Source organism: Macaca nemestrina, chromosome 3, assembly GCF_043159975.1.
Source record: "Macaca nemestrina isolate mMacNem1 chromosome 3, mMacNem.hap1, whole genome shotgun sequence".
NCBI lineage: Eukaryota > Metazoa > Chordata > Mammalia > Primates > Cercopithecidae > Macaca > Macaca nemestrina.
The window spans coordinates 132,580,339-132,652,064 of NC_092127.1; the positions used below are offsets into that span (position 1 = coordinate 132,580,339).

At 33.9% G+C, this 71,726-nt stretch overlaps 1 protein-coding gene, 1 long non-coding RNA gene and 1 other non-coding gene across 3 annotated transcripts; 2 read left to right on the forward strand and 1 right to left on the reverse strand.

Annotated features, from left to right (window-relative positions):
• The first annotated feature begins 23,641 nt into the window (after positions 1-23,641).
• Positions 23,642-26,034, forward strand: LOC105477354 (uncharacterized). Its single transcript, XR_011620589.1, has 6 exons — positions 23,642-23,672; positions 24,119-24,139; positions 24,563-24,601; positions 25,370-25,393; positions 25,899-25,922; positions 26,009-26,034. It is a non-coding gene; the product is annotated as an uncharacterized protein (transcript).
• A 4,423-nt stretch (positions 26,035-30,457) lies between these two features.
• Positions 30,458-36,078, forward strand: LOC139362202 (uncharacterized). Its single transcript, XR_011620590.1, has 5 exons — positions 30,458-30,500; positions 31,471-31,488; positions 31,963-32,004; positions 34,545-34,699; positions 35,911-36,078. It is a non-coding gene; the product is annotated as an uncharacterized lncRNA (long non-coding RNA).
• Positions 36,079-45,461: 9,383 nt separating this feature from the next.
• On the reverse strand, positions 45,462-53,012 carry LOC105477346 (casein beta). The gene is made up of 9 exons (XM_011733820.3): positions 52,941-53,012; positions 50,673-50,735; positions 49,933-49,959; positions 49,800-49,826; positions 48,783-48,803; positions 48,647-48,691; positions 47,009-47,539; positions 46,406-46,447; positions 45,462-45,703 (listed from the first exon to the last, which is right to left on the reverse strand). The coding sequence occupies exons 2-8, from the start codon at positions 50,721-50,723 to the stop codon at positions 46,442-46,444; spliced, it is 708 nt and encodes a 235-aa protein (XP_011732122.1). The 5' UTR covers positions 50,724-50,735; positions 52,941-53,012; the 3' UTR covers positions 45,462-45,703; positions 46,406-46,441.
• Between the last annotated feature and the right edge of the window lie 18,714 nt (positions 53,013-71,726).

Below are 71,726 nucleotides of genomic sequence, written 5' to 3' on the forward strand. Positions count from 1 at the left end.
CTCCTGGGCTAGGAGACAAGATAGAGATAAAATATATTGTAAAATAGAATTACATCTAAAAGTAAAAACTTGGTGAAACTGATTTCTGATTGGGATTGCCAGGGACTTCAACAGCTTTTGTGGTCCTGAGTCAGTCATGTACTGGTTATGCATGATCTATGGTTGCTACTCAGAAATTTCAATCATATTTAACAACCATGTTAGTTTTCTGAATATTACATATAAATATTACTTTTAGAATTACATTTTTGAAATGGAAGTGCATTTTTTAATCTAAAACAGCTGATCTATGTCCATATTCATAAAATGAGACATAATAGCATTATTGATATCACTTCATTACTTTTGTATCTCTACTTCTTTCCAAATACTAAAAAATATTAATATTTTTTTCTGAGGTTACTTTATGCTTAAATCTCGAAAAGGGTAAGTATTAATAACTTTGTCAAATTATAATTTTAACTGTGAGAACCGGATATATCAATATTAGATCAGCAGTAGAATAACATTGATTAGATCATATAATTTGAATAATTGTCTACTTTTTCACTCCTCAATACTTTTGAGACTTCCAATTTAAAGAACATATGTGAAATAAGTATAATATGTGTATAGTTTAAAGTATAGTTAATCTATGTCAAGAATTAAAAGAGCAATTTGTTCTTTTTTCCCATTTACTTGTTTAATTTTGGCTGAAGGAAGATAACAATGCTGGAGATCTCAGGTCAGGGAAATATTCCTTGCAAAAAATTTCCTGGTTCTGTCTACTTTAAAGTGTTGCCAGTGAGTTCAGAACATTCCTAGGAAATACATTGTATTTATTTTCTGAACATGTTATCTGTAACATCTTAATTTCCTAATGCATCATTTTAACACTTTTCATTATTTCAAACTCATGAATTATTGTACACTAAACACATAAACTATTTTCATCATCCTTATTTATGTTTAACTCATTCTATAAAGCTTACATAATTATGCAAAGCAATATCCATAAACTGAATATATTTAGAAATTACAAAGCAATGGGCTGAGCATGGTGGCTCACACATGTAATCCCAGCACTTTGGGAGACTGAGGCAGCAGATCAGCCTGGTCAACATGGTGAAACCCCATCTCTACCAAAAAATAAAAAAAAAAAAAATACAAAAATTAGTTGGGTATGGTGGCGGGTGCCTGTAATCCCAGCTATTCAGGAGGCTGAGGCAGGAGAATCGCTTGAACCCCAGAGGCGGAAGTTGAAGTGAGCCGAGATTGCTCCATTGCACTTCAGCCTGGGAGACAAAAGTTAGACTCCATCCTCGCCCCCCCCCCAAAAAAAATTACAAAGCAATGAATGTACTCCTGCAATTTGTTTTAACAATTACCACATCCCAAACACTAACTTTAGATCAGTGAAGGTAGAGGAAGTGACAAAGAGAAAAAATAAATTTGGCTTCTTAAAATAAGAATAGTTTAAGGAAGTGTGATATATCAATGCAATGTGTAAAAATCTTTTTATTATTTAATCTCTAAGTTTTGATTTGGATATTATTTGTCTTTTCACTTCTGAAAATCTATTTATTTGCCCAATACTATGTTTTAGATTATTAGGTTTCATTAGTAGACAACACTGCAAAAAAGACTCATCTTGTGGTAGTTATGCTGTAAAGGAGTATAGGTAGAAAAAACCTATTAATACATATATTAGAAAGTATACATTAGACTACAAGATGGTACAGGATATTGAAGAGAAAAAGAGAGAAAGAAAAGGAAAGAAAGTAAGTAAAGGAATGGAAAAGCAGGCTACAGGGCATTGGTATGGTGAGCAGCGATAGAGCTGTGAAGGCACATTGAGGTGCCACAGTGATACAGCTGTGAGATGTCAATGAGACTAAGGTACATGTCACCCAGTATTTGTTAAATGGAAAATGAGATTAATTGTCTTTGCTACAAATTTATGTATAATTTCATTTAACAAAGTATTATAATTAGATTTTTTATACTAGTGTAAATAGTTTTCTAAAAGAATCTATTTAATAACATGGTCTCATACTACAAACATTTTTATTTTTATTTTTTAAAATCTGAATGAAGTACAGGAATTTGGAATAATTTTTGTTTGGTTTTGGATAAGCAAAAAGGACTATTCTTGTTTAAAATCATCAGTTTTATATATCCCCAGGAAATGGAAGTCTCCAGAATATTAGAGGATTTTGAAACTTCTTTCTGATTCATCTTGGACTGTTAACTCTTGGCATTTCCCCTGGGGATTGCATCAAAATGTCTTAATATTGAAATTCTTTTCTTGCTTTATTTTTTCCAAGCATGAACACAGACCTCCCTCCACTCTTCAAGATATCATTACACAAAGCTGTTGAATATATCATCATTTCCCCACACTTGATGTCAGAAGGGAATATTTCAGAAAAAAAACACACACACTAAAACCAAATTATGACATGAAGGTTAATAAAATCTATGAGGTAAACTCCAATAGTCTCTCAGGAGACATCATTTTTCTTATACATATCTTAGGGCCATATGTTGGAATTTACCTCTTTTTAAATGAGTTATTCATAGCCTGTCACTTCTAGCTAAATTCAAGACTCTCATATCCTTATTTCAAGGTGACTGATGAAAGCCGAAAATCAACTAGCATATAAACATTGTCTTCACCCATAATAAATACTCTTTTACTTCATCTTGCAGAACGGTTCAACAGATCTTATACCTAAACTTTACCAATCAAGACACTGCTACATCTTTGCCAAATTAAACAAGTTTTTAAGAGTCACACACACACAAAAAAGAGAAATGTCTGCCTTTATTTTATTTTAAAGAACATTTTTATCTTACCCAATTATACTAAGATATGTGGCTTGATTTTGAACAGAGATCTATTTTATACCTCAGCTCCTTTTTTATCATTATTTGTTACTTCTTTCATTACCTCAGCTCCTTTTTTTTTTCATTATTTGCTACTTCTTTCATTTAAAGATCTGTATATTTCAACAGTTTGAGAAAAAAATCGTGCAAAGGTAGAAAGATGAAAAAGCAAAAGTAAGTTTGAGAAGTAGCAATTGTGCAGTTGACTGAAGCAGAGGATGGTAAGGAACGAATTGTGAGAATTCATTACAAAGATAATTTTGTGACAAAGAAAACGTATGTGAATAATGCCAAGTTTAGACACAATTGGCCAGATGCTGTGTATGGAATAAAATAGAAACTTGAAAAGACAAATGGTGCAAGTTGTAGAAAGTTCCACTCTAATACAGAAGATTGAGTTATATCAATTGTGTCCAAATTACCAACCTGGAACAATGATTTGTTCATTCACAGGATCCTATAAATAACTGTGTAACAATGCCGTTGCCTTAGTTCTGCCTTTTGAAATATAGTGCCATTTTATATAGTGTCTAGAAACAAATGCAACATTATCTTTTTAAATTTAGTATGTGTTCTATTATTTTTTGAATTCTTCAGACTATCCTTTGCTTTCCAAGACTGACCCTGACTAGCTACCTCAATTGCCTGAAACCGAAAATTGGAAAATTAATAAAACAATACACCATAATCTTAGAAAAGTTACATTAAATGATTGTGTTTAAATGTGTAGATTTTCTTGTTTTGTTTGGTTTTGTTTTGTTTGCTTGTTTTTTGTTTGGTTTGTTTCTGGCACATGCTCTTTTTCCATAGGTTTTCAAAGAGGCATCAAAGATGAAAACATTTTTGGTTATTCTATTATTGCTTCCAGCAAAGCTTTTAGTTTTCCTCTGAATGTTTCTATATGTTCTATTTATTCATTATATTTCTATTCCAGTTGCTTTAACTATTAATCATAGCATGAACTGGAGTCAGACAAAAGGTTTCCATGTTTTCCATTTCAACCCTCAACTTACTTATACCACAAAAATTTGAAGATGAAATTGTTTCTTCTTCAAATTCAGCATAATCTGAATCATAACATAAAATGTAAGAATTAACATTTTATATTATTTCCTTCACAGGATGTGTACCAGCAACATGGTATTAATTTTATCACCATCCAAAACTTTAATGAACCTCTGCCATTGTCACTTTGGTAAAAAGCAACATACTAGATAAAAACAGCTGAATTAAATTAGAAAAACATAGTCAGGTATTACTAAATTGCCCTATGGGTAGCTAAATAGATATTCTTTCTACATATATAAGTATATATATTATATACTTAAGTATATATATTATATACTTATATACTTAAGTATTTAAGTATGCATGTATATCAGAATATACATATATATTTATGTATATATTCTGTCTTTTATTTTCTATGTGAAGAGGGTAGTGGCAAAGGCCTGCTAGTCACCCTTGGCATGCATGCTCTTGGTTTTCAGAGAATTTCTCAATTTAAACAGGTTGTAAAAATTATTTATTAAACTACACATATTTTAACAAACTAAATCACAACTTTACTTGTGGACAGTCTGAATTTCCTAATGGAATAAAACTTGGCATCTCTAATCTAATACCCAATACACAATGTTTGGTATCGTGTCATTTTATGGACATGAACACTTCTTCTGCAAGGAAGACCAGCTCTATGTCTGCCAGGAACCTTTGTTTCAATAGTTAAAGGAGAATATTATGTGAAGTGCATTAATAACCTTTAATTTACTCTTTTTGCTTGTGCAACATGATTTTATTGCTATATGACTATACTATAGTATAATTCTACTGCTATTATAATATTGTATAGAATTCCGTTGTTATTATAATATTACAGTCAGAATATTTTTCTGATTACTCAATTTAAGTGACCCAATATGATTACTGGGACATTAGATCTCTATAAGCAATCAAGTTTATCATAAGTAATTTTTTTTTCTTGACTTTCTGTCCTCAGAGACTGTAATGTCTAATTTAATTGGTCTATTTATGTGTTTGCTCATTCAACAATAATGTGTTAGTTGAATCTGCTGGGTAGTCCACATTTCTAGATCAAAGATAAAGGACTTATCTTTATTACCATGAAAATTATAATTTCTCTCAGTTATGAGATAATATAACCTATAGACTATACCAGATGCTGGAAATGTAAAAGTCTATTTCTTTCCTAACAACTTCTAGAAGCTCTTGCTCCATGGTCTGTCCCCCATTTGTGTTATGGCCAATGAAGGCCTCATGTCTTAATAACTTTCAACTTGAACTAAAACTTCTTTTCCATTGGGGATTGATCATTTTTTTCAGGATGATAAATGAGAAATTATGCCTAGACTTGCAAATAGAAAACGTAAACCACTGAAAGGTTGCCAGGATATCATTACAGGAAAAGAAATCTGTGTGGAACTTCTAGCATCAGAAAGTGAGAGCATATGACAACCAAGGCATATTTAAAATTTTGAGATGCACCAGTAAGATTCCATCCTAGTTATTTGTACCAGAATTTCCCAGTATTTTCAGAAGATGTAATGATAGGTCAAAAAGAAAGAGTTTTCAAGGCCAGGTACAGTGGTTCATGCCTGTAATCCCAACACTTTGGGAGGCCGAGGAGGATGGGTCACCTGAGGTCAAGAGTTCGAGACAAGCTTGGCCAACAGGGCAAAATCCCGTTTCTACTAAAAATACAAAAATTATGTGGGCATGGTGGCACATACCAGTAATCCGAGATACTCAGGAGGCCGAGGCAAGAGAATTGCTTGAACTTGGGAGGTGGAGGTTGCAGTTAGTTTAGATCATACCACTGCACTCCAGCCTGGGCAACAGAGCAGGAAGAAAGAAAAGAAAGGAAGGAAAAGAAAGGAAAGAAAGAAGAAAGAAAGAAAAGAAAGAAAAGAAAGAAAAGAAATGAAGGAAGGAAGGAAGGAAGGAAGGAAGGAAGGAAGGAAGGAAGGAAGGAAGGAAGGAAGGAAGGAAGGAAGGAGGGAGGGAAGGAAGGAAGGAGGGAGGGAGGGAAGGAAGGAAGGAAGGAGGGAGGGAAGGAAGGAAGGAAGGAAGGAAGGAAGGAAGGAAGGAAGGAAGGAAGGAAGGAAGGAAGGAAGGAAGGGAGGGAGGGAAGGGAAAAAAAGATTTTTCATATTATTGGGAGATAATATAGTCTATACCTTTCTCTTAGAAATTTGTACAACAGATTAGTAAATCAAAGGCTCTAAAAGCCCCGGTACTGAAGAAAAGAAAAAGCTCTCAGCATTTAACCCAACACTTGTTAAATGTATTTGATTACAGTGATGTTTTCCTTTTTACCTAGTAACATTTAGATACTTAGTTTACAAAATGCAGATTAGAGTTAGAAGTTTAGCACCACAGAGAGGAATAAACATAACTACCTCAAGACTCCTATAAAACCACTGATTATTAACTACACAGTTGTGTGTGTGTGTGTGTGTGTTGTTTTTGTTTTGTTTTGTTTTGCCCTGCAGAATTCTTAACATGGGATAACTCTGACTGCTAAGAAAGAAAGCCACATCATTTCAAAGCATGTCTCTCAAGGATTGTGGTTTCTCATCCAACTTTTTGGAAATATGGAAAATATCCCATCTTACCGTAACTACTCTCACATTTGTAAGGATGAAAATACCTTTCATGGTGCATGAAAAATAAAAATACGATTTCAGTAATCCTTTATCACAGATTTGAGAAAAAAATCATATTTCTTCAAAAGAAGGCACTTTTCCAACAATGTTTCTTCGGATCTCAAAAGCAGTAAGCCAGAAAAACATGTGATTGCAGAGTACTCCAAATTTCAAGTTAATTAAGTAAATTAGAATAAGCAATATTAATCTATAATATATTAAAGAACTTAGAAAATGAAATGCAGAGATGTTATTATTTATTTCATCTCAGTCTATGGGGACACATTTATCTCTGTATTCTATACATATGTGTCCAAACATGGTAGTAGGTATAAATGTCAAGACAAAAAATTCTCACATTTTAATAGAAAAGTCCAAAAATAAAGAAGTAAATAAGTGTATACTATGATTACAATATAATAAATAACATGTAGTTGTTGTCTACAATATCTACTCTCTTATAAATGTGATCTAATTACAACATTTACTATTCTGTACAGTAAAACTCTCTTATGTGTTACTTACCCCCTTTAACAATAAATGTAATTTTAAGCATAGCCTATGCATACTGATAATGCTAAATTTGTGTTACTTTATGTATCACAAGAATTTGCTATAATTCATCAAACATAAATGATTTGCTGATTATTTAAGTCATTTACTTATTTTACTTATTTTTTACTTATTAGCAGAAGTAATTGGAAGATTTCCATGTTTGACTAGGATTTGTAACATGCAAATCCTCAAACTTCCAGTTTTAAATAGCTCTCAGAATGTCTTTTGGAGATGTTGGTTTCCTCTATTATGTGTGATATTAGTGTGTTGGTATGTGTACTACCTTATTTCCTGCTATGCAAGCTAAAAGAACCAAATCCTAATTCTCCATGCTTTGTTATAGCCATGTATGTTTAATATCAGTTGTCAACATGGTTGGATTGAAGGATGCCTAAATGGTTGGTAAAGTATTGTTTCTGGGTGTGTCTGTGAGGGTGTTGCCCGAGGAGATTGACATTTGACTCAGTGGACTGGAAGAGGAAGACCCACTCTCAATGTGGGTGGGCACCACCAAAAAGCTGCCAGCACAACTAGAGTAAAGCAGCCTGAAGAAGGTAGCATAGCTTTTCTTGCTGAGTCTTCTGGCTTCCTTCTGTCTCCTGTGCTGAATGCTTCCTTCCACTCCTCCTGCCTTGGGACATTAAACTCTAGGTTCTTTATCCTTTGGACACTGGGATTTGCACCAGGGGTTTGTGGGGACTCTCAGGCTTTTGGCCACAGGCTGCACTGAAGGCTGCACTGTTGGCTTCCCTGGTTTTGAGACTTTTGGACTTGGACTCAGTCACTTCCAGTTTCTGTCTTTCCCGGTTTTCAGATGGCCTATTATGGGACTTTGCCTTGCACTTGTGTGAGCCAATTCTCCTCAATAAACTCGTGTGTGTGTGTGTGTGTGTGTGTGTATACACACATATATATGTGTGTATATATGTGTGTGTGTGTGTGTGTGTGTGTGTGTATATATATAACTGGTTCAGTTCCTCTGCAGAACCCTGATTAATCCAAGCCAACAAGGTCCATGGCCCAGAGAATCAGATCCTCTCTCTTGGTAAGGCAAATCTTTATTGAATAACCCAAAAGGGAAGACAAGTTTTTATATTTTGGCCCAACTGCTGGGTAATGGTCAAACTATTTCAATGAGATACCCTTGCTGTTCTACCTTATACCTTTCAGAGATACCTAGATTACTTAATATAAGATCTCCAGTAATTCTGAATTCTCCTCTCCAATACCCTTTTCTCAAGATAGCCAGAGCCGGTTTCAGTTACTTACAACCAACAACAAACCCTTGGGGTTAGAGAAGTCTCCTGCATTCTATAATAAATATTAGGGGAAATTTATATGCTAAGAGGGAAGTGATGAGTATGATCCAGGATATATTCAAATGGTGACACTTCGAGGTAGACATGTATCTAACATTTTCCTAACCACCTAGGAAGTGATACTTCAACAGTACCACTGCTATAGTTTAGGTATTTGTGTCCCCACAAAGTTTCATGCATCAAATCTAATCCCTAGTGTAATAGTTTAAGAAGTGGAGACCATTGGGAGATGATTAGGCCATGATGGCCTTGTACGCATAAATTACATTAGTACCTTTATGAAAGAGACAAAAGAGAGCTAGCTGGTTTCTTCCACCATGTGAGGATACAGGAAGAAGGTGCCATGTATCAGCAATGTGCCCTCATCAGACATCAGACCTGCTGGTATCTCAATCTTGCACTTCTCAGCCTCCAGAACTGTGAGAAATATCTTTATTTTGTGTATAAACCACTCAGTCTATGGTATTTTGTTAAAGCAGCCTGAAAGGATGAAGACAACCACCAAGCTGAATGGCTTTAGTTTCCCAGGATCTCCAACTTAGTATACACCCTGCAAGTCTACTCTGTCCAGACTGTGTTCTGTTTACTGTCGAAATCCTCTCTGGCTCCCAAATTCTAGATGTCCTTTTTCTCTCACCAGCATAGTCCTAATCGCTTCTAAGTTACCTATTCTAAAAACCAAAGCAATATTTTTAGAATTACTGAGTATAGAAAGTTAATTTATATCTTGATTGGGGCAACTGATTGGCTATCGAATTCTCGATATGAAGCAAGCAAATAAACAAAACCTAAAACCAGATTAATATATGTGATATAACGCTATTGGTCATATAGACTAAATAAATTTTGATTTAACAGTAAGATGAAACGTTGTAGAGCCATTCAATGGGATTGTATAGAACTGTGATTTTCCAGGTTTGATCCAAAGGGCCTTAAGAGAGCCCCAGAAAATGAAAAGATCAATATTTCATCAGTAAAGAAAAATAGTCCAATCAAAAAAGTTTACAACTATTTGTTTTATGTTTTGAACTTTGAAGAATGAGATCAACTGCTTAAAATTTGCTGAAAATTAATAATCTGTAAAAATGTGGGAAAATGATGATATAAGAAAAGGTGAAAATAAGCGATTTATGCAATTTAGGTAAAGTCCTATACGTGAGCTTCATATACATAAACCACAGAGCTAATGGGTAGCAAAAGAAGGTAGTTATCAATACCAGCTATGACCACATGACTAGTTGCAGAAATGAGGACTGTAATTGTCATGAGTATTTCCTTACCGATGATTAGTTATTTGGTCAATTATTTTTGTCACTTATTTCTCTTATTTATTTTTAAACATACTATATATATTTAACTAATAACTCAATCTACAACTGCTCTTCAATAAGACCTTGTAACTCAAACCTTATACCTCACTTTACAAATTAAACTTCTAAAACTGACTTTATTTTATTAATCTATTTGATTATAAAAATATAAATAATAAAACACAAAGGTATTATAAAGTCATTTGTAGGAATCCACTCACAGCTCAAATATTTATCCAGGGCACAGCAAGTCTTTTGGGGTATAATTTACAAAATAAAGCACAGTGCTTAAGTGTGGAGGCTCTGGATAAATCCAATTGGCACAGCTTCCAACTTATGCACGATACCTGAGTGCCTGACTCATTGTAAGTGTTCAATAAATGCCAGCTCTTGCTATTATTGGAGGAATATAATTGCATCAGAGGGTAGGCATGACAATAAACAGTTCATTGTAGTCAATGCCCTTCCTTGTCTCCTTGAGTGAATGCTTGGAAACAGTAAAAAGGCAGCCAGAAACATGGCTTGTAAATTGCTGAATCAGGGAGGAATACAACTCCTATATCCTTCTTATGGAGCTTCCAGGCAGAGAAAGAGGAAGTTCCTGAAGGTACTTGGATTGAAACAGTTCATGATCATAATGATTTGAAGCAACAGGAGGTAGCTATGACATCCAGGAAAGAGCTAGAGTGAGGTGAGGTGGGGTGAGAGCATGACAGAGCTTCATCTCAAGGCCCATGGAAAGAGAGTGTCAACCTTTCATTCTTCGGCCTTGCTTATAAGGAAGGAGAATTGCCAATTGTCAAAATCATGTCCAAATTTCTTTTTGTACTGTATGGCCTTCCATGCTCACTTTTGGCCTTTCTTTCCAAGTATATCACCTATCACTTCCCTTATTAACACCATGGTACATCCACTTCAAATCACTGCCATCAGCACACCTTTCTGCCTCCGTATGTAATCCTCTTCTTCCATCCTGACTTCCTCAGCTCACCATCCTATTCATCTCTTAAGACTTCTCTCTCAATCTTTTCATGTTTAGAATGACAATTCCTCTTTTGCACTCCTCCCAAGTTCTGATATTCCTCGACCACTATAATGTATTTCAAAATATAAAATGCATTAATTTATGTTTGTTTCTTTGACCAAATTATTTTAAAATTTTAATGTCACGTCTCTACATACTGGTTATTAACACTTATCTGTAAACCTCTCCTCTCACTCTCAATGTTTCTAATATTACACAAATACTGATAGTCCCTTCAAATTCCTGGCCACTGCATCCTATCACATGCTGTCTGTTTTGTGAAGTATGGACTTCTTCCATACTTTATTTCTTTTGTGAGCCACTTAGAAATTAAATCCTGAGATAAATTTTACTTGTTAATTTTTTTAAGAGACAGGGTCTTTCTCTGTTGCCCAGGCTGGAGTACTGTGATGCCGTCATAGATCACTGCAGCCTTGAACTCCTGGGTTCAAGTGATCCTCCCACCTCAGCTTCCCATGTAGCTAGAAGTATAGGCACATACCATTATACCTAGCTAATTTCTTAATTTCTCTCTTTCTCTCTTTCTTTCTTTCTTTCTTTCTTTCTTTCTTTCTTTCTTTCTTTCTTTCTTTCTTTCTTTCTTTCTTTCTTTCTTTTTTCTTTCTCTTTCTTTTTCTTTCTTTTTCCTTCCTTCCTTCCTTCCTTCTTTCTTTTCTTTTTTTCTTTTTCTTCTTCTTCTTTTTTTTTTTTTTTAAAGGGATGGGGTCTTGTTACATTACCTAGGTTGATCTTGAACTCCTAGGCTCAAGTGATCCTCCTGTCTTGGCCTCCTGAAGTGCTAGTACTACAGGTTTGAGTCACACTCCACACAGCCTACTTGCTAAAACATTTTATGAATTTTCACGAGCCTCTGTGAAATATTTTCTGCCATACTACACTCTTCATTGCTACAATGCATAATAACTACCAATGTTCAAAATCTTCTAAACTGCTGTCTCCTCTTCCCAATTCACCTCCATGCAATCCCTTTCCCAAAACATGCTAGCCCCACAGTCTTCTTATAGCCACTTTTGCTGTGTCCATCAAAATTCACTTATATTGCTAGTAACCTTTTCCATCTCCTTTACTTCCAAGAAAGGACAAAATAAAAACCCAAATTAAAATCACCCAATTTTATAACCACTTCTACTTTCTGATTACATTCTGCACCAGTTTGTTCAAGTGGCGTCCCTGTCTTGACATAATTTGGAATGACATCTGTCATTCCGTAATTTGGTCCTCTTTTCAGTCTTACTGTGGCTATCTACAGTCCTTCAGGGTCTCTAGTGAACCTTTCACATTCATAGGTTTCTTCTTCATTCCATGTTCATCCCAACCTTTTTACTTAAATGACCTTTACCTCACTTTCCTTAGCCTTTTTCCATTAACAAGATTCTCTATCTTAAAACAAACAAACAAACAAACAAAAACTCTAAATGACTCTCAGGCTTTACTTCCTATTTGTAAAGGTCTTCCCAGCTATTCACATTGAATTATCATGCTTTATCTTGATATTTTTATAATGTCATTTATGTTGAATAAATCATCCGTAGTGAAATATTTTTAAAGCTACCATCTAAAGACTGATTTGATTCTTACAAAGTGATAAGTTTAATCATTTCCTATTTTTAGACTGGTACTACTTACCTATTATATTATTATAGTTAAGGTTGACAAGTTTCTTTTTTAAAATTGTGGTGAAATACACGTACAATACAAGTTACCATTTTATCCATTTTTAGGGGCACATTAAATACCTTTACATGGTTGTATAGTCATCATTACCATGCATATCCAAAACATTTTTCATCTTGCACAACTGGAACTTCATACCCATTAAACAATAATTCGCATTTCCCCTTCTCCCAGCCCTTACAAACCATCATTCTACTTTCTTTCTCCATGCATTTGACTAGTTACCTCATGTAAGTGGAATCATACATAATTTGTTCTTTTATGACTGGTTTACTTTACTTGACATAATGACATTAAGGATCATCCATCTTGTAGCATGTGTCAGAATTTCATTTCTTTTTCAAGGGTGAATTATATTATATTCTAAGTATATACCACATTTTGTTTATCTATTTATTCATTAATGGATATTTGGATTGCTTTTCCTTCTAGTTAATATGAATAATGCTGTTATCAGGATGGGTGAATAAATACCTCTTTTATACCACACTTTTTTTGGCAGGGTATATATCCAGAATTGGCATTACTGGAAAATGAGATCATTCTATTTTGAGAAAACACGATGCTGTTTTGCATAGAGTCAATGGCATTTTACACTCCCACCCACAGTGCACAAGGTTTTCAATTTCTCCACATCCTCATCAACACTTATTATTTTCTGTTTTCTTACACATGTTATTTGACATGTAATAACTGTGTATATTTATGATGTACATACTGATGTGTGGATACATACAATGTATAGTGATCAGATCAGGGTTATTAGCATATCTATCATCTCAAACATTTATTATTTCTTTGTGTTGGAAACATTTAATATCCTCCTTCTAGCTCTTTGAAGTTATATAATGTTTCTGTTTGCTATAGTTATCTTACACTGGTATAGGACACTGGAAATTATTCCTTCTATGCTTTAAAATAAATCTCTCCCTATCTTCCCATTCCTCCTCACCTTCCCAGCCTCTAGTGTTCTCTGTTCTACTTTTGAGTTCTATGAGATCAATGTTATTTAGCTTCTACATATGAGTGAGAATATGTGGTGTTTAACTTTCTGTTTCTAACGTATTTAACTTAATATAATGTCTTTTGGTTTCATTCATGTTGCCATCAATGACAGAATTTCACCTTTTTTATGGCCAAATAGTGTTCCATTGTGTATATATAACACATTTTCTTTATTCATTCATCTTCTGTTGGATGCCTATGTTGATTCTATATCTTGGCTGTTGTGAATATTGCTGCAATAAACATGGAGGTGCAAATGCCTCTTCAATATACTGTTTTGAGGAAAGCAGCATATTGAAGAAATGACCAGCAGTGTGATTGCTAGATCATATGGTAGTTGTATGTGTAGTTTTTTAAGAAATCTTTTTATCCTTAAATTTTTCAATCCAAATATGTCCTTTCTGTTCAATTATTTACTTTTAGGCACATTAGTACATCCGTATGGCTGCCAAAATCTTTTACTAGCTACTAAAATTTAAGTAATCACTGAAGCATTCTTATTATTGATATTATTATAATAACTAAAAGGAAAAATGGATACAAAGATGTTGATTGGATTATGTTGAATTAAGAAAATTGTATATCTGAAAGTCTACAGATTTTTGAAGAAATATTATAAAGTTTGTCTTTAGCAATCCAATGACACTTTGTTCTACTAGTTTTTCTCACTCTCATTCCTTCTCTTGATGGCTTAAGTAAATTCATCTTATGTGTATTTAGAAATTCCCCTACTAGTTACGATTTACTTTCTCCAACAACTATCCAAGGATATGATATCTTGTATACAATGGGTGCTCTCATTGAGTCAGTGAATAACACGGTATATCTGAAAGAGCATAGGCTCTGATGTTGAAAGGCTTAAATTGCTATTTACTTGTTAACTGCTCTATACCTCCTGTAGAAGTTAATTTACTTAAGTTATAAAAGCTTTGACTTTCTTATCTATCAAAGAAAAATTAACATCTGCTTTTCCAATAGTATGCAATTCTTATGAGTAGCAGATAGAATAATAATTGTAAAAAGACTTTGATTATTTTAAAGAACCATATTAATTAATTATGGAATAACACATTACATTCTGCTGATGAATGGCTTAGTAACCAATCTGGTAAACCATGTTTCTGTTAGCCAATAGGGTCTATTAAATGCATTATACCTCCATAATAACATTATACAAAAATATCCAATGCTTAGACTCAGGAAAGTATATCAATTACAAAAACTATGTTCCAGCAAGTCAGAGAAAGAGATATTTCTGATTGGTAAAATATATATATATATATATCTTTATTCATGAAATTATACATTTTTTCAGAAAGAACTTACTATAGTAAAATGAGTAGGATGTGGTTATCACAGTTGAATTTTCATCCAGTTTTCAGGGATGTATTGAGTAGGCCTCATGAGTGGCAAGAGGAATGAATTTTTGATTGGTGGTAACAGAATAGTGGTAGTATAGGTATTATGTAGGAAGATAATTGTGAGGACATCCTACCTACAAAGACAGCATAGTGTTGAGTAAAGAAATGCTTTATTTTACACATTGTGATGCAGGTAAACAAGTTCATAAAAACATGCTTCAGTTTTTTTTTTTTTTGAGGTGGAGTCTCACACTGTCACTCGGGCTAGAGTGCAATGTCAGGATCTTGACTCACTGCAAACTACGCTTCCTGGGTTCAAGTGATTCTCCTGCCTCAGCCTCCTGAGTAGCTGGAATTACAGGTGCCCACCACCATGGCTGGCTAATTTTTTGTGTTTTTAGTAGAGACAGGGTTTTACTATGTTGTCCAGGCTGCTGTCGAACTCCTGATCTCATGATCCACCCACCTCAGCCTCCCAAAGTGCTGGGATTACAGGCGTGAGCCACCGCGCCTGGCCTCAGCATTTTAAAATAACTTTGTTTTTATTATACATGTTACATGTTTCTGCTATTTTCTTGTGCATTTTTCCAATGGTGTTTTATATAAAAATCCTCACTATCATGTGAGTTGAAAGGAGAAAACTAAATATTACATTTTCAAATCTACCAGTTCCTTCATACTCAGGGTGTTACATAGACCAACAGCAATTCTCACCTGAGAACTTGTATAAAATATAGAATTTCAGGATGTACCTTAGACCTAATGAATCTGACTCTGGATTTTAACAAGATACTTGGGCGATTTATAAACATGTTAAGGTTTGAAAAAGACTGTTTCAGTCTTTATCCCATAAAAAAAATCAAATAGTACAGGATTTCATTAAGCAAAAGTTTAAAGTTCTCTTTTCCACGTCCCTGTTACATGTCATGGCAAACCTTTTTTATTCATGGTCTCTATTAGAAACTTTCCTTTTCTCCTTCCAAACATTTTCTATGTATATACCAATATAAAAGCTTAATTCATGAATTCTCCAAAGTTTCCAAATTCATGAAGTATGAAGATAAACTGGGCACAAAGTAATGAGTTTTTTTTTAATTTTTCTTTAAAAAAATCATGTTCTAATAATGTGTAATCTTAAATATACATTCATCTTATTACAGGCACTTTTCTAAAGGTATAATCTAACTTTTCCTCCTAATTACGTAGAAAGTGGATGTTACTGAACATTTGGGGATGCTGAGGCACAACAATTTAAACAAGATTATACAGTTGGTTAGTGAGAGCCAGGATTTAAACTCACAATTTAACACTGGAGCATTGCCTTACAACCACTACATTATAATTAACTTACTAAGACTGTGTGCTTTATTTTAGAACTCCAAGGACCTATTGACAGAGCATCGCAGACTTTTAAAAGGCATTATTCTAATTGCAAGCATGAAAGTAAGCATAGGTGCTATATATCAGTGCTACCATATATTCATACTAAATGAAAACTTCCTGAAAATAACTCTATTTTAGTTTCTATTCAGACAACACCTAAGCACGTTACTAAGCAGCCATTATGAATTCTCTTTTAGGTTCCAAATTGTATGTGAGTTTCTAGAGAAAAACAAAAATATCTTTTACATTTCTCAGTAAGGTTCTTTCTTGAAAGTTAGCCGTTTGCTGCGTAATAAAAGAACATTTTCCTAGAAGACTTATCAATCTTTTATCAAATGTCCTGGGACAACTATGACAAATTACCTTTGAAATTTCGTGCTCTGAATTACTGACTTCAACAAAATGAGTCTCTGAGAGCAGGTTTCAATATGAAGCAGAATGTGTAGCAGTAATATACATAACTGCATAGTAAAATTTACCACTTGACATAATATGTTTTCCTCAAAATCTATCTATTGCTAATGAGGTCTCCTTTCATTTTTGTATGTATTAATATTCTTTTTTTTTTTTTTTTTTGAGACAGAGTCTTGCTCTATTGCCCAGGTTAGAGTTCAGCAGCACAGTCTCAATTCACTGCAGCCTCCACCTCCCGGGTTCAAGTGATTCTCCTTCCTCAGCCTCTCGAGTAGCTGGGATTACAGGCAGGCACCATCACGCCTGGCTAATTTTTGTGTTTTCAGTAGAGACGGGGTTATGCCATGTTGGCCAGGCTGGCCTTGAACTCCTGATGTCAAGTGACCCACCAGCCTCCACCTCCCCAAGTGCTGGGATTACAGGCATGAGCCACTGTGCCTGGCCTGTATGTATTAATTTTCCAATGAGTATGAATCCTAAAAAGAAATAAGCTTCCTGTAGTTGCCCCTTACCTGATCTATTTCCACTTTCCCTTGTTTAGAGAATCTGTTGGAGGTTCAAAAGTAGTTGTGTCATTTGACTAGAGTGTCCGTGTCATTTGACAAGAGTATCTGTGTCCTAGTATTCCTGGAATAGTCCTGGTTTATGGTGTTGTCTTATTGTAATTATTAAGAGCTAACCCTTTCATTACTAGAAGTGTTGAACATTGGATGATCAATTACATGTTGAACCTACATGTGACCCTGTTACACAGAAAATTAAATACTGACTTTCAGAAGATAATTTCATTTTGTATTTATTTATGGGACAAATCCCTAAATATATGCTTCAAATGGAGCTTTTTTAATGGTTACAACAGACCAAATTTAACTGATAAAAGCATACAGAAAATTATCAAGATAACACATTAAACCTCAGTTAAAATCTTGCAGACTGGGCATTGATTGCACAAATCTACAGTAATCATATAAAATCATATTTTCTCAAATTATAGTGGATAGTCATATTGTACAATAATAATGATTTATTTTTTTAAAAGGAAAACCTGCTTAACCCTCTGTAATTACTAATAACTAATTGAGGCAAAGTAGAGATTGATCCTTATCTCTAGGGAATTATAGATTAGTATTTATTTATTTATGTATTTATTTATTTATTTATTTATTTATTTATTTGAAAATAGAGATGGGTTCTTGCTATGATGCCTAGGCTGGTCTCAAACTCCTGGCCTAAAGCAATCCTTCCAACTTGGCCTTCAAAAGCGCTTAGATGACAGACATGAGGCACCATGCCTGGCTGCATTACAGATTTTTAAAACCCTAAATTTTGAGTTCATGAAAATTTCTAGAGCTGCTATGTAAATTCACTAAGAGGTGGTTTGCCTTATGATGTAAATTAGACATTTGTAATTGTTTACTTGATCCCCTATGATGTCAAGGCTTCTTATTATCAAATTCATCTAAGGGGCCTCGTTTGATATGGCCAACAGTCTTAGTTGTCCTCAGGTACTCCATACTCCAGAGGCCCTGTTCAAATCTCTATTTTTGAACTTTTTGTAAAAATTAAAATTCTTTACTTTTTGAGGGTTAATTATCCGTCATACTTTGAGGCTGGAAATTTTGTGTTGCTCAAGTTTTAGATCCCCAATACCTTGTCCAGCACTTTCATCTTTCTGAATAAATAAGTAAATAAATGAATGAACAAATGAGGATACAGAATCTTTTCATAAATTACAGTAGATTTTTATATTGCTTGATTTTGAGTTAGAAGTAAAATAAATCAGTTTTCCTGGGTACACTTCTGGGAAAAGACAAAAGCAAGGTATTATAATGCAGCTGATGCTTGTCCTCAGCCTCTTAAATGAATCACAGTGAATAGGAAACACTAGTAAGTTATTGAAATTGATGTGATGTAGTCAGTAAGGAAGACACTAACTAAAGAGAACTCTAATATGGAAAAGTACGTCTCTTCTGATCCCCAATCTGAAATTAACCAGTCTGAAACTTCTTTTAACCCAGAATAATGCCCTCTTCATGTGACTGTGAAAAGGCTGTAAATATCATTATTATGTTTTTATTACCTAAAATAGATAGTATTATTCTTTTCCTGTAAAAGAGCAAAGTCGCAGTCAACAACAGTTTTTAAAAACCCTCTCTATTACAGATATTTTGCTCAGGATATAGTATTTTTCTACGTTGTATAATGATAGTTAACATAAAGGAACAGAATTGGGGATAGGAGAGAGGCATTTTCATTTTTTCCCTTTATTTACTTTAAAAAATAGAAAATCAGAGGTATGATATACTTTTCCAAAATCTTTTAAAATTATAATTAATGAATAAATATTACTTCTAATTAGACAATGTTATAATTTGTTAAATACAAACTATCACAACCAATATGCCTAAAAGAAAGCAAACAAAAAATTGTCTGATGTAGCTTAAATACCAACATATAGGGCAGTTGGATTTCCTTATTTGAAAAAAAGATCAGAGCATATACAGTATAAGTTAATCCATAAAGCAGATAGTCACAACAAACAATAGAGGACAAGTTGCATTTTAAAAGGTAAATAAATGGTGAATTATTTTAATGGCCTAGTATACCGATAAAAATTGGAACATTTCTAAGACCCCATTTTGTCCCCAGGATTTCCATTACAGGAATTGAATTTTTCAAAAGATATACAGAGAATTGTATTAATATGTTCCTGTCAAATTATAGATTCAACATAAAATCATGTTTTTATAATAGCCATACTTTTGGAAATTTTTGTATTTTAATTTTCAATAATGCCACTTTATTTCTTGTGTAATCTGTTATCATAGCATGAATCACTCCCTGTTGAAAGCTCTCAGAATTTCCTGGGAAAGGAATTGGACAGAAAATTAGTTTCCTATTTGGGAGAATTCTTAGAATGTAAATAAACCTACTGGTTGAACTGAAACCACAAAATTATTGTTTTCTAATTACCACATTTAAATAGCTGTGAAGCAAAGAGATAGGCCATCATCTTGATCATCAACACACCTTGCTTCTCTCCAGTCTTGGGCTTAAGGTACTGCGTTTACATACAGTAAAATTACTATCATTTTATATTTTACACTTTCTTCCACTATTTACTAAGTATATTTGTAACTTTTCCATATGTTTACAAATATTAAACCTTCTTATGATTTGCTGGCACCTTAAAAATCCCTTTGCAAATTTTGATACCATTTTAGAACTTTAGGTGATGAATCAATACAGTTTTATAAAAATACCAAATCATTTTTTGATAATTTTGTAACTAAAATATTACATGTTTTTAAAGTTGATACATAATTTCAGTAGAGACTTGGGGTAAGGTAATTTAAATTATTTTTACTTGATTCTATGAGAAGTTGTTATGCAAATAATTTATTTTTGTAATTACCATAACAAAAACCATTTCTAGCAGAATATTTCAAGGCCATTTTTGTTTCATGTCATTTGGGTAATAAAGTTAACTCTGCAATGTGTTTATCTATAATAGGTAATTAGATATAGATGACTACTTTGTACTGATTATTAAATTTAGATATTCAGAAAGACACAAATAGTAAATTTATTTGGGTTCAAAATATGCCTTGTTTATTAACACATTTAGATTCTAAAATTTGTAGACTGAAGCTATATATATAAATGTCAACATTAGTATGTTGATTAATATGTGAACCAATAGCATGTGTGACCTGATTTTTTTTCTAATGATTTCTCTGGAAACCATTTTCCCGGTACATGTGAATGTCCATATTTCTGGGTGCTTGCAACTTAATGAAACTAAAGAAATCAAATATAAGACATGTCAATATTTTGATTCTATCCAATTCAATCATCTTCATGCATTTATGTCATGAATATTCCAATGTAGCAAAACATGAAGTTATGACTAGATTATTTTTAAAAATAATTGAAGGAGAGGAATAGCTTTTACATAACATGCAGACGGGATTTTTCATGAAGACTCTAAAAGAAAAGAATGCTCTCAAATGGATTTAAAAGAGAAACTCATTTTCAAAAATTGTCAATCAAATTAAATTCCAGTTCTCAGTGGATTTTACTTTACTGCTCACTTTAGAAAATCTGATTTGTGATCTAGGAGGAAAAGTGTTTTCTTTTTTCAATTGTATTTCAAAATTAGCACTTCTCTGTTTCTCTAAGCCCATATTATTACATTAAGGACAAAATGTCATGTTTTAAAGAGTTAGTGAAGAAAAATGTTTGTACGAAATAAGTATTTCTGAATAATATAAGAACTATGACTAGAATGATAAACATTGATATTGAGTAGTAAGGTTTTTAAAATCTTAAGTTTATAAAAATTCACGTTACAGCTCCTCAAATCAGCCTATTTTATCATCATTTGCTCCTTTGTTGAAAAATCAAGGATTTTTTTTTTTTCAGGAAATAAATTTAATATAGTATGCTATCTTCAAACCACACTGAAGGATGGTGTTAACAGTTTCTAATTCTCCATACACCTTTCTAATTTTCCAGTACCTTTAAACTAAGGAATGAGTCATCTCATTAACTTACCATTCTCTACGTCACAATAACAATGTTTTTAGATATGGTGTAATCTCCTGCGGTTTCTAAGGAACCACTCTGATCACCTGGTTTATGGCTATCCTTTCAATTGGCAATTCAATACAAGTTTTATGTGTAATTTTATATTGATAATGGAAAACAAGTTGAGATGATTAATAAAGTGTAAAAGCAACTTTATGTAAGCCATGAAATAAATAAATAAATAAATAAAAATAATAATATCTAACTCTTTCTTTTTTTGTCCTCTTACATAGGCTTTTATCACCATGAAGCTTCTCATTCTCACTTGTCTTGTGGCTGTTGCTCTTGCCAGGCCTGTAAGTTCAGTAGAGAATTTAGAAAGATTTAGATTCTTGTTAGAAATGACCTAACACTTCATCAAATATGGGATACCCAGAGGAATAATCTTCAAGCACTGCATGATCTCTAGTTGGCCTCTGAAGGCTTGACAATAGAAATACAGTAATGCTTCCCATTTTCATCATTGTTATACAGTCCACTGAGAGCCATAACTCTGAATAAAATGTCTGGCTTGAATTATAAGCACCCCACAATAAAAAAGAGCTAAAAATTTAAAAGTAAGAAAAAGAATAAGGTAGTGCACAACATAATAAGTAGCATCAAACAATGTGATTAGGCCTGTTCCTTGAGTCTACTACAAAATTCTCATGTTTCTAAAAATGTAATAGTAATCCAACATTTCTTTACCAAATATAACACAAAGCCACATATTCCAATGTATCCTACTTTTGGAATCAAAATCAAACCCTCATCTGAGATGGCTTGTGTCAACTTTTCTTCCCCCCACAAGGGATAGAAACCTGGGGTGATTCAGCTGATTGAGTGATCAATTTATTGTGGTCACTGTAAACAATGTAAATAATGAAACTAGATAATGTATATTAAAATTACCTTTCTTCTCAAAAAGAGTGTTTATATCAATTAGATAGGGATGTGAACCAAAAAGTTTCTCTATTCTCTTGTTATGTGTAGTTAATGAATGAGAAGAATAAACACCTGACTGAAAAAAACATCAGTTTAGAGGGATGATTGGAGATATTTGGACACTGAAATTATCTCATACAGAAGCAAAATTTCTGAAATGCGGATATAGTCTGTTGTTTGCACTGACAGACTTGTTCTCTAAATTCCCCTTTGGAAACTGCAGAATCAGTCATTGTCAACTTCTGAACCAATAGTCTTTGTTTATGCTATAATCTAAGCATCAATAGAAAGAAATCTCTGCTTGCAAGTTACCAAAACAATGATACATCTTCCTCAGGAATGAACCATCTGAGCAGTTCTTATCTTGTCATTTTACCAGGAAGTGGGGAAAAGCAGCCCAGAAAATAGATGCTACACTTTTATTTCAAAGGAAACAATAGAGTTATGTGTTTGTTTGTTTATGTCACTGTTTAACATGAAGTCTATGCAGATTGAGATCAATTGTCATATAATTTAAGTGATGATAAAAATAAAACCTAGACAATATACCCAAAGGATTATAAATCATGCTACACCCAAAGGATTGTAAATCATGCTGCTATAAAGACACATGCACATGTATGTTTATTGAGGCACTATTCACTATAGCAAAGACTTGGAACCAACCTAAATGTCTATCAATGATAGACTGGATTAAGAAAATGTGGCACATACACACCATGGAATACTATGCAGCCATAAAAATGGATGAGTTCATGTCCTTTGTAGGGACATGGATGAAGCTGGAAACCATCATTCTCAGCAAACTTTGGCAAGGACAAAAAACCAAACACCGCATGTTCTCACTCATAGGTGGGAATTGAACAATGAGAACACTTGGACACGGGAAGGGGAACATCACACACTGGGGCCTGTTGTGGGGTGGGGGCAGCGGGGAGGGATAGCGTTAGGAGATATACCTAATGTAAATGACGAGTTAATGGGTGCAGCACACCAGCATGGCACATGTATACATATGTGACGAACCTTCACGTAGTGCACATGTACCCTAGAACTTAAAGTATATAAAAATAAAAAATAAAAATAAAACCCAAACATTTGAATTAGGAAATTATAATTTGCCCAACATTTTTTTATACTAGTTTAAAATCATCTTTAGAATTTTGGTGTAATATAAATAATTCAGAAAACTAAATAAATTGTTTATTATTCTAACCCAGAATTATAAATTCTAACCCAGAATTTTTGCTTTTTAAAAGATGTTTTACATAGTTTCCTCAACTCCCAGCCACAATCTAAAGAAAGGAAATGATTATTTTCCTTTGATATTTGTCTATAAGATAATTATGATTTCTTTTTTTCCACTGTATTCCCAGAGAAACTTGGTCTATGACAAATATTGTTATTAAAACACATACCTTTTGGAAATAGCAGTGTCAAAAATCATCATATTATATATGTATTATTATATTGTTACTGTGATTTAGTTACTTTTTGTTTTACAATTCTTGCATTGTTTTTCACAGAAACTTCCTCTTAGATACCCAGAACTCCTTCAGGTAAATACTCTATTCTGCATTCCAAGAACTCACTCTAATTGTGAAGTGTATACTCCAAATGTGCTCTTCCTTTCTCTATGAAACAGCCTGTTTCACTTTTGCTGACGCACCATTTCTTTAGTTCAAGCACTGCCAGACATAATTTGCTCTCACAAACTTAGAGGACGACACACAGACTTAGAAAAAAAAAAAATAATAATAAAGGTCTTATTTTTATCCAAGAGAAGTAGTTAATTAAACAGAATCTGTTGACATGCTTATTTTAATGTATTCTTGCTTTTTTTCATTGTTACACATATTCAAGCCTGTGGTTTACAGTTTGGTCTCATTAGAGATGTTGAATCTTGAATTAGTTACCTCTATCACAACTTTCTATGAGCACAACTAATCCTACATTCTGTCCTGCAATTGGAATAATACCATTTTAAACTTACTATTTTTTACAGAATCCATCAGAGAGCAGTGAGGTAAGCTCTGTTTATGAGGAGTCAAGATTCTCTCTTCCTTTTGCTCTCTTTCAGTTTGCTATCATGCATGTTGATTGTCTTCTTCTTTACAATTTTTATTTCCCTTCAAATGCATCCAACAACTTAAGTACCTGGATTGCTCTCTCAATTCTGTTTGATGAAATTCCTATTCAACTTCTTAGTTATTTTGGTAAGCATAGACTTATTAAATTCCCTGGCCTGGTGAAGAAGGAACTAATTAAGGTGTAGGTGTTCTTTAGATTGTAAAATTAGATCATAAAACTAAAACTAATTATTTGTTCTTCTACCCTAGAAATCTGTTGGTTTACCAAATTAAATGGAGTATTTGTGTTCAAATGGGAATAATGTGGGGTTTTTTTGGTGTTTTTATTATTTTTATAATTCACAATTTAATTTCAATAGGAAATTATCAAAGAAGGAAAGTTTCTCAGGCTTGTTTTGGTAAGTGTTATCCATTTATTCTTAAAAGAAGAAACATTTTTCTGGGAAAAATTATTTAATTTATATTCATAATTTTTTTTTTTTTTTTTTTTTTTTTTTTTACTGGGTGCAGTGGCTCACACTTGTAATCCCAACACTTTGGGAGGCTGAGGCAGGATTGCTTGAGCCCAGAAATTTGCGACCAGCCTAAACAACATAACCAAACCCCATTTCCACAAAAAAAATTTGAAAAAAAAAATAGTCGGATGTGGTGCCATGCACTTGTGGTCCCAGCTACTTGGGAAGCTGAGGTGGGAGGGTCACTTGAGCGTGGGAGGTTAAAGCTGCAGTGAGTCATGATAGCACCAGGGCAATAGAGCAAGAAACTGCCTTAAAAATAAAAAGGTTTTTTGTTGTTGTTTTGTAACCTAAGTTGATCAACTCTTCCCATCATTCAGTCACCCAAACGCCCAGAAATAATATAGAAACAAGATATGCATATATTAAAGAGTCACTTTATATTTTCATTTGTACTTAAATGTTTGCCTCTCCAAAACATTCTGCTCTCCTTTCCATGACATATGTGGAGGTTTACAGTTTCCTTACTCCTTATAATAGAATGCTCTTAACTGTAAATAATACGTATGTGTCATATTCTCTATAATTTTTTGACTTAATTGCTGAGTAGAAGAACATCATATTTTAATTCAAGGACATTATCTAAATGATTTGATAGATAACCCAACTATGAATGAATTTTAACATAACCTTTTTTTTTTTTTTTTGTAGCCTATACCATTAGAATCAAGAGAGGTAAGAATGACTCCACGGAATATACAGTACAATTAACAAAGGGAAGTAAGTGTTAAGATCAGGAGACTCAGAACAGTGCCTAAAACAAAGTGAAAGTCAAGGATAACAAAATTGAGTGGAACAATGTAAAAATATTGTTAATTGCACACTTACATAGTAGTCTTACGCAAAGAAAGTGTAGGGAAACACCACTTAAAGGTTAGAAATGATACACTAAGGAATACTAGCTCTTTCATGAAAAATAAATTTATTTTTAAATTTATATCAGCACTAATGAATTCTGCTGAGAATTCTAGAGATTGCTGATTTGATTGACTTAATTTTGTAGTGGGAAAGACCATTTAGGGTTAGAAATGATATAATAAGGAATATTAGTTCATTCAGGAAAAATAGATTTATTTTTAAATTTGTATCAGCACGATGTGAAGTATAGTTTCTCATAGATTTCCACTCATTTATGTCTTGTTTCACTAATATTGTTTATCTTTTCTTTTTTATCCCTAAGGAATACATCAATGGTATGAACAGGGTAAGAAGCATCAACGAAATTTAAATTATGTTAAAAGTTTGTCTTCATGAAAACATATTTTACAAGGTACACTTTATTGATTTTAGCAGAGAAAAGTTCTGAGAGAAAAACAGAGTGATGAAATCAAGGTACCAAAGTTTTTCTTGAAAGAGTATGACAAAAGTATATATTCTTGTAGTAGCAAAAAATGTTTTCATTTAGGAAAAGAAAAAAACATTTTTCTATGATTTTTTCCTTTCCTTGAACTTTTCACTCATACATTTGTAGTGACTAATGAATTCTGCTGAGAATTCTGAAGATAATGATTTCTTGACTTAATTGTGTAACTGTGATGAAACAAGGCATTAATGTGAATGAATGAAATAGCAAATAAACAAATAAATGCAATTATGTGTTCACATTTATCACCAAAATTAAATGAATGCTTTATCAAGGGTATTATATGAAGTAATACAATATCTGGCTCAAGAATATTTACATAGTCATACTCCATTATTTTCTTTAAACGTAACGTCTTTGATTTGGATTGTCTACTAGTTTTTTAGTAGAATTGGTATTGAGACAGCAGGTGCTCAAACTTTATGAGATAAAATATAAATCTTCTTAACAATCTTTCATAACTGACTGACTGATTGTCTTGGCAGGATGCTAGGAATGAGTCAATTGAGGTGAGACCCTTTGTTTTATATTAAACCAATATGAGGAAAAGAAACAATACATATTTCCAAAAATAAATTATTATTTTAAATAAAAACTATGGCAGATAACTCTAATTCAAAGAAAGAAAAGATATACCGCATCATACGTTGGCCAGAGTAACTAAACCAACACAAATATTTTGAATTTAAATTCTATGAATAATGTCACTGATCTCTGTGTTGCTGTAGTCGTGAAAACTAAGCAAAACGTACTAGATGGAGCAACTTCATTTGCTTAGGTATTTATACACCATTGAATTAGTGCTCTCGTTTAGCCCAGTTGTATTTACTTCATGAGCTTCGGTGCAGTGTTCTGCTCAGTGTCCAGAAGCTAAGTATTAAAAGAGGGAAAACAAAAAGTCATGCTGGATAAAGGAAAATGTAAACTTGCTTTCACTGATTTACTACAACATAGAAGAATCCAAAACGTTTTATTTAAATTTCAAAATGCAGGTTCAGTTAGCTCAGAGATAAGGTAGGCAGGCTTTTTAGTTTTTCTTATTACTTTGATATTGTCTTTTTCTATTTTCTTTGACATCCATTTTATTTGGTAATCATTACTTTTGTATTTGACTATTTGCCATGAAAAATGAAATTAATTATCTTTTCTTTCTTAAGAACCATGTTATGGCAGAGTCTGAGGTAAGACCCGTTCATTCTAGTGAACTCTACACTTATGTATCACACATAGTATACACAGTATGCTTCATTTTAAGAAGAGTGTCTTCTGAAATTAAGCAGAATAAGACACTGAATTTTAAAATGTTAACATCTTAATTTTAAATTAATTCTATTCTAATTTTAACTTATTGGACTTCTCAAACAGAAATATTATACTCAAGAATGTACAATGTTGTGCTATATAAAGTTGAAATTGGAAGATGGAATTTAAGCCATTTAAACAATAATTAGTAAAAAGATTGCTTATTCATTTAAATACAAAATAAAAACAAAAGGTGCATGGATGTTTAAAATGAGAGTCCCACAGAACGCTGGCTCTGACATCCCAGGGCATGAGATTACTTTTTAATTTTAGATACAAATGTATGCGTGTAAGATTTTTACATGAGTATATCAGACACAGGTAGTGAGCGTACTACCCAATAGGTATAGGTTAGTGCAAAAGTTATTGTGCTTGTTTGCCATTAAAAATAATGGAAATACTATTAGGTTGGTGCAAAAGTAATTGCAGTTTTTACAAAGTAATGGCAAAAACGTCAATTACTTTTACTACTTTTGCACCAACCTAATAGTTTGTCAACCCATGTCCCTCTTCCTCTCCTTGGACAGAAAGAATCTATTGCAGCAATTACCTAGGATCAGTGAGCTACACTATTTACAAATATATTTTTTAAATGCGGACTTATTGCATATGGTTAATCAACCATCTCCAGAGATAAAGTCTGTTGAATATTAAAATTAATCTGTTAAAATATGTATGTACTTGGGAAGTAAAATTATATGTATATATAAATATAAACATAAAGGACTTTGAATAAAAAATAAATATTTCAAAGTAAATATTTTTAAAGCTAAATTAATTTTAGTTTCATCTTAAGGTTGTGTATTGTATTTAATGTTTCCATTTTATTCACATCAAAGAAACCCCAAGGGCAGATGAGAATAGATGTTTAACCCAGGGTTATAGGTACCCAGCTAAATACGGTTCTTTCTTAGAGGTTTCATTTGTGTCACAAAAATCTATGTAAAATTTGCATTCTACTCAATGATAAACTTGTGTTTGTTTTCCTAAATTAAAAACTATCGCTTTTAAGTTTTTATGTTCCCAGATAAGTTATTAAACCTACAGCCATAAATTTTCAAGTAAAATTGACACTCCAAGAAAATACAATATAGTATGCCTGAATTTTCCCATACCATTAATTCAATTACAATGTTACCATGGTAAGCATTTCACCATGATGGTATGGAACTAGTTTCCTTCAAATTCTAAAAATCCCAGGGTATAGTTGACACTAGTTTTCTTTATTTTAGAAGACGGAATCTAGCATCAGTTCATCAAGTGAGGTAAATAATTTTGATATTAATTCTGAGTCCCAATTAATTTAAAACATTATGTAAACTTGTACTGTGAGGATTACATATCCCATAAGGTCTGATTGTACAAGGCAGTGTATATGTGGCACTATTCTAGTTTTAGTATGTGAGTAGCTATCCAAAAGAAGTAAGAAAGCAATTTTTTGTCAGAGACAAATTGACATTATTTCTGGGCAAACAATTTTATCTGGCCATCTGTGATGTCCAAATTATTATTTTTTAACCAATTACTTTGTCCTTCACAGATTTTGTTAAAACTCAATCTTATCGTTAAAAATTCTAACAATTACAATGCTTATAAGCCAATGAAGTAAACATTTCATAAACCATTTAGAATTTAACCAATTCTAGGTTAATCAGACGTTGGTCTCCTCTAACTACTCCCCACACTTTGCCCTGTGTTAATCTTGAGAACAAAAGTCGGCCTACATAAAAAGTGGTGTTGTTTTTCCTTTGACTTTGGGAGAAGACCTTCATGCCAGCTACCAAAATAAAACCAACTCAGTTAAGTGGGATTTCTGTTAATTGAATACAAATCATTACTTCACCTCCACCCCCAACATTCGGAGCAATGTAGTGGTTAAAGCAGTGAGAAAAGGAAAAGCAATGTGATTATAATATGTGCTTTAAATTATTAATCTTGCCTCAGCTTTTGGGGAATTTATAATGAAAATCAATTTACTATAATTGTTTAGTAATAGTTTTGTAGATTCATATTTTAACTTTAAATGTAAATTAATGTCCTGAAATTAAAACTATGCATATTTTTATTTTTTTAAAGGAAAATTCTCTGAGTAAGTCTGCGGTAAGATATGTTTGCTAAATTTAAAATATATTAATATTTTCCAGGATAAATTAAAATGCACTTACTTTCACATATACAGACACACACACACACACACACACACACACACACACCCCAAGGGAAGACATACTATACCAATGCCATCTGAAAAAGTGGCATTAAAGATTTATCAAAGGCAAATATACCAAGGAAAGAGTGAGAATGTTGTATTGATAAATTATTTATCCTTTTCAATATCTGCTAGACTTTATTGTAAGTAGTCTGATGGGATCTAGATGCTTTCTTATTCCCCTCTAAAAATAAAACTAGTAACTTTTTTTATCCTGGGTATCTAATTCACAGTTTCACTTGAATATTTGTATTTTATAGTCTCCTTTTGAATCTACATAACATAGTATTTAAGTGGCAGTTTGTAGATTTGGTTACACTTGAGTTCGACTCATAGCTCTACCCACACATATGTGATGTTGAACCGTTCACTTTCCCAGTATAAGTCTATAACTAAACCCCAAAATGGCAATAATAATAAATATTAGATGATGTAAAGCAATTAATGCAATCCATGACACAGAGTAAACTATAAATAAATGTTGGATAATATTTGAAAAATTATTTTTCCCTGTCCATTTAATATTCTAATCTAATTTGGCCAAAGTTAAATCTTCACAGTCAGCAAATAAAAAAGTTTTAATTTTCTTAATAATTCTGATATATTGTACTAAAATTAGCTGTTACTAATTTATATCAGACAGAATTATAATTTAAATTCAAGAAGTTGCTTTTTAAAATGTTTTTAAAAGGGAATAATGGAAGAGGTCCAAATTATTTGGGGTAGAAATGGCACTCAGGTTTAATAGTTCCTCATTCTCTACCCTTGGGGAAGAGCATTGTAAGATTCTTGTTTCATCATATGAAAGTGATGGGGTTGGATTGAATGACATCCAAGCAATTGAGAATATTTTTCTTTTTAAATAGGAACAGTTTCGTAGAATGAACGAATACAACCAACTTCAGCTGGTAATATTTTATTCATTATAATACAAAACCATATTCTACTATAGAATTAAAAGAAATTTTAAATTGAGGCCACTTCTAAATATATTTTTATTTTTATTAAGAAATTATTTATTCTAACCTTGACCAATAATTGGCATATTATTTGTATGATTGCCTGCATATTTGCTGGCAATGCTTGTTCTCTTTATTTCTGGACTAAAGTTGTATATCTTATCCGTAATTACTAACCAGGGAGAAAGTGAGTACATTACACCACAAATTCACTTTTAACCTCCCTGATGATACATTCTGGTTGAGAATTTCATAAATATGCTTACCTGTGAAATCACAGATATGTCAAATAAACTTTCCATTTAAGGAACAGTATAGACTCTGAGAAAGGAAACAGGAATGCTAAACATCAGATTTGCTTCTGTCAAAACTCACATAATCTGCTTTTCATTGGTTTCAACCCTTTTGAGTAACATATAAGTCTTTAGGGAGGACAATAAAAACCTTTCAGTTACTATGAGCAAATTTGACATAATGAAGACTTTGGGAAATGCTTTGTTTTAATTTAGCAAAATTACATGCTAGCATTTTTAATCGTTATCAATAGAGGAAGATGAAAATCAATAATGAATTTAATTTGGACCCTAACTGTTACTCTTGTTTCCATTTTCAGGTAACTTGTGTTTAAAATAGTATCCAAATAAATTTAAACATATCAGTGCCCCAATAGAATTCATCATTATTGATCTAGAAAATTACCTGAATAATATATTTTAGTACCATATATATGATATGGCTAGTATGTAACCTCCATAACTGTTAGAACCAACTGGTCCTCCTGAGAGATTTTGTAATATTTTACAGTGTTGTCTCCAGTATTTAACATTGTCCCTGAACAAATGAAGGTACCCAGCAAATGTTTCTTATTCGTGAGTAAGTAAAATGAAAATACTAAAACAGAATGTTTTCTCCTCCCTAGCAAGCTGCCCATGCCCAGGTGAGATTATTTATTAAATCTAAAATATTTTAGTATTTCCTTCACGTGTTATATTTTTATAATGCATGCTTCTTTTTTAACATAAATATATTCTGAGAGAGAGTGTTCTACCAACCCTACCTGGTAATATTTTACTTAAAAGTCGCAAAAGATAAAATTTAAATAATTAATAAATAGCCATAAATAGAAAAACACATAGTCCTAGAGAATCGGTAGGTTATTATTTATCCTCAGAATATGAACCTTACTAATTGTTTATTTTTCCAAGCTATAGTGAGCTTAGCCTTTGGCTAATTTCTTTTTCTAACGTTAGAAAATAAAAAGTGCTTTGACATTTTTTACTAATTTTGGCATAGAATACGGTCTATTCTAAATTTCATGAATGATGTTGTGTACACTTCCGGTGCAATGTAAGATAAATGTGTTATACCAGAAGATGTCTAAGTAATTTAGAATGTGTTTCCTTTTATGCAGGAACAAATTCACAGAATGAGTGAAAACAGCCATGTCCAAGTGGTAATATCTTGCTTAATATATTACAAAACAATAGTATTTTGTTAAGCTTAAATATGTTTGCTCTTAAATAGCCCCCTACTCTTGAAGAGATTTTTTTTCTTCTCAAACATTTCTAACTCCCAACTTAAATCTCAGTTCTGACAGCTTCTAAGCATATGGCCTTGAGCACATTGTATATTCTCTTGGACTTTGGTTTCTCATTTGTGGAGAAAATAATATGTGTCTATCAATTTATTTCCTCCTCCAAAACTCCCATGTCTTGATGTTTACAGTGATATGTCGTGTCTTCACATTTAAAGATAATAACTATATGTTTAATTCAGTGGCTCTAGTCCATTAATGATTCAATTTATATACAACATACTAATTAAAAAAAAAAAAAAAAAAACTATGTAAAGAAAGCCATGGAACATCCTTCGTATGAATGCAACTAGAGAAAGAAACTTTTAGTTCCTCATAGCACATCAACTTTTACCCTCAGTTTTTGTTTGTTTGTTTGTTTGTTTGTTTTTCTTTTTTTGTGACAGAGTTTGGCTCTGTAGCCCAGGCTGGAGCACAGTGGCGTGATCTCGGCTCAATGCAAGCTCCGCCTCCCGGGTTCACGCCATTCTCCTGCCTCAGCCTCCCAAAGTGCTGGGATTACAAGCGTGAGCCACCGTGCCCGGGCTTTTTTTTTTTTCTTTTATTATGAAATTCTGTAATCACTTTACAAAGTAAAAGGAAAATAAAGTAAAAGGAAAATAAAGGCAAGCATTCTCTTCATTTGGGCTGCAAAGAATTAATTGGTCCTAACTTCCCATGTAAATAATAATAATAATAATAATAATAATTATTATTATTATTATTATTATTATAATGAGACAGATTCTCACTCTGTTGCTGAGCTGGAGTGCAGTGGCGCAATCTCGGTTCACTGCAACCTTTGCATCTCGGGTTCTAGCGATCCTCATCCCTTAGCATCCCAAAGTAGATGGGATTACCGGCACGCATCACAACGCCCAGCTAATTTTTGTATTTTTAGTAGAGACAGATTTTCCCCATGTTGGCCAGGCTAGTCTCAAACTCCTGACCTCCAGTGATCCGTTCACCTTGGCCTCCCAAAGTGCTGGGATTACAGACATGACCCATCAAGTCAATGTAATTATTTTTAAAAAGATTGTGACAACTATATATGCATTTTTCATATTAATGAGGGTTTGGGGTAGCAATAATTTGACCTATCCTCGTGTTCAGTTGGATGTAAGTTACTAAACTAGTGCCTTAGTTTGTTTTGCGCTGCTGTAGCAGACTATCACAGACTGAGTAATTTATAATGAACAGAAATTTATTTGGTTACCCGTTGTGGAAACTGTAAGTCCAAGATAGAAGGGCCAGTATCTGTCAAGCGAGGGCCTTCTTGTTGCATCATCCCATGGTGAAAGAGCCAAAAAGAATACACAAGGAGGGTCAAACTCAGTCAAAACAAGCTCACCCTTGCAACAATGAGCCCACTCTTGTGATAATAGCATTAATTAAATTGTGAGAACAGAGCCCTTGTGAACTAATCACTTCTTCAAGGTCCCACTTCTCATCAGTTTGCATTGGATGTTAAGTTTCCAACACATGATCTTTGGGAAACACATTCAAATCATAGAAACTTATTTCTCTTGTCTCTGTCTCTGTCTCTGTCTCACTCTTCTCTCTCTCTCTCTTTCTCTTTCTCTCTCTCTCTGTCTCTCTATTAAGAACAGGGCCAGTTCTGTCTTGAGGTAGTTACCTTATTTTATCTTAAAAAGTTCCAGATATTATATTTGTTTTGATCTTTACATAGGCAGGTGTCCATAGCAAAATTTTAAATGTTTTTAAAGTTTTTCCTAATTCCAGCAAAGAACTTCCACCTGAATATGTAGAGAATTATATGCAACTGTTTCTATGTGCAATTCAATTGTTAGTACATAGAAAAAATTAAGTGTAATCTCATTATGAATTAACAGAGGCAACTATTCCAAAATTATAGAAAGGAAAATAGTTTTGGCCCCAAAACTCTAGTGCTTGAAAAGAACACTGGCCTAGGAATTAAAGAATTATTATTATTATTATTTTCTGTTCCTGGCATTTCTGAAAGACAGCTGTGCTGACCCTGAGTGCAGGGCCTGTACTTTGACCCAAGTGGCTTTAAGGAAAATTATAGATCTAAATAGCAAAAATACCCATGAGTTTATAAAGTAAATAATAATGAAATGTATGCTACTAGTCTCTTCTGGAGTCTGATAAAGTGGACCTGTGAGTAATGTGGGTTCTTGGAGTTCAGTCTTAAATGGTGTCCTTAAAAAAGTGATTTATTCATTGCCCCTCTGGTTTCTTAAAAGAGCACCTTCTGAAAGTTTCTTCAACATGGTTCACCATAGAAGATTTTGATTTATTCTTTTCCCTCACAGAGTAATCATTTTTTATGATGCTAACAGGCATCTTGGAAATGAATGAAATGTATTGATATTTTTCAGGGATTGAAAACAGCAATTGCTCATACACTGTTGCTTTTCAAATGTTTTTCCCTCTAGCCTTTCCAGCAGCTCAGCCAACTTGCTGCCTACCCCTATGCTGTTTGGTACTATCCACAAATCGTGCAGTATATTCCTTTCCCACCATTTGCCGACATCTCCAATCCCACCGCTCCTGAGAATTAGGAAAAAACTAACGCCATGCTACAGTGGTGGTAAGTTCATTTAAATTACTACATGTTGATGTTCTACCAAACTAATCAAATAAAATAGCTTGGAGAACATACCATAAGAACAGATTTAGATTAAACATGGCAAATCAATGCCTGCTGTAAAGGACTAATATGTTCTGAAATGGAAAATTGATAGTATTTTCTGGCAGCTGTAGCTAATATTATCAATTTCTTAGTAACATGTGGAGCAGTATTATATATTCTATAAGTGATACTTATTCTAATGAGAGTGGAAAATAACTTCAAGTTAAAAATATAAAGGCTTCTGACATGTAATTCAACAATATCCTTTATGAGCTTTTACTAATCTTTAGTGACTTCTTCCTGGTTATACCAGTGATAAATATAAAAACACTGGGTAGGTAATATAGCACATATTTTGGTGTTCAGTAGTCCAAAATTCAAATCCTGACCTTTTTGCTTACTTGAAATTTTATAATAATCCTTATTTATTATAATCCCTAGGGTGATCAAATGCAGTAATCTTTGTTAAGCATATTTTGGGCAAAATAAACACTGAATAGGTAGAAGTGTATTTTTCTTGATTTAGCAAACTTTTATTGCTGACTTCCTTTAATCACATGATTTTAACAATTTTCGTGATTTCAGAAGAATTAACTAAATTCTCAGGAACTCCACAGTTAGGGCCCTCGGTAAGTTTGGAAATTATGTATCTAACCATTGATCTTATTTTTTATGGTCAAATAGACACCCTTAACAAGTCACATAGTGAAATAAAGTTTTAGTCTGTCAACACCAGTTGAAAAGGTCTGTAAGTTTAATTATTTTCATCCACTACATTGGAGCTTCTAACTGTGTATGTGTGTGTGTATGTGTGTGTATGTGTGTGTGTATGTGTGTGTTTCCTTTTCCAGTAGCGGAAACTTCCCTTCTAATACATTAAACCAAGGAAAATGATCAGACACTAACCTATGTGAAAGCCTTTTACACTAATTGCCTTGCCATATCTTCAACGATACCACAAAACAAAAAAAAAATTTAGTAATAAAATTTTCATTGCAGTTTAAAAACCAAGAGCGATGGATATGTATGTCAGTAACAGGAAAGCATAAATAACATTGTGAGCTTGTCTAATATGAAGAGAAAATAGTAAAATGTGTTCTATCATAAGAACTTTTCTTTTCTTCAAAAATATTTGATATAACTCACCACATATTTATTTCTATTTACAGATATGACTGAAAAGTGCATTCTCTGAATTTCTCCTCTCATGAAAAACCATCTTATCTGAAGACTTGACTGTTGTTTTAGAATAGTAAAATCCCATATTGAAGGAAATTGTTCTTTTTGAGTTATCTACTTAATAGCATATCATTCTTTTTCTTAAGCTAAATTTTCCTAGAGAGTTTCTTGTCTAAATTTCAGTTGTATCATGCCATATGGAGGGCACCTAATCAGAGGGTATTAAAGTCCTTACTAAGTTTCTCTAGTGGACTTTTTGTTTAAAAGGTCTTTGAATTGTCAATTCTGTAAGTGCCATCTTTTAAAATAATTTTATGCAGTGACAGAGATTGTTTTCTTTTTCCTTTTCAATAAATTACACTTTAAGGCAAAATCCCTATTTTCTGTCATTATTCAGCAGTATTTACATAATCATCTTAAGAGTCTTTGCATATAACATTTGTTTACATTAAATTAAAATCCATATTTTCTGTCATTATTCCATCACCAGTATTTACATAATCCTGTTAATAGTGTAATGTATGTAACATTTTGTTTTCATTAATTTTTTATGACACTTTGAATCACATTTTAGTGAAGATTTGTAGAACTGTTCACTTCTGGCTGGCACTAGCAGCCAGATCATAAAAGGCATTTGTAAACTTGTCCAATGTCTTTAATGTATAGTCAGTGGTTTGTAGAACATTTTCCATGAGGACATAGTCAGAGCTGCGGAGAGAAACAACAGTGTGGCAGTTGTGGGCACACTAGAGTTTTATCAACCTGATTATACAGTTTACTTATGCCATCTGGACCTGTTTGAGTCCAATCCGGTTGGTTATACATAAGTTTATGGCTAGAGAAATAGATAATAGTCATTAAAAGATCAACTCAGGAACACAGTAACCTGGTGTCCTTCAGAGCTGAAGTAGTAGCTATTTCTCTAAATAAAAATAGTTACTTGTTCCAATATTTTCAAAGCCCCAGGTGAGATTTACCTGGTAAGGTTTACTCCAAACTCCCCACACCAACCAATCTGCCATGATCCTTTAATGACCCATTGGATCCACCAGATCATAACACACAAGTGAAAAAGCTTCTCACCCCATGGCCTAGACCATCTAGATAGACACCAGATGCTCAGTATTCTACCAAATTTACATACTTTAGTATTCTACTACATATATAGAAAGAATGTAAAATGATAATGTATTCTATATGTATGGATAGAATATTCAGAACACTGTTTTGTGTGTGTGTGTGTGTGTGTGTGTGTGTATAAAACACCCAATATTTTATGACTTAAAAATCTGAAGAAACCAATTTAGCATTGGGTCCCCTGCCTTCTTTCTATGTTAGGAAGTACAAGGAGAAACAACTTGTTTTCTGATCTAGAGAAAGCCTGTCAAAATACTGAGACTACTGGGCCTGCAGGAAATTAATGGAGGAGGCAGGCTCCCGCATCTTCATAAAATATATATCTGCAAAGGCCAAATAAGAAAACAGAATAATATTATAATATGATTCACCACACTTGTATTATTTTAGTCTTTAATATTCATGGCATTTTCCCTATAGAGGCAATACTGCTTTTGATTTATTCTTTTACTATAGAAAAAGACATGATAATGATTTCTAGTCAGTCTTTGTTGACCTCCTTACTGCATACAGCAGGGAGGCAATATGGGGATTAGTTCAGTTTATACGTATTTAAACTATATACTAGGGCCGGGCCCAGTAGCTCACGTAATCTCAGCAGTTTGGGAGGCCGAGGCAGGCTGATTGATTATCTGAGGTCAGGAGTTCGAGACCAGCCTGGCTAAGACGGGAAATCCCGTCTCTACTAAAAATACAAAAATTAGCTGGGCGTGGTGGTAGGTGCCTGTAATACCAGGTAGTTGGGAGAGTGAGGAAGGAGAATCGCTTCAACCCAGGAAACACAGTTTTCAGGAAGCTAAAATCATGCCATTACACTCCAGTCTGGGCAGCACCAAAAATTGGTTTCTTCAGATTTTTAAGTCATAAAATATCCGGTGTTTTATCCACACACACACACACACACACACACACACAAAACAGTGTTCTGAATATTCTGTCTCAATCAATCAATAAAAATAAAAATAAACTATAGTCTCTAAACTGGGAACTTACCATGAATGGCTTAGTCTGTCATTAGGCTAAAAAGGAGGCAAACTCTGTTGGCAACACCGTCTATTACTAGGCTCAAAGAAATCCCCACACGAACACCAGATCATGGAGACATTATTCATTCCAAGGAATTTGTGGTAAGAGCATGGATTCAAATATCTGTAAGAAGATCAGTTAGTTCCCTTTCTTCAAGTAAATGTCCAAAACTTATAGACTCATGGGGTAAGAACCAGGATTAGATACAAGATGTTATAATAGGACCCATCCTATAGATCTTTGATTTTTCTCTTCATTCAGGGAATATGAATTCATAAACTTCTTCTTATTTAGAAATTGGGAGGTAAGAAGGCTCATTAATTTTTATATAGCTTGAACCAGAATTGTGTTCACCAGTCATAAATATATTTATATTTTTAAATCAAAAATCACTCCAGTGTTACTGTCATTAATTTTCTGCCTGGAGATATGATCATTAGTCTCAAACAGAAATCACTTCGGGTTTAACCATTTCTCATGAAATAATTATTTATCTTTAAAATTTTAGCTACCACTTTGGTTTAGAAGTTTACCTGTTACCATCTTACTTTGAAACCAAGCTTAGCTGTTTCCACTTTCCCTAGCTCAAAAAGGCAATTTCAATTTCTCCGTGCCTCTCACTAGAGTTTTAGTCAACTACACTTGGGTAGAAAATAAAAGTACTTAAAAAATACCTTTTAATATTTATTCAGGGTGAATAGGTGAAATGATAGTCATCTATGCTTTGTCTGTAAACATGTGGATGTATAATTAGAATTAAAATACCTATCTATAGATGTTTCTGAAAGTTTCTGTTTTCACTATGGCTAAAAACTATTTTGTACTGCCTCATTTCACAAGAGTAAGATAATGGGTGCGAAAAAAACATGAACTGAAGATTGCATGACTCCCCCTTCCACTGTACTTTCAAATCCATTGTTGACATTCAGGTATACAAAAATCCAAGTGTGACCTGATATTAGGACTTATAGAAAAAAAAATTCATGTGTAAAATCTCCTGATTTTAATGTCAGTATTTTTAATATACAATGTGCAGTCCTGTTCTCCCCAACGAACCAAAGTTCACTGACCATATTCGGATCCTAAGATACCAGTCATATACTCTGCTATACATTAAAGGAAGCCTTTTCTAGGTTTCTGTTTGCTTGGTTGGTTGGTTGTAATTTGTATTTCCAGTTGACATTAAACTTGAATCTTTGTCATGGTGAAGCAACAAGAAAGAATGGGAAATTAAGGTAACCATTAATGAAGATAAACAAAAAAATTATTATTTCATCATGTAAAACAGGTGCAGTGTGAAGAATTTCAGAAACATTTTGGAGTGATGGGTTCACTAATTTTTCCATCTATTTCAATATATTATACTTAGAAATTGGGGTTCTACTTTCCTAATTTTCACAAGACCTACCAAGTTTTTGAATTCCTGTTATTTTAATCATTATTACTGAATGTTTGTGTCCCCTCTACATTCATATGTTTAAGACCTAATCCCCAATGTGACTGTATCTAGAGGAAAAGCTTCGGAGAGTTAATTAGGTCATGAGGGTGAAGCACCTCTGAATGGAATTAGTGCCTTTATAAAAGACACCACAGAGATGATCTCTTTCTCTCTGCTTTGTGAGGATTCATCGAGAAGGCAACTGTCTGCACACCAGGAAAACGACTCTCACCAGATACTGAATCTACCAGTGCCCTGATCTTGGACTTTCCAACTTCCAGAACTATCAGAAACAAATTTCTCTTGTTTAAGCCATCCAGTTTATTATGCTATTTTGTCATGGCAGTGCAAACTGACTATAACATAAATTGTGTAATTCAAAATCTTGGTCTCAGATTTTTGTCAAAAATTTAAGTTCTGTAGCTATAAGTAGTGAAAGCTCTATTAGCATAGAAACATGGCATACATGAATTGGATTTGATTTTGTAAGGGCTCTCATAGTACCAAGTGACAGAAATAAACTTTCTCTCAAATTGACAAAAACAAGAAAGGAATTTTTAAAATTATGTCATAACAAATTACAAGAGTGAAATACAGTTGTATTTAAGAGCTTGAAGGTGGGCATTAATTCTTTTGTCCATCTCTCATTATTATTCTTTTCCGTACTGACTTAATTTGCAGGCTATGTTCATGTGATTGAAAAGATGGCTTGCCCAGATCTTGAGACCTGACAGTTATTCAGAACGTAAACCCAATGGAAGTGATCACATTGCAGCTTCTCTGAGTGTTCATACATCAGTAGAGCAATGCTAGTTGGTTCTGCTGGTAGGAAGGGCCTCTTCCTTTGGATAAGGGACTGTGGTTCCATGATAACCCCGGGCCTGAATTATAGGCTTACTTATTTAGCTGAGAATCATTAAACTCTTTATTCTTCATGTTAAAATACACCAAATTGAAATTGTAAAATTTCATATTAAATTTGGTACATTATTTGAGCTTTTATTATTTTAAAAATTTCTCTCTTGAAGAATATATTTCAATGTCTTCCCATTTGCAAAAGTTGCTTCCAATAATTTCAGTAAAGCTAAGATTTTCTGGTTCTTCATTTGTTAAATAATTTGAGCCAAGATTTCAACCAGTTTTTTAACAAAATCTAACCAAAATCTTGATGCCTTCTTTTATTAGTTTCCAAGGACTGCTGTAACAAAGTGCCATAAACTAACTGTTCAAGAAAAAAGCATAAATTCATTCTCTCACAGTTTGGGAAGGTAGAAGCCTAAAATCAGTGTGTTGACAAGATCATGCTCCCTTTGAAGGCTTTAGGGAAGAGCCCTTCTTCTGGTAGTTGCTAGCAGTCATCGGCATCCTTAAACTTGTAGCTGTATTTCGTAGCTGCATCATCCAACCTCTGCCTCGATCTTCTGAGGCCATCTTTCCTCTGTGTGTGTGTGTGCACACAGTCCCGCCCCTCCCCCACCTTTTTTTTTTCTCTCTCTCTCTTTTGAGAGAAGTTCTTTGTCGCCCAGGCTGAAGTGCAGTGATGTGATCTTGACTGACCACAACATTCGCTCCCCAGACTCCAGCGACGTTCCCACCTCAGTCTCCCAAGTAGCTGGGACTATAGATGTGTGCCACCATACCTGGCTAATATTTGTAGGTTTTGTAGATACAGGGTCTCAGCATGTTGCCCAAGCTAGTCTCAAACGCCTAAGTTCAAGTGATCCAGTGAGTGTGGTTTTCCGTGGTTTATGTTATTCATGCATCTAGAATATGCTTGCATGACTAACTCATTACAAGAAACCCTGATCAAAAGCAGTGTTGAGCTTCCTGGCACTGAGGTGATTTGAACGACCTCCAGTGGTAGATTGAGAATTGTAGATGAAGCCAGCACTGACAAGGATTTTTTTACTTGACCCAACATTACTCAGGCTCCTAAAACTTCTAGGCCCATCTGTGTACTTCCTTGTAAAATCTAGTTTAAGCAAAGAACTTTGCTGAGTCTGCTTAGCAATAATCCTCCATGCTTGATATGTGATTCTCTTCAATATCTGATGTGGTTTCTCATCCCCCACAATTTCCCAGGTAATGTCATATGGGCCTGTTCTCAGCAAGAATCCTGTTAAGTCAGCCTAACCAGAATCCCCATGACCTTTGTTGTTTCCTCTTAGCAATTTTTCATTCACTGACCATCACTCTGCTTCTTGGCTATAAATTCCTATTTGCGCATGCTGTATTTGGAGTTGAGCCCAATTTGTCTTTCCTAATGTAAAATCTCATTGTAGTGATCCCTGTACCTATCTCAATAGTTATGAAGAAAGTCTTCCTTACCATGCTTTAATAAATGTCATTGAATAAACTTTGTCTTTCTCATTATATACCTGAAAAAAGTAGAACCACTAGTAACATGGTATGCAGATGTATATTTTACATTCATTAAAATATAAGACTGGTCATGTAGCTAGAATATGGCTGCATGACTAGCTCATACTGTCATATGAACCTACAGATTATTTTATTGGTTGTCTTTCTTACTGACTTGAAGTTCTTTATATATTTTAGAAACAAGCAGTTATAGTTTTTGCTAATATACCCTTAACTCTGGCTTGCCTTTTAATTCTCTGAATGGTTTCCTGTGATGATCACTTCTTTAATGAAGTCAAATTTTCAATAATTTATGGTATTACTGTGCTCTTTGTTATTGTTAATAAATATTTTCTGAATCCAAAATAGTAAAGATATTTTCTGTTATCTCTTGGAAGTTTTATTGTTTCACCATTCACACTTAGATCTGTTGTCCATCTTGCGTTGATTTTTGTGTATCCTATGATGAAGGCATCAACACTTAATTTCTCCATAGGCGTATCCGGTTGGCAGCTTAATCTACTCAGTTTACCCGGTCAGGGATTCATATTATTCAAAGCTGAGTTTCAGTGAGGTTTGTCTATTCTCAGTTCAATTTTACTGGTGAAGTATATTTTTTCATCAACTCAACAAATATCTTGGGAAGTTTTCTAGTATCCGTCATCCTTGACAGGTCTCAAGCCCAATTTTCATATCCTGAGTCTGTGGGTCAGCTTCTCAGGCTCTTAGTTTGTGCTCTTGTTATTGAAAAATGCCTAGCATTTAACAAAGGCACCCATGGTGGACTTGTCTTTAGGGCATAGTTTCTTCCCAGTCTTACAAATGCTTTTTAACTTGCTAGCTCCCTAGTGTTTTCAAAAGACATTTTTCAAGTATTTAATCTGTATTTTCTAGTTTTGTTCACCATAAAACTGGTTTAAATAATCTAGTCTATATTTTCTGAAAAGAACATCCTCCCCCCAAAAAAGGTTTTGAATGAATGACTGATTTCATCTTTTTATTTTGTATGACATACTACATAGATTTGAGAAAACCTACGCTCATAAAAGATAATTCTGGTTGCTTAGTGAGAAACACCTGCAGAAGGGACAACTGGGAAGTCATTTTGGAGGCCATTATAGTATTTCAGTAAGAGATTATGATGATGAATCAATATAAACTATTAATAGTGGAGCTACCGAGCATTGGAGAAATTCAACATATATTTCCTAGGTTGAAATTTCTATACTCATTAATAAATGGATGTGAAATGTGTATTAATTTCCTAGTGCTGCTTTAATAAAATATCATAAGCCAAGTGGCTTAAAACAACTGCTATTTGTTTTCTTACAATTCTGGAAGCTAGAAGTTCAAAATAAAGTGTTGATAGGTCCATGATCTCTGAATAATCTAGTGAACAATCAGTCTCATGCCTTTCTTTTAACTTCTGGTGCTGCCAGAAATCTTGGGTATTTATTGATCTGTAGATGCATCACTCTGATCTGTGCTTCTGTTGTCACATTACATTCTCCCCTGTTTCTGTCTGTGTCTCTTCTTATAAGAGTAACAGTTATACAGGATTAAGGGCCCATATCACTCCAGTATGACCTCATCTTAACTAATTATATTTGAAACTAACCTATTTCCAAATAATGAGCTTCCAGAAAGACATGGCATTTTGTGGGGCACTATCCAACCTAGAACAAAGATAAAAGAATAAATCAATAGTGACTGTTAAGCTTTTAGTTTTGACGACAGAGGAGCTATGTATTGATGTGGAGAAGATTGATTAAAGATCATGTTGGGGACTGGATTCAGATTAAGAGCTATGCTAGGTCATGCCAGGTATGAGATTTTAATTAGATACTTAGATGTGGAGATCAAGAAGGCAGTTGAGTGCATAAGTTTTGAGTTACAAAACAAAGACGTTTGGAGATAGAGATTTGGAAGCTATTGGCATAAGAATGTACTTAAAGCCAGGGAACTGAACAGGATCAGCCAGGGTAAGGCTAATCTCTAGAGTACTCCAACCCTTAAGGATTTGGAAAAGGAGAAAATAGAAGAAGGGAGACTGAGAAGTGTCTCTTGAATAAAAGAAGAAACCAAGGGTTTATTAGGTTAAGGATTTCCAATGAAGAGAAGAATGATGTTTCAAGGAAGTAAAGATGACAAATTCTACCAAATAACACTGAGAGGCTGGGTAAACTGAACACAAATTAGCAATATGAAAATTATTGATAACCTGGAAAAGAAGTGGTCTCAGTGGGGGACAAAAATTTGATTGGAGTGGGTTAGTAATAGAATAAGATATGAGATATGGAAACAGCCCAATGGATACTTTTGCATGACAACTGATATAAAGTAATCCAACTAATTGGGAGAGGTTTGGAGGTAGTGTTAAGGATGCAAGTTTGTTCTTTAATGATGGGAGATACTATAGTATAAGGTCTTCCATGATGCTTATGCTATAACAAGGGACAGGGAAATACTGGAAATATAAGAAAGATGGGATAATTGCTAGACATGAGTCACTACATAAACTCAGGAAGATATAATTGAATGTACAAGTGGAGGAGTTGGTATAGAAAGAGAGAAAATTAATCACAATAAACAACTACTTCACAGTTAGAATTAATGGCTGTCAGAGTTTCACCATATTAACCCAGTTCATTTTGATTTGTTAGAATGCTTTGGTGCTGTGGTGTAAGCAATGTCAGCAATGTGGAGCACTAGGGATCATCTATCACGTACTATACAGTACACTAATCATGTTACTAATATGTGATCAAACCTTCAGTTAAATTCTTTGCAATATTAGGGCCGGGCACGGTGGCTCAAGCCTGTAATCCCAGCACTTTGGGAGGCCGAGACGGGCGGATCACGAGGTCAGGAGATCGAGACCATCCTGGCTAACACGGTGAAACCCCGTCTCTACTAAAAATACAAAAAACTAGCCGGGCGAGGTGGCGGGCGCCTGTAGTCCCAGCTACTCAGGAGGCTGAGGCAGGAGAATGGCGTAAACCTGGGAGGTGGAGCTTGCAGTGAGCTGAGATCCCGCCACTGCACTCCAACCTGGGCAACAGAGCGAGACTCCGTCTCAAAAAAAAAAAAAAAAATATTCTTTGCAATATTTTATCCATGTGGGAATTAAAGCTCTTACAGCATCACGTAGCTACCCTGTGGCAAGTTGTGCTTCAGGTTTCACATTTAAAACTTTTTCCCCGGGTCACCACAAAATTTAGCATCCAATGCTGGATCATTTTGAAAGTGAAAGGCGTAGCTATAATAATGACACTGGGAAAATAGGCATAAACCAAAACTTTCTATAGCAAGTGGAGTATAAAAGCATCCTTTCTTTTCCTCCACTGTTTGATATCTTTTAATATTCAACTCAAAACATTCTATTCAATTTTGATGCATTCTTCCAGGATTATTTTGAACATCAATAATAAATCAAAGGTAACTTTAATGAGGTCGATTAGGTTTGAAAAAAAGAACAACTTAAATATGCTTAAGGATAATTTATTGAAATGACTGGAAAGGAAATAAATTCTTCAAGAAATAATAATAAGCACAATTCCAGAAACAATTTGTATATATATGTTTGATATGTTTGTAGCATTTCCGAATGAATATTGAACTTCTGTGGTACTAGTTGAATTAAAATTTGGAAAATGTAAATAGTTCATGAGTCAAATTTCAAATTAAATGAATGACATATAATATATAAAATAAATAAAGGAATAAAGTTTTTTTCCATATAAACTCATTCAAACATACTTAATTAGGGATAACATGATACAAAGGTGAAAAAGGCATCATATTTCCAGTCTCAATCAATTCTGTGGAATAGAGAGCAAATATACAATTAGTTATGTTATAACATGTAAATATTCACCTCTCTTCACTTCTAACTTTGGTGTGACTAATTCACACAATAAATTGTATTGCAAACGCATTCTGTTGTGGCTTGGAAGCATATAAAGTTTGCATATAACCAAATATTAGCGAACTTGAAATTGCTTCGGTGAAATGTCTAGTCTTTCATAATCACAAAAGGCTTTACATCTTAGAATTGCAATACTATTCTCTCCTCTTTTTAACGTTTACATTTGGAGTAATTTGAACTCATGAATTAAAAGATAATTTTAAGTAAAGAAAATACAAATTTTATGAAGGGTAGGTTGGAAATAAAAATGCAAACAGGCTTTTGACAAAGGCTCAAATGTATTTCCATAAAAGTAAAATAAAAAAGATATTCTGTTTTTCCTAAAAATAGTGATAATCAAAGGTAAGTATATGGGCCCTTGAAAGCAAGTCAGTCAAATCTGTCAATAGTACATAAATAAAATTAAAGTTATTTGAAATGCAAAAGATAGATAGTTTCAGGTCAGTAAATGATAGTCAACCATTAAGTTGATAATTAATAAAAAAAGTTCTTATATGTATGAAATTTTCACTATATTGGTCTTCTCTAGAATTAAATGTGGAAAGACATCATGTATAAAAATGATCAATTTTATCTCCAAACTCCCAAAACTTACCAAAAATGAGGAGGGAAAATTAATTTTGAAATCCTCTTAGACCTTAAAAATAAACAAATACAAATAAATAAATAATTAATTAGCCTCTTAGTAGGAAAACTTGCCTTAAGAATGTCATAAGTAGTGAAATAAGCATCTCAATCTTTTGCCTTCATATATACTTACAGCAAAAACAAGATGTGAACTAAGGCTTGTGTAAAATAGATGTGCACAAGGAAAATGATGGAACATTTTTTAGCTCTTTTATTCCAAATTCAAGCATACTATTAAATTTAATTCTGGCTTTTGTAAGCCTTAATTACTTTATCTAAATCAGAATTCTCAACAGACTAATTAAATCAGAATTCATGCAATAGCTTTTTTCTCAGCACTCAGTTTCCTCTACACAAAGAACCAGAACAATTATATTAGAATCTCTGGGTAGGCATAGGCATTGGGATTTGTGGGGAAAAGTTCTCCAGACGATTCTATTGTATAGGTAAGCATTAAGAATCACTTATCTAAACTGCTTTATTATTTTCATTTACTCTACATTTATTCTTTTATTCTACCATCCCATACACATCTTGAATGAAACAGCAAAGTCAGTAAATTTGTACTTACCCTAATGGGGTTATGAACTGGGGCAAGTGGCTGAGTCACAGGGTAGATCTGGCGGGTGGGATCAAGTAGAAGTTCTTGGCTGAGCAGAAGGGCTTGAACAGGCACAGCTCTCTGAGGGTAGGGCACCACTTGCTGGGGGATAGGCAGGACTTTGGGCTGAGGAACAGACCACAGGGGCTGAGGGGGAAGCGCAAGAGTCTGAGGAATAGGCTGAGGGACCTGGTGCATCAAGGGCTGGAGCAGAGGCAGAGGAAGATGCAGATTTTCAAGATCAGTGAGTTTTGGGATTTGAGGCTCAAAAAAGGGCACCATTGGAGATTTATGGATGGGCATCACTCTGCCTTTAGTGTAAATAGTGTCTTTAGCTTTAGGGACTTCCATTATTTCAGGCTGAGGGACAGGCAGCACCACAGCAGGCTGAGCAAGAGGCAGAATGTTTTGTGGAAGAAAACCATAGGGGATAGGCTCAACGAATGGATAGATCAGAGGCTGTGGCTGGAAAGAGGGGTCGATTTTATCCTGGCGTTCATCCTGGAAAGAAGGAAAAAGAATCTTTGAGTCCTTGATTCAGCTATAATTGTCATTCATAATGAATTCATTTCTCTCTTTTAGGCAATGATAAATGAGTAGAAAGAGAGGAAGAAAATATTTCACTTATTTTGTTAAGAAATTATCTTGAGTTATGTGAGGAAAAATGAGTAAAATGTTTGTTGAAAGATTTTAATCCACTCACTTCATGGGTAACTACACAGGCCAAAGTGAAATCAATGTTTGGATATTTCAGAAACATTCTTTTAACCTTTTCCTGAATTGCCTGTATAGCTGTAACTGTACACTTTGGTCTTCAGAGAGAATTTACTTTTCAACACAGTTGTGCCAATAATAGACCAAATTGTTTTCACACAGTGAAAAGAGGTCAGTTTAAAAAGACTTAGAGGGACAATTCCAAGGTTCATTTTTGTTTTGTTTTGGTTTGATGAAAAAGAAAATCAGTCTTAATTTGTGGCTTATCTCAGGAAGTGATTTAACACCAGCCAAATTCTTGCGTTCCTTCCCTTGGGAGAAGATAGTCTCTTGAGTCTTTCAAGAGACATTGACTTTTTTGTTTAAAATTGATTTTAAAAATATTTTATGTGATACCAAACAATTCATTGATACACAAAGCAACTGAAAATTATGATTAGGTAAACATATCACCATAAATGTAATTTAATGAAATACAGGATTTTGTGTTGTCCATACGGGAATGAAGGCAGTATGGCACAAATTCTACATAGTTTATTTTTTACCAGCTGTATACTCCTTTTCATTACCATATCCACCTTGAAAATAAGAGGATCATAGTTCCCAACCTGGAAATGTTCCCACCAATGTGCGCTTGTTGAAAACAGATATACCATTAGTAATATCATTATGTATTTAGTCTATATTCCAGAAATTAATTATGAGTTTAAAAATGCATGCATATCCTAGAAAATATATTGACTTTATCAATGTTTAATTTTTTTACAGTGGTTCGTGGGTATATGGCATTTATTTTATTACCATTCTTTAGAATCAACATATACATTATAAATATTTTTGTATGTATTATACTTTATGATAATTTTAGAAATATACTTATCGTTAACAAATTACCTCTCTTTGCTGCTGGTCCTCATGTTTAACCTTCTCAACTGTCTGCTAAAAATAAATCATATATAAAAATATGTTACCATCTGTAAAAATTAGAGGAAATTTTGAAAATATGTACATTTTAAATGTGAAAATTTACCTTGTATTGTGTAATAGATTCCTATGGAAAAATATAAAATAAAATTAGATTTAGTTTTAACAATTCTTACTTTGCAATATAAATCAGGAAATAAAGGCATTAACTGTTTGATAATATCATTAATAACTTTGTATAATCATTAAAGCTTATATATTAAATTGTTCTATATAAGCTTGTTGTATAAAAGAAAGTCAGATGAATGCAGTCAAGAAGGACATGGCACAAAAAAAGCAATTAATAGATGCTAATTTCTCTCTACCACCATGCTCATCCCCTGACAACAAATGATCTCTAAAACCCCATCTGGTTTTTTAAAAAAGGAAATACTCTTTGAAAATATATTCTAATAACAATTGATACATTATGATCACTTCAAATGAATCAGAAGACTTAAACATTTCCCTTAAGGATCATATAACCTTCCTGAAGAAACAGAGTCTATTGAGGTACCATTTACTTATCAAGTGATCACACACCCAAGAAGAGAGATGTAAGAATAAATATCTACCTGACTCTCTCAGGTAGATTTAGGACTACACTAAATCTCACTTATTTGCTAAAGTGGCAATTGTAATTATAAAATGTGACCTTTTTCATATCTGCTTACCTACTGCTTAGCAAGCTCTTAACTATCACTCGCATCTCTATCTTTTCAGTTTGTACCACATCTCCTAGTCGATGTCTGACCCATAGAAGACCCTCAATATATGCTCAAAGTGAATGAGTTCAGAGTAAAGAGAGTTCAAGGCAGAAAACAGGACTGTATGGTTCATTAAAAAAGAAAAAAAAAAAAAGAGGAAGCAACATAACACAATTTCAAGTAGCAAGCCAATTTAGAAAGTTCCAGAATGTTGTATTTTCCAGATACTTATTGTCCTTAAACATATATAAAGGAAATGTATACTAGAACTTACATGTCATTGACATAGTGGCATTAGCTTAACTGCCATGATGTAACACCATAGAAAAATAGCACAGGATTTTACTCTTCTAAAATTGGGCAGAATGTTAACTTACCTCACTGCTTGAAAGATTTTCTACAGTCTGTGGAAAAAAAAAAAAAAATGACAACCAGCTACATCTTCTAGATCATTAGAGAATTTTACTATTTTATGGTTCATAAATTTTCTCTAAACAAAAAAAATCTTACCTCAAAGGATGCACTGGATTGTTCCTTCTGAAAAGATGTTTAAAAATTCAGTTTCTACAGCTAACACATTGTTAAACATGTATCCTACTTAATTTTTACATCATATATGCAGATCTATCTCTTTCACAAAATGTGACAAATTAAAAATGTTATATGACTTTTGAGGCTTGAAAGGTAATTGCTTTAATGTCTTTTACATTTAGTAAGTTTTATTAATATACTTTTATCTTACATTTATTAAAGACAGTTTTTGATGGTTGAGTCACTTTAATTTGTATTAAATATTTTTACTATATTATTATGAATGTATGATTAGGATTATGATTGTGTCTGTACTTCATCCTATGGATGCCTTTGTATAGACAGACTTGGACCCAGTGCCCTAGGCTATAAGATATATATACATTTTATGACTGGAATAAGATATGTTTATCTAGGTTGAGCATCTGTGGAGTTATTTATGCATATATTTGTTGCCATTTTTATGATTTTTTATTACTTATTGATTTGTTTGCTTTTTCTTTAGTGACTAGCAGCACATTGGTGTCGGAAGCATTTGGAGCACTATAGGAAACTGTTGAGACAGTGGGTAAATATAAATGATTTTGATAGAAGTCAAGATAATTTTCATGAAATTCTTCTTTATTATACAGTAAAAAATGTTGGTGATGTTATTCTCTACAAATAGGCATATAGTCCACTATTTCTTGATTTTTATGAATTTTTTCTTGTGCACATACCTCCCTTGCAAGAGCAAGAGCCACCAGGCAGGCAAGAATGATGACCTTCATGGCTACTAAGTCCTGTGAATGGAGAAAAAATGGAATAGTGATAGATTGGTCAATTGGATATATTTTCTTATTTAGTTAGGTAAGGTTACTTTTTATAAAAAAGAGAGATACTGTATGACAAAAATGTCTACATTTTAGAAAATAAATAGAATAAATACTAAATAGAAGTTATATCATATGACTCAGGTCAAAATCTATTCTGGCTTGCTATTCTCATTTATCAAATTCCAAACTTCATTGCCAACTATTCAGATATTTCAGCTAACAACTCATCCCCACTTTTAAAAACGTCCCATTTGCAGTATTGAATTTTTCAAAAGGCATAAAGAAGTTATAAATATATATGGAAAGATTTATTCATTAATTTAAAAATATTTCCTTAGAATCTGTTCTTGCCAGACACTGTCTAGGGACCAGGACTGCAGCAATGAGCAAAATATTACAGTCCTGATATTACTCCCTGATGGAGCCTCAGTTCTACTGGAAGAGACTAATCAAGAAAATGTGTACAAAAAAGTCACATTTTATTTTTATCTTTTTTTTTCACTAAACGGTTACCATGAATATTTTAGTTTAATTATTTCTCCTCATTTCCAATAAGACTGAGATTTTCATTTTAACACTTTCCTTATTTGTGTCACTATCCAGAGAATTGTTGGACTATAAAGTTTGTTTCTTCTCTGTTTATATCCATCTTCCCCACATAGCTAATAATATCTGTTCTCCTTTATGCCCCATGACTTTAGAGATTATACACTAGGCTTCTTCTCTTCTCTGTGTTAAAATGTACACAAAGGTCTCTTGATGATCTGCCAAGGAGTCAGGACCTCTTGCCCACTGTCCAGCTTGGGACTACCTCTTCTTGTGAAATATATGTTAACATTTATGACCAAAATATACGAAATCATCTCCTTGTTATGTGTTCTTACATTTTTTTAATTCCAAAATAATGTTTATGCCACAATATTACTTGACACTCAAATCTTCATTTTCAGATTTTGAAACTCAATTTTTGAACTAAAAATACTTCGTGAAAAAAGTCTCTAATTTATTTGAAAAATATTCTTTTCAATATTTGAAAGTTGAACATAATTCTCTCTATTATGGAAAATAAATTTTTTTCTAGATTTTTTATGAATGTTAAATATTTTTTTATTAATTTTGCTTTGCCTAAGACCTCCATAAGTTTCCAAATTTTTTATGTCGGGGTTCAGAAAAAGAATATAGCACTCTATTTTGTATATAATTGCACTTAGGGAGGATCCCACAGCATTTTCTATATTTTATAAGTAATCTACTTATAAACTTTACTAATTTTATTACTAATCTACTAATATATACTAATTTTATATGCTAATATATAATTACTATACTAATTTTATATACAAATATACTAATATATACTAATACCAATTATACTAATTTTTATACTAATTTATATACTATAAATATACTATATACTAATCTTTAAGTCAGAGTTTCTTTATCGACTGGTACGCTCTAAGCTATTTTCTTTTATATCATCTATTATCTTTGTTTATGGTTTCCAAGTCTTCTCTACCCCATTAAGAATTTTCTTACAAAGTAAATCACATTGTTTCTTTTTAACTTAATTCTGTATTTCTGTCTCATTTTAATATTGTTCTGAAATATTACAAAGTAGATAATAAACTGGGAAATTTGAGGCTCTAGACAAGTTTGATGAGTAAACTCTTCTGAAAACATTGTTTATAAATATTTAAAGTAGTAAATGCCCCCAAACCATTCCCTCTATTTCTTGACTCAGTATGCTACTGCTGTAAACTACCTGTTGGATAAAGCTTTTCCAGTAATTATTTATCTACCCACACTGTAATCTAAGTATATTTCTTTTTATGGCTGTGATATGCTAAATCAAATTGGAAGATTAATTCAAAAATGAATCTCCTTTTAATATTAACTATGAACTAGCCTCATACTAAATATACATATGCATAAAATTAGTTATTACATTTTCTTAAACTCGTGAAGGCTATACGTCATTGCAATTTTTTTACCAAATTCTTCTGGGCACTTCTATCTTTTTTAGCCTAAGTGTTAAAAATAATTTCAGTACTACCTTAAATACTTTTATTTCAAACACTATATTTTAAGCAACTATGTTTTTTCTATAGCTCAAGCTACTTTGAAATACGTGGTTAGGAGAAGATACAACAAATCCGTATCTAAAATTCTTACCGTTTTTCCAAGATTGAAGAGAAGTGAAGGTAGTGCTGGACAGATGATGGTCTATCAGCTTCTGTGGCTGTTTATATACAATATTTAACGACATGCTAATTTTGTGGTTTGAAATAAGATCAACAGTGAGCTTTAATTCCAAGAAGTCCACATGATTAGAAAATGATTTCTGCCTATTATATGTCCCCACAAATTCTGGGGATCATTGTAACAAGGGAACAATTCACAAGTTGATAAAGGAAACCTGTCCAGGAAATGCAACTGTTCAATAACAACAGACAATGACTGGAGGACAGTGACCCTCTGGCCCTGTCCCCAAGTTATTATGGACATAATTAGATCTCTTTAGGGCTTAGTGGGGCCTTGAGATTTCAGTTGTGGGAAAATTGTGTGTGAACGCTAGAGATACACAGGGCTTCACAAAGGCCACAGTTTCATGTGAACCTGAGCAGTTGTCAGTGCTTTATGTTGAAATGAAAAACTGACAAGATAACAAGTCCGTGATGGCAAACTGTTCTTTGAGGCAAACTGTTTTTCTCCCAGGGCCACTTGATTTGGAAAAAATATATAAATTATTTAGTTAAAACAAATATTTTATACACAAGATAAATAAACTTTCCTCTGTAATGAAACAACTCAAAGAAGGAATCTGGGTGGCTAGCAAAGGCAAAATCTTCAGTAAATCTGTAATAAAAATTTTGCAAAGTATCACAGAGTTTTATTTACCTTTTAATATTGATTATCTCTTTTCATGTCAAGCATAATTGTGATAATATTAATGATGGTTATTTTTTACTTAGTTCTAACCCTTTGCCAAGCACTAAGCAAAGACGTTATCTTGTATAATCTTCACAAGAACATCATGAGGTAGCTCTCCTCTCCATACTTAGGTTGAGAAAACAGAGATGCCAAAAGATTAAGTAACTTGCTCAAAACTATATTGTTAATGGCAAAGATATCATTTGGACCCAGGTTGTCTGACTACATGTGATTCTGGTTGATCACATGTGAGTCCCAGAGCCCATGTTTTAACCCCCTGATTTTTAAAATAAAATTTATCTATCAATGTAGCATTTGGGGGAAATATGTAGAATTTAATTATGCCTGAATTGGAAAAGTAAGGCCTCTGTGCTGAGTGTGGCAGGGGAGCTTGCCATTAAGGAACTGCTCTTCTAGTTGAGCCTTAGAGAATGAGTAGAATATTGAGAGATGATTAAATGGGGATAGGTATTTTAGCTGAAGAAAACACAAGAACTGAAAGAGCAATATACCAAGTTTGGGGATATTCAGAGAGCATACAATACAAGTTACAATTGCAGAGTCATCAGATCATGGATGACTGTGCATGTCAGACATGCACTGTGACATAATTCACTAGAAGCAAATATATTAGAGATTTGAAAGAAAAATGGATTGTAAAATTTCTTGGATTCTATAACTTTATGACAGTAACTCAGGTAACCTAGTAAAGGAAGTTGTTATGTGATGTTATTACAGTAGCCTAAGACAGACATTATGATGATCTCAAGTAGGGAAGTGGTCCTGGGCATCTTAAGCAATAGAAAGACAAACGTCTCATTAAAATGTGAGAAATGTGAAAAATTGGGGAAATGAATTAATATATTATTCCTGAGTGACTGAAAAGTTAGCCATGTTATAAATCAAGATATGAAACCAGGCTGAAATTAGAAATGAAACACTGAGTAAAATCTCGTACATGATAAATTTGAAGGTGTCCAGAAGATATTTTAAATTAAATGTGATACTCAAGAAATAATCATGAGTATAATTTTTAAAGGTAATTTCTCCCCTCAAAGGAGTAAGTGAACGTCTCTAGGGAAAGAGTATCAAGTGAGAAAAGAAATTGTACAAAACAAAATTCAAGTATCCTTTCTTTTACAGGGACTGGTATAGTGAAAGGACATAGAAAAAAACAAAACAAAACAAAACAAAAAAACACAGTATCAAGAAGAAGAGAGTACAGAGTCCGTCCCTTCTCCTTGATACCCTGCATTGCTAGAGGAAGAAACTGAAAGTCAACAGTGAAATGCTACACAGATGATTGAGATACACTCCAAATTGTTAAGAAGTAAGTAATTTGTGAGGAATTAAAAGCAACTTACGTATACTGCCCTTCTGAGAAATTTAGAAAAGGAGACAAGGAGAACTATAAGATTGTGACTAGGTATACAGGGATAGTCAGAACCACGGGAAGGTATTTTTAGGGTAAGGAAGACTTGTAGCTTACAAGAAAGAGGCCACTAAGGAGAGAGTTGAAACATACCAAAGAAGTTGGAGTAAATTAATGGAACAAGTTCCCATAGAGTCATGGTGAAAAGAATAAGACCTATAAAAAATGTACCAGTTTTCCTAAGAAAACAAAAAAGGAAGAAGATAAACAGATATAATACATGTTTGAGATAAAAGGTAGAGAAGTTGATGTTGAATGGTCTTAATTTTCTAGTGAGGTGAAAGCGGGAGTTCTCAACTGAAATTGAAGGACATGGTTATACATAGTTGAATCTTTAAGTGAACTAAGCCAGATACAGAAGAACAGATATTACACAATGTTATTTATATGTGGAATCTTGTTTCAAAAGTTGAATATATAGAAACAAAGAGTAGAATGATGGGTATCAGGGGTTCAGGGTGGGAGATAGATAAGGAGATGTAGGTCAAAGGAAACAAAGCTGCCGTTATGTAGGATGAATAAGTTTAGACATGTAATGTACACTGTGAGGATGATAATCATTAATATTTTATCATATAATAAAAATTTGCTGAAAGTAGATTTTAGGTGTTCTTACCACAAGATAAAAAGGGTAACCTATGTGAGGTGATGGACTTATTAATTTGCTTGGCTACAGTAATCATTTCACTATATAAGTATCAAAACATCATGCTGTACATGTTAAATATATGTAATTTTGAAACAGTAGAAATTTTTGGTTTATGTGAAAATGAAAATGAATAACAAATCCACAAGCAATAATTATGACTTATATGAGATTATATATCAGATTTTTTATCTAAGTAGATGGATGGCAAGATGGCGGAGATTTAGTATCAATAGGTTAAGAGAATTGTTAGGGTAGGGTTGGGATTAATAGCGTTTGTGTTAAAAATGGCAAACCATGAGGTACTGGTTAAGCTAGCATACTAAAAAGCGGGCTTGAATGACTAGAGATGGCAAGAAAGGCAAAGACCTGGCCTAATAAGAGACCAATTTTGAGAAGTACAAAAACAGATTTTTTTCAGTTGGGAATTTCAGCATTATAAAGAAGAGAATTTCTGGATGATGACTACATCCAAGGAATAGCCCTGCATTCAGAATGCTGAAAATAGGTGAACATAAAGTTTGTTAGAGGAAAGTGTATTTCATATTAAATATCTATCTTTGCAGGCATTTCCTAAATTATCCAGAATAAAATGATAAATAAAAGGTGCATTTGACCACAAGGAGGTCAAAACCTTCATGAGAAAACAGATACAAAAATCTACTTGTTACAACATGTAAGGGATATGTTAACAAAGCTGTAAGAAGGTGAATTGACAGAAGGAGAATAGCTAGTTAATTTTAGTTGATTCATGGGAGAGGAAAATAGAATCTCCATGAGGCCGTGAGTCCTGAGCAGAATCCTGAAGCCAGATAAATCAGTTAATCTGAAGAGGAAAGAGAATTCTAGCTAAAAGTAGTTAAAGATTGTAGTCTTGGATATGAGAAACAAGTAACCAGAACTAAATCAAGTAGTGAACCTGGATAATGAAGTGCAAGGAAGAGAGTGGATGAAGATGTGAACAGAAAAAGAGAAAGGGATCAGACGTTGATGGAAAAAGCATGCATTGCTCCTAAGGAAGGTGCATTTTATTGTGTAGATGGAGGGATCTATTGAAGGGTTTAAGATGGACAGTAACATTTAGAGAATGGCTAGTTTTAGAGAACAAATGATACAGGTACACATTTATTAAAATGAAACTGACAAAGTTTGAGCTCACGTTCTTTGTTTTTGTTTTCCAGTAGGTAAATGTTGATTGCTAATGTTTGTGAAAGTACAGAAAATGGAGACAAAAAAAAGGATAATGAATCATAGAAAAGAGCAGGGTCTTGGACAAAGTATGAAAGTAGAGGCTGAGATAGGCTTCAAAATATTTGAGTTGTACCCATTTACAAAATCGGTCTGCAAATTTCCTTGCCTCTTTAGTGATTGCTATTCATAAGTATTTGGCTGACTGTGTTGCATGTTACTAATTCTTATAATTTTTTTTCTATTCACTGCCTATGACACATATATTCAGAACTTAAGCACAAATAGATGCCCTTCTAGATTAAATAAGCAGAGTGTAGATCTAAATAACTATTTTTCTTTATAATATATCTTGCATTAATATCATGCTAGATCTATGAATGAGGGGGACACTCCTGATTGTCACATATATTTCATATTTCTCAGAAAACCCAAGTCAATGTCTACTATACATTTGAATTGGTCAGCTGATATTCATTTTTTGTTCAAACTGAGCCAGGAGGAAGTCAGGAAATCAATGATGAAATTATTCCAGTGTCCTAAGACCAACTAGGAAAGGCCCTAGCTACCCAGTGTGGCTTTGTGGTTTAGCTCTGAGCTGCCAAGGCCACAGGCAACAAAGTAAGATTTCTAAGAAAATAATACAAAAACAAGCATGCTTTATCCATTCTGCTTATCATTTCTATTTTCTTAGAAAAATGCTTTATGCATTATTCTATAAATACAACGTATCCTTGTAATGCTCATCAATTTTTAGTCACGCTAATCAGTATAATTACAGACTTGATTAGGGCAGAAAAGCAGGCAAAACCATGAACAAGGAAAGCTCTAGAATAAGAGGCTTGCCTAAGGAAAAATTGAAAAGCCAGAGATTTAAGAAAAAGCCAGGTGCTAAGAGCCCAGTAAGCATCAGAACACAATGACAAATAAGCAAAATGCCACATGGGGCAACCCAGGCTTTCACAATGAACAATTTAAGAATTGTTATTTTCAGAGGTAAAATTAGAACTGCACCCACTGAAATTTTATAAGACAGCCCTGAATGAGAAGCAGGATATAGTCAATGCAAAGAGTTCTAGTACTACTTGTCAGCAACAGAATTTGTTCACCCAATGCTCTCTTCTATATTGGGTGATGAATATGAGATACGCAAGCATGAGATGTGGGTGAAGCATAAAGGTAATAACTGAAGCCATGTAAATAAAGCCTTGAAGAAAGAAAGCAGGTATGAAGGCAGGATAAAGAGTAAAATAAAAGGACATCAAATGTTCAAGGAATAATAACTGGAAGAGAGGCTACATATTATCTACATAACATTCTAAGGTTATTTTAGAGAAGGAAAAACATTAGACCTGCAAAATTCCATGATTTGTTCAAGATTTTATCTCTAATTTAGAGACAGAGTTGGTACTAGAAACCTCTTTCTTCTAACATTTGGAATACTATTTAAAAACTTCATCAAAATATAGAAGGAAAAAGCAAAATAAATAAATCATATGGATTTATATAATGATTCAAATTTATGAAAAATATGACATGTAATTAACAAATTATTATATAAAGAGAAATAGTGTAGCATTTCTTATACAGATAGAGTATTTTAATTCCTTCAATGGGATTATTTGAATATAATAAATGACATCTCTGAAATATGGCTACTAAAATTAATTAATAAAGGTAATCAAGAATCATGGAATAAGAAAAACGAGCTTAGAGAACACGTTCATGAAGCAAGTATCATGAATGCGTAAAGCCCATAACCCTGATTTGTAGGACACACTTCTCATTTGATACTAACTGCTCTTATTTTACATATAATCATAAAATTTCATTCCAGCTCAGGATACACTTATGAAGCACATACTATGCTTTGGACCAGAGTTTCTTAACCTCAGCACTATTGACATTTTAGGCTGGATAAATCTTTATTTATATTTATCGAAATATTTGCTTCACTGTGGTGATCTGGAAGTGAACCTGCAATGTCTGTGAGGTATGCCTGTAAATTTTTTCCTTGATTTTTATTTATTTTATTTTTCTATTTTTTTCATCTTTTGTGTCAGGTTCAAGGGGTACATGCACAAGTTTGTTATGTGGGCAAATTGCATGTTGTGGAGGATGGGTATACAGATAATTTGGTCACCAAGATAATCAGCGTAATACCCAATAGGCAATTTTCCAGTCCTCACTCTCCTCCCAACCTCTAGCCTCAAGTAAACCATAATGTCTATTTTTCCATTCTTTGTGTCCATGTGTTGCTGATGTTTAGCGCTAACTTAAAAAAGTGAGAACAAGTAGTAGTCTTCTGTTACTGCATTAATTTGCTCAGGATAGCCTCCAGTTCCAACCATGTTGCTACTAAGGACATGATATCATTCTTTTCTATAGCTGCACAGTATTAATATTATATGGTGCATATGCATGATATTTTCTTTATCCAGTCCACCACTAATGGGCTTCTAGGTTGATTCCATGTCTTTGCTATTATTAATATTGCTGCAACGAACATACGTATGCATATGTCTTTATGGTAGAGTGATTTGTATTCCTTTGGGAATATAGCCAGTAATCGGACTACTAGGTTAAATGGTAGCTATATTTTGAGTTAATTAAGATTTCACCAAAATGCTTTCCACAGGGTCTGAACTATTTACATTCCTACCAGCAGAGTATAAGCATTCAATTTTCTCTACAACCTCAACAGCATCGGTTATTTTTTGACTTTTTAACAATAGCCATTCTGATTGGTGTGAGATGGTACCTTACTGTAGTTTTGATTTGCATTTCCCTAATGATTAGTAATGTTGAGCAGTTTTTCATATGATTGTTCACCACATGTATGTCTTCTTTTGAGAAGTATCTGTTCATGCCTCTTTCCCATATTTAATGGGGTCGTTCATTTTTTGTTGTTGTTGATTTGTTTAAGTTTCTTATAGATTCTAGATATTAGACTTTTGTTAGATACATAGTTTCTAAATATTTTATCCCATTCTGTAGATTGTCTGTTTACTCAATAGTTTCTTTTGTGTGCAGAAGCTGTTTAGTTTAATTAAGTCCCACTTATCAATATTTTTTGTTTGTTCATTTCTTTATTTTTTGCAGTTGCTTTTGGAGATTTTTTGGAGTCTTTGCCAAGGCCAATGTCCAGAATGGTGTTTCCTATGTTTTCTTCTGGGATTTTTAAAGTTTTAGACTTAGATTTTACATTTAAGTCTTTAATCCATCATGAGTTAATTTCTATACATGGTGAAAAGTAAAGTCCAGTTTCAGTCTTCTGCATATTATTAGCCAGTTATCATTCAGTGACTAAAAAGTCGGTTTATCAACCAGAAAATCCTTTCCTCATTGCTTGTTTTTGTCAGCTTTGTCAAAGATCCGATCGTTGCAGGTGTGTGGCTTTATTTCCACTTTCTCCAACCTGTTCAATTGGTCTATATGTCTGTTTTTGTACCAGTACCATGATGTATTGATTACTTTAGCCTTGTAGTATAGTTTGAAGTCACACAGTGTGACGCCTTCAGCTTTGTTCTTTTGGCTTAAAATTGCTTTGGTTATTGAGGTTCTTTATGGTTCCAAATGAATTTCAGAATTTTTTTTTCTAATTCTGTGAAAAATATCATTAGTAGTTTTATAGGAATAGCATCAATTCTGTGAATTGCTCTGGGCCATATGACCATTTTAACAATATTGATTCTTTCTACCTATGAGCATGGAATATTTTTCCATTTGTTTGTGTAGCCGCTGAGTTCTTTCAGCAGTGTTTTGTAATTTTCATTGTAGAGATATTTTACCTCCTTGGTTAGCTGTATTTCTCAGTATTATATTCGTTTTGTGGCGACTGTGAATGTAATTGCATCCTTGATTTGGCTCTCAGATTGGATGTTATTGGTGTATAGAAATGCTACTGAGATTTATACATTGAGTTTGTATTCTGAAACTAACTCAAACAAAATTTGCTGAAGTTGTTTATCATATCTATAAGTCTTTGGGCAGAGACTATGGGGTTTTCTAAGTATCAAATCATAAAATCTGAGAAGAAAGATAGTTTGACTACCTCTCTTCCTATTTGGATACCTTATATTTCTTTTGTCTGCTTGCTCTGACTATGACTTCCAATACTATGTTGAATAGGAGTGACAAGAGTAAATATCCTTGTCTTGTTCTGGTTCTCAAGGAGAATACTTCCAGTTTTTGCCCATTCATTATGAGGGTCTGTCAGAGATTACTCTTATTATTTTGAGGTATGTACCTTTGATACCTAGTTTGTTAAGTGTTTTTAAAATGAAAGGGTAATGAATTTTATCTAATGCTTTTTATGAGTCTATTGAAATGATCATATGGGTTATGTTTTTATTTCTGTTTATGTGAAGAATTACATTTATTGATTTGTTTATGTTGAACCAACCTTGCATCCCAAGAATAAAGCCTACTTGATCATGGTGGATTAGTTTTTTGATGTGCTACTATATTCACTTTGTTAGTATTTTATGGAGGACTTTTGCATCTATGTTCATCAGGGATATTGACATAAAGTTTTCTTTTTTGTGTGTGTCTCTGCCTGGTTTTGGATGAGAATGATGCTGGCTTCATAGAATAAGTTATGAGCAAGTCCCTCTTTTTTGATTGTTTGGAATAATTTCAGGAGGATTGGTGCCAACTCTTCTTTATATGTCTTGTAGAATTCAGTTGTAAATGCATCTGCTTCAGGGCTTTTTCTGGTTGGAAGGTTTTTTACGACTTACTCAATTTCAGAACTCATTATTGTTCTGTTCAGAGTTTCAATTTCTTCCTGGCTCAATTATGGGAGAATTTATTTTTCTAGGAATCTCTCCATTTCTTCTAGTGTTTCTAATTCACGTACTTACAGGTGTTCCTAAAAGCCTCTGAGAGTGTTTTTTTATATTTCTATGGAGTTGGTGGTAATGTCCCCTTTGTCATTCCTGATTGTGTTTATTTGGATCTTCTCATTTTCTTTTTTCTTATTAGTCTAGCTAGAAGTTTATCAATCTTATTTAGTCTTTCAAAGAACCATCTCCTGGATTCATTAATCTTTCATTTTTCTCATCTCCATTTAATTTAGTTAAGCTTTTATTTTGGTTATTTCTTTCTTCTGCTAGTTTTAGGGTTAGTTTGCTTTTGTTTTTCTAGGGCCTCTAGATGTGATGTAAGGTTGTTAATTTGAGATCTTTCTAACTTTTTGATGAGGGTGTTTAGCATTATAAACTTTCCTCAGCACTGCATCATCTATGTCAGAGATTCTGGTATGTTTTATCTCTGTTTTCATTAGTTTCAAATAATTTCTAGATTTCTGCTTTAATTTCTTTGTTTGCCTGAAAGTCATTCAGAAACAGGTTGTTTAATTTCCATTTAATGTTACGGTTTTGAGAGATCTTGTTATTGATAGCTATTTTTATTGCACTGTGGTCTTAGAGTGTGTTTGATATGCATATTAGTCCATTCTTGCATTGCTGTTAAAAGTACTTGAGACTGGATAATTTATAAAGAAAAAAGGCTTAATAGACTTATGGTTCTGCAGGCTGTACAGGAAGCATAGCACTGGCTTCTGTTTGTGGGGAGGCCTCTGGAAGCTTACACTCATGGAGGAAGGCAAAGTGGGAGGTTGAACATCACATGGCAAGTCAAGAACAAGAGTGAAAGAGTGGAGGTGCTACACGTTTATAAACTGCCAGATCTTATGAGAACTCACTCAGTATTGAGAGGACAGTACTAAAAGGGCTGATGCTAAAGCATTCATGAGAAATCTGCCTTCATGACTTAATCTCCTCCTTTCAGGCCCCTCCTCCCACATTGGGGTTACATTCCAATATGAGATTCTGTCAGGGACACACATCCAAAGTACATCAGTATGATTTAGGTTTTGTTTTTGTTTTTTGTTTTTTTTTATTTGAGAGAATTGCTTAATGGCTGAGAATGTAGTTAATTTTATAGTATGTGCCATGTGCACATGAGGGGAATGTATAATCTGTTGTTGTGTTTAGTATTCTCTAGATGTATTTTAGGTCCATTACGTCAAGTGTCAAGTCTAGGTCTCGAATATTTTGTAAGTGTTCTACCTCGATTGTCTCTCCAATACTGTCAGTGGGATGTTGAATTTTCCCACTATTATTGTGTGGTTATCTAAGTCTCTTCAACAATCTTTAAGAACTTGTTTTGTGAATTTGGGTGCTTCAGTGTTAGGGGCATATTTATTTAGGATATTTAAATCTTCTTGTTGAACACTGCATTATTATGTAGTGCTCTTATTTGTCCTTCTTGATCATTGTTGACTTAAAGTATGTTTTGTCTGAAATAAGAATAGCAATCCCTGTTTTTGTTTTGTTTTGTTTCTGTTCCCTTAATAGATCTTTCTCTATTCTTTTACTTTGAGCTTATGAGTGTCCTTGCATGTGAGATGAGTCTCTTGAAGATATCATACAGTTGAGTTTTCCTTCTTTATTCAACTTGCCACTCTTTGCCTTTTAAGTGGGGTGTTTAGACCATTTACATTCAAGGTTACTATGATAGAAGCAGATTTATAATGTCATAGTGTTGTTAGCTGGTTGTTATATAGACTTGACTGTGTATTTGCTTTATACTGTTGATGGTCTATGTATTTGAAAGTTTTTTGTTTTTGTTTTGTTTTGTTTTGTTTTTGTGTGTGTGTGTGACCAGTGACAGTTTTTCATTTCCAAATTTAGCACTCCCTTTAATGACCTTTTGTGAGGCAGGTCTGATAGTAAAAAATTCCCTCAGTATTTATTTGTCTGAAGTATTTTATTTCTCTTTTGCTGGTGAAGCTTAGTTTGGTTGGATATAAAAGTTTTTACTGGAATTTCTTTTCTTTAAGGATGATGAATATAGGCCCCCAATCTCTTCTGGCTTGTAGAGTTTCTGCTGAAAGATCTGCTGTTAGCCTGATGGAGTTCCCTCTGCAGGTGAACTGCTCTTTCTGTCTTCCTGCCTTTAATATTTTTTCTTTTGCTTTGATCTTAGAGATCCTGATGAGTATATGTCTTGGGGATGGTCATCTTGTGTAGTATTTCACAGGGGTTCTCTGAATTACCTAAATTTGCATCTTGACCTCTCTAGCGAGGTTGGGAAAGTTTTCATGGACCACATATTCAAATATATTTTCCAAGTTGTTTACTCTCTCTCCCTTTCTTTCAGAGACACCAGTGATTTGTAGATTTGGTTCTCCTTACATAATCCCATATTTCTCAGAGATTGTGTTTATTATTTTAATTTTTTTTCTTTAATTTTGTCTGACTGAGTTAATTCAAAAGAACCTGTCTCTAAGCTCTGAGATTCGTTCCTCAGTTTAATGTATTCTGTTGTTATATTTCTGTTTGTTTGTATTATGAAATTCTTGTAAGTGAGCTTTTCAGCTCTACCAACTCAGTTGGGTTCATTCTTAAAATGACTATTTTGCCTTTCATCTCTTGAATCATTTCCCTGGATTCTTTAGATTCGTGAGAATGGGTTTCAACTTTCTCCTAAATCTCGATGATCTTCATTGCCATCCAAATTCTGAATTCTATGTCTATCATTTCAGCCATTTCATTCTGGCTAAGAGTCATTGCTGGGGTGCTAGTGTGAACATTTGGAGGTTAGAGGGATACTGTGGCATTTGGAGTTGCCCAAGTTCTTGTAGTGGTTCTTTCTCAACTGTGTGGTACAACTTCAGTTGTAAATGCATCTGCTTCATCTGATGTTCTCTTAACTGTGGTGTAATTTGAGTACAGTCAGTTGCCTTCATTTCTGGATGCTTTCAGAGGGTAGAGGCTTTGTGCAGGCTCTTTATTTGTAGCTGAGTTCTTGTCTTTGATTTCACAGGGAGGAATATTAGCAAAGTATTTTTGGTGTTGGAGTTTGGGCTGTGATTTAGTAGATGGCGCTTAAGCATAATGGCCAGTAGGTCGGCTCTTGCTCCTTTGTATTTCCTTGCATTTTCAGCCATGCTTCCACTCAGTGCTCTGAGACTATGAGCTCCTTTCCCACTTGAAGGCTGGCTGCAGATCTCAGCATTGGACTCCCTGACTGTGAACTACAGCCCCATTATGAGCTCATACATTATGTTCTCTCCCCAGCTTGGGGGTAGCTAGGGTGGAGGCCTCGGCAGTGCCAATGGCAGAAGGTCTTTCATTTGTGTCCTGGGGCTTCACCCCTGAAAACACAGGGCTACTGCCAATCAGAATGATGAGTGTGGGTTGGGACAGCTGTGTTGCAGGCCCTAGTTGGGGGGTTCTGCCTAGTGATGAGCAGAAAGGTAGAGAGGGCTCATAGGAAAGAGAGACTGGACTCCTCTCCATATGATAGCTGTAGTATTCTGGAGGTGCCAGCAAAGCAGTCAGGCTCTTTGTCCCTCCTCAAACCCAAGGACAGCAAGGAAGGTACTCCTGCAGTAGGAACAGCAGAAGGCTGGAAGTTGCCTCTGGGAGCTCCACCCTAGAGAGACAGAGAGTTGCTATCAATGGAAACATTCAGCTAGGGATTGGGTGGCTGCACTGTAGGACCACGCCTGGGCCCTTCCTGGGGAAGAGCAGAGAGTCGGGGGCTCACAGGGAACAGAGACTGGACTTCTCTCTGTATGGCATTTACAGCGTTGGAGGTTTCATCAAAGGGCTTATGGTCTCTATTCTTTCCCCAGCCAGAGGGCAGCAAGGGTGTTACAACTGCAGCCGCATTGGCAGAGAGCCTGAGGGTTGTCTCTGGGAAGTCCTCCAACACAGAGCTGCCACCAACTGAAGTGCTCTGGTAGGGGCAGGGCAGTTGTGCTGGAGGCCCAGCTAAGGAGGCCCTGCCCAGTAGGAATAGCAGGGGCAGAGACCCACATAGAAAAACATCCTTCCCACTTCTCTGTAAGTCAACTGCACTGTGATGGAGGCCTGCAGTAGTTCCTGGGCTCCCTCCTCAGCCAGATGACAGTAGTGGTTAGGGTCACAGAGCTAGTCTAGGACGATTCTTTATTGTGGGGGCTATTCTGCTCATTGTAGGATGTTGAGTGCATCTCTGACCTCCCACCTATCAGATGCTATTAGCACCAACCAACCAGCATGTAGAACCAAAAACGTCTTGAGAAAATTCCAATGTGTTCTGAAGAGACAAGAAAAGCCCCAGATTGTGTTAGATGATGCAAAAGACAACACTATAAAACAAAGATGAAAAGGCCATGTTCCCTGCTAATGAGTAGATCATAATTATAAGGTAACACATATCTGGATCGTGTCATATATATTATTTTGTTACTCCATAATTTTATCATTATCCTTCCTAGTCTCCTATGCTTTAAACCCTCTTTAAAATTCCAAAGAGAAAATTATTTGTTCCCACCAGAACCAAGTAAATTCCAATGATCTTGTCCATATTTGAATACCTTTAAACCGCTTATATGTGTTGTCCTTTGCCTACTTTGATTTTCATGGTAATAATTATTATCAGGCTCTTGCACATATACCCAAATGCCTTACTTGTCTCTGACTTTACTATACTGGCTTAACTAAATCATCTTCCAGATTAACCCAAATTATACCTTCTGAACCAGAGAAAATGGCTGAGAAAAAATATTCAGACATGACCACTGTTCTGACTATAAATTAAAGGTCATTAGCATGTAATAATTCCTAAAGAAGATAGGCAGTCACATTAAATATTGGCTTCCACGTTCCCAGACCACTATTTCATCCTTAAAGCAGCAATAGCATTTCCCTTGTCTTCATGTTTAGTAGCAGAGGACCTTGCTTCCCATTTTACTGAGAAAATACAAATACTCAAAGTAAGATTTTTAAAAGTTGCATTACCATATCTTTCCCCACCTACATCTTTTTCCATGTTCTCCCTCAGTTACATGGTTCACTCTTACTCTGTTCTTTCTTTCTTTGGCTTTTATTATAATTTTTATTGACACATAATAATCATATGTATTTATGGGGTACACTGTGATTTCAATAAATGTATACAATGTGTAATAATCAAATCAGGGTAATTAGCATATCCATCACCTCAAAAATAGATTATTTCAATGGAAACATTCAAAATTATCTTTTTCTAAACTATTTGAAAATATACAATAAATTGTTGTTAATTATAATCCTACTATGCTACAAAATATTAGAACTCATTTCCTTTACCTTGTTATAATTTTATATTGGGTAATCAGTGCCTCACTATTACCCTCATCCTCCCTACACTTCTCAGTCTCTAGTAAACATTACTCTACTTTCTACTTCTATGAGATCAACTTTTTAGCTTCTGCATGAGTTAGAACATGCAGTATTTGTCTTTCTGTGTCTGGCTTATTTTGTATAACATAACGTCCTTCAAGATCATCCATGTTGTCCCAAAGGACAAGATTTCATTCGTTTTTCTGGCAGAATAGTACTCTATTGTATACAAGTACAATATTTTCTTTTTCCATTCATTTCTTGATGGCAACTTAGGTAGATTCCATATCTTGGCCATTTTTAATAGTGCTGCAATGAACGTGGAAATGCAGATACCTCTTCAACATAATGAATTTCTTTCCTTTGGAATATACCTAGTAGTGAAATTGCTGGATCATATGCTACTTCTGTTTTTAGTTTTTTGAGATATGTTTATATTGTTTTCCAAAATGTCTGTACTAATTTACATTCCTGCCAGAGGCATTGAAACCAGAGCAACTCTATCTTGAAGAGGAGCTGGGTAAAATAAGGCTGAAACCTACTGAGTTGCATTCTCAGATGGTCAGGCATTCCAAGTCACAAGATGAGATAGTAAGTCCGCACAAAATACAGGTCATATAAACCTTGCTGATAAAAAATGGGCAACCAGCAGCCCTTGTGGCTGCTCTGTCTATGCAGTAGCCATTCTTTTATTCCTCTACTTTCTTAATAAACTTGCTTTCACTTTACTCTGTGGACTTGCCCTGAATTCTTTCTTGTGCAAGATACAAGAACCCTCTCTTGGGGTCTGGGTTGGGACCCCTTTCCAGTAACATTCCACTAACAGTGGATAAGAGTTCACCTTTCTCTGCATTCTCATTTATTACGTTTTGTCTTTTTGATAATAGCCTTTCTAACCAGGGTGAGATATTTCATTGTGATTTTAATAAGCATTTCCCTAATGATTTGTGAAGTTGAGCACTTTTTCACATACTTGTTGACCATTTGTATGTATTCTTTTGAAATAATTTATTTAGTTTATTCTTTTTACTTAAATTCAGGTTGAAAATTTGCATCACCATATCTTTCTATACCTAACAGTTTTAAGTTTTTAATTTATTGTCATAAAAGAAACGAGATATTTAAGTCAAGGATGTTATGCATATTAGACAGACTATCTGGAGCCTGAGATGAAAACCTATCCTTTCTTCTTCTTGCCCCTTCTTTGCTCCCAATCTGCCCTATGGATTTGAGTTCATGTTCACTTCTCTCACTTTTGCCTCTAATCTCTAACCTTCTTAGAGGTAGAGGGTGGTAACTGTGGCCTACAGGCCAAATCTGGCCAGAGATCATTTTAAAAAATATATTTAAATGTCTGAAAAAATTATAAAGAAAATATTTTACGGCATGTGAATAGTATATGGAAATTCATATTTCAGTGGCCAGAAATGAAATTTCATTGACACACAGTCACACCTAATTCTTTTACACATTGTTTGTGATGACTTGGACTTTTTGCTACCAAAACAAAGATAAGCAGTTGCAACAGACACTGTATGACTAGAAGATCTGAAATATTTATTCTCTGGCCCTTTACAGAAAAAAAAAAAAAAATGTTTGTTGACCCTGCTCTAAGACAAAGCCAGATTTACTAAACTGAGATTTATTGATGAATTCCACTGCAGAATTAGGAAAAAACTATTAACTACTCACTCTTCTGTAAAAATCTACATTTTTTTTCAAGGAGGAAATCTATTGTGTTCGTCAGAGCTGTGTAAAAGTCTGTGAATACACATCAGAATGTTTCTCCCAACTGGGAAGAGGTAAGACATTGGTAATCATGTTATATGTATGTATTAATGTAAATTATTATTAGTAGATGTATATTTGCTCTTTTTAATAAATGTGTTAGTTGAAAATATAATTTTTTTCTTTGATAGTGTCATTTTGGTACATAAAGAGTAGGAATACATTTAAAACATGAATACTTTGTATTAATGATGGTGAAAAATTTTTTTGGTTTAATGCCATGAATAATTCAGTTAAGCGAGGTTTATTCTTGCATAGCATCACTAGTCATCTACCTTCCCTAATTATTTTAAGTAATGGAGACCTTGTCATCGAGTGTGTTGCATTATTGTAAACAAGTGTTTCCCAAACTTACCATTTCAAAAATTTATCATTTTATTATCTACTTATGCTATATTTAATTATTTTTAATTAGTACTATTCAGTATGTTTTAAATAGAAAGTTTATGTAATCATAACCCAATCACAGGTTTATTATGCAAGTATATTTACATTTAAAAAATAATTATTAATACAAGCATAAAATGCAACTTCAAGTACTGCATGAAATAATCTTGTACTTTTATTTGTTCATTCATGTACAGAATATTCATTGAACACGTACTACATGGGGGATATTATTCCAAGGCACTGCAGATACAAGAGTGTACAAACTGAGAAAGTTTCTAACATTACAAATAGCAATGTATATTATTTTTAAAAAATGTCTTTATAGTGAAGAGAAAAGATACTCTTTAGCAAAACATAGGGAGCAGTGAGTCTAATTCTTCTTTGGTTTCCCTAGGGAAACCCCAAGGAAGATAGACAATGGGGTAAGATATTTCTATATATATGAAACTATTTTAGAATTCTCAATATAATTTATACTCTCAAAACCTATCTGTAATATTTTTGTATGGTTAATAGGCTAGATCCCTTCTCAATTATACTGAATTCTTTCCATTAAGATATTTCTACCAAATGTAAGGTGTTTATCATATTTCTCATCTTCTTTTCTGGAAGCAATTAACATTCAAGAGCTAAAAAATACAGAATTTATTGATTTTCCCTGATAAAAATCCCTCCCTTTTACTTGTTACTCTAATAATTATGTTCATAATATAAGAAAAATCTAAAGTCATCATGACACTTGACAAGAAATGCTGACATCTCAATATCCTCCAGACCCCGGCTTTGTCTTTCTTTCTTTTTTAAAACTCATTATGAAGCATTCTAACAGCACATCTAATAAGGCAAGATTTATTTCAAAATCAAAGAATTAATTGAGACTAGTGTTTATTCCTATTATTTTGTGGTATTATGTAACACTGCTAATTTTCAGCTAAATCAAACTTGCAATTAGGAAAAAGTAATACAAAAGTTATTACACACAAAATCCAAGTTATTTAGTGGGCTGAATGTGGCTGTCAGAACTACAGTGTGTCAAGGAAAAGAGTCAAATTCTGTGAAATATATAAAAGGTTTATATTGAGCCAAATATGAGTGACCAAGACCAGTGACACAGCCCCAGGAGGTCCTGAGAATATATGCACAAGATGGTTGGGTTATAGCTTGATTTTGTACCTTTCAGAGGGACAGAAGTTACAGTCAGACATCGATCAATACATGTAAGGTATACATTGGTTTGGTCCTGAAAGGCTGAATGACTTGAAGTAGAGGAGCTTCCAGGTCAAAGAGGATTCAAAGTTTTTCTGATTGGCATTTGGTTGAAAGAGGTATGTTATTATCTACATACCTGGAATCAACAAATAGGAGTGTCTGGGGTTGTGAAAACAACATTCTACAGATGAACCCTCCAGGTAGCAGTCTTCAGAGAGAATAGATGGCAAGTGTCTCTAATCATACCAAAAAAGGTGAAAGACTCTCAGTCTCTCCTCGATCAAAAAAAGACCTGTAAAGGGAAGGGGATTCTCTGCAGAGTGTTGATTTTCCCCACAAGAGACAACTTTACAGGATAATTTCAAAATATTCAAAGAAATATATTTTTGAATAAAAATACTTTGATTTTTTTTTAAGGAAAATGGATGTGCTGCCCTCAAGAATAGGCCAATGCAAATAGCTGGTCCAACATGACTCAGCGAGTTTGGAACGCAGGCACACAACTCCACTCATTATGTAACCTGTTTTGTGTAAGCTCATACTTGGCTCTGAGCCACTATTGTCTTTAAGGAGTATAACTGTCCTGCCAGAGATGGGGAGAGAGAGAGAGTAAAGTTGCTGATGCTGTGAATAGTGCTGCTGCTGCTAATGTGCCTGCATGCATAAGACAGCTGGCCACCTTGGAGGCAGACAGGAGAGATCAAGGAAGGGGCATGAGCTCCAGGGAGTGCAGCTGCAGGTGTGGGGGCAGCAGGAGCTGTAGAGCTGCTGCTGGAAGGCGAGAGAGAGAGTAAAGCTGCTGATACTGAGGGCAGGGCTCTCAGAGAGAGAGAATAAGGCCATGTCCCAGCTACCTACAGTCCCCCAGGTGCTCTTTCAGCAACCCACTACCCCTGCACCCACTCCCCTCACACCTCAGCTTGGGCTATAACCTGACAGATTTCTTTCAGGGCCTGTTAATATATCTGATGTGATGCTATTCTAGAGTGAGGTTGGAATTTGGTATTTTATTGTTACAGACTGCTTCGTCAGTCTTAAGTTCTCTGTTTTAATGTTAATGCTGGTCAGTTTTGCCTGAATTCCAAAAGGAGAGGAGTATAATGGGGCATGTCTGACCCCTTCTTCCTATTATGGCCAGAATTAGTTTTTCAGGTTTACTTTGGAATGCCCTTGACCTAAAGAAGGGATTCATTCAGTTGGTTGGGGGGATTCTT

What these genes read in the sequence shown, in the direction of transcription:
- LOC105477346 (XM_011733820.3), bottom strand. Translation starts at nt 50,723, where the DNA reads ATGAAGGTCATCATTCTTGCCTGCCTGGTGGCTCTTGCTCTTGCAAGG. An exon ending in AAAATCTTTCAAGCAGTGAG is followed by an intron (nt 48,804 to 49,799) that starts GTAAGTTAACAT and finishes ATTTTTCCATAG; the next exon opens with GAATCTATTACACAATACAA. An exon ending in AATCTATTACACAATACAAG is followed by an intron (nt 48,692 to 48,782) that starts GTAAATTTTCAC and finishes ATTTATTTTTAG; the next exon opens with CAGACAGTTGAGAAGGTTAA.